The following is a 72,089-nucleotide window of genomic DNA, read 5'->3' on the forward strand; positions in this document are numbered from 1 at the left end:
TTTTGTAGGAACTTGAGCTTTTAAGAGCTTATTTCTAACAAATTTGCAAGAACTAGAAGCAATGCTAAGTAATTAAAGTAACAAATATTGGACTAACCTTGAAGTGTTACATGGATTTGCATGCATAAAGATATGGATTAAAATGAAAATGCAAAATAAGGTTTTATGCAAAGTCAAGCCCAAGAAATCAAGTCCAACTAGGTGGAAGCTTAGGATGTTAGAATACATTGGATGCCATGTTTTAAGATCATTATCGGATGATTAAACAAGGAATTAAACATTAAAATTGGATACCATGTGCATTAACTAGAAGAATTAAGAAGACGGAGCCAAATCACCACGACCCCGATCGGGGTTACCTCCCTCTTAATTGCTTACGTTTCATCATTCACCCCTATATAAAGGGTGTTGATCCGAGACCTAAAGCACACTTCATATACACTTTCTACACCACTTTTATACTCTCATTTCAGTTCTTAGTTTAGGTTAGATTAGATTTCCCTTTAGAATTTTCATTATGTTATAAACAATTTTATTCAAGTTATATACAATTTATATTTCAAGTTATTTCCATTTGTTCTATCTTGTTCTTCATTTTCAAGTTCATTCCCAATTGTTAAGGTAATCTTATTTCCAATATTGTTTTGTTATTCATTTGCCATTTACTTCACTAGTTAGTATGTTTATCTTTATCATTTCATATGTAATTAGATTAGTTTTCATTATACATAAGTAATTCAATTGTCTAGGGAATAAGGGAAACCATGCATAAATAGTTCTTGCAATTGTTGAACTAGTATGTTATAATATCGTTTCATTGTTTCTTTCGCATGTTTGCATTGTATTGTTAGTCTTTGATAATTGATCACTATCTTAGATTAAATTTGTTAATTCGTTCTATAAGTCGAGAGGCACGGAGTCAGATTAGACTAAGCATGTATAGTAGGACGACCTAGTTATAAACGAGAGTTTCTCTAGGACCCGGTTTATGGTTGACACTAATATATATTTGCATGTGTGACACGACTTCCCCAGACTCTTTCTTTATTATTATTTTTACATCAACATAAATCAAATCAATCAATCAATGGTCAACCTCTTCGACTCAAGATAAAACTCACTCCATAACAACTAATTTACAACTACCGTCTCTCTGTGGATTCGACCCCTACGTACTACATTTATTTGTGTCTAGGGTATTTATTTTTGCATAGGTGTGCGATAGCCTATCAGAAGGTAAATAAATAACCGAACCAGAGAGAGTAATAAAAGATGTTGATTAATGAGTTCATAATTCAATAATTTTGTTGAGTACTCTATCCGTCACAATCATTTGTTTACCTATTTCATTTTAGGCTGTCTCATTTATTTATTTATATTAGAAAGGTTATTATGAGTAATTTGATCATATACATTGTTCCGTGCGTAATTCCAGAGCAAGTATAGTTACCACCCTTGGCTTGTTGAATGATGTCTTGAGTTGAATTCTCCTTTGGTCTTAATCGTTCCTCACGGCCTCTCCTGCAACAATGAACGAACTGAGGGCTTGGCTTTGTGCCAAGCGTACTCACTCCGACGCTCAAGTTAGTAAACTTAAGAGATAAGTTGTTACTTGGCTGAATGTGTATTGTAGAGAGATAAGGAAGATATTACCAGATGAATAGTGTATTTAGGTTTAGTTGTGGATTACTTGGGATCCTTTCCTCAATGAAGGTTGAGGAGTATTTATAGGCTTTCACCTTTTGTCACGTAGTGGCCAAGTGGCTAGCAGGTGGAAAGACTGATCTACCCCTCGGCCGAGGGGCCTATGGCTGGCCGGCGGATCCTGTTGACTCGCCGTCGAGGGGTCTTGGATATGAGTACGCGGATATGTGTCCCGGCTGGCAGGTTACCATGCCGAGATCCGGTGACGGGCCGATGGGTGCATCGGTTTGGATTGTCCAAGTCGTTGACTTCTTTGTGGATATCTTTGACCTTGCTCAATCATGTTGACTTGGTCAGTGGTGCAGAATATGCCCCATCAATTTGCCCCCAGCGTAGTCTATGCCGTGGTATGGGCTCCGATGTATGTTTGAGCGTATATTCTGCGCAAGTAATTTGTAAAAATTTCGCATCGCCTTCTTCGCGGCGGCTTCTTTTGCCTCGGCCTTTGGTCTTTCTTAGGCCGTACCATATCCCCCCTCCACATGGATGCGTAAAGGGCATCCGATGTGGAAAAGAAAGTGACGCTGGCCGAGACCAGGGTTGAGAGTGCCGGTTATTTTTGATTGCCCCCGGCCGGCGCTTTTTAGCTTGGTTGATTATGTGGCCGGCGGAGAGCAGATGCTTGGGAATTTGTTGAGGAAGGTGAATAGGCAAGGAGATATGAATAGGCGTGTTGAAGACGCTTGGTCACTGTTGCATTGATTGACGTCTAACTGTTGCAACGATTGACATCCCGTGGTTGCATGTCCGACACGTGTCTGCACGCTGATTGGTTGACGCTTCATGGGCTGTTCTCTGATTGGTCCTTCTTCATGGGCTTTTCCCTATAAATAGGGCAGTTGCTCCGTGAAATTGGTCGCCAATTTCATTCTCCAAAATTTTTCCTCTAAACTTTCGAAGGTTTCTTTGTCTTCTAATTTTCTCAGTTGTTATTCCGGCGAGTGTTTTTCTTCAAGGTAAACAAACAAACTTCTTCTCTTTATTTTGTTGAACAATTATTGCTATTATGTCTTCTCGCTTTGACGCCGGACTAGCACTTCGTGCCGGAGGGTTCCCGTTGCGTCTTGATGGGAAAGAGATACTAGACGCCATTCCGATAAGGTTTGGGGGCCCTAGGTCTCCTTCTCCCGTAGTCGATCCACCAATTCTGGAGGGACGGGAGGATGAGGGTGACGATGCTGATGAGGATGAGGGGACCCCTTCTGATGGTGGGAGGCTGTCTGTCCCGGATCATGGCGAGCCCTGCACGATTGGTCTTGAACGTGGTTGGTCCCATAAGTTCGCCAGTTGTTCCGGCGAGATATTTTTCGGAGGCCATTTCTCATTCGGTGAGGGGTATAAGATTGTTATTCCTAAGAAGGGTCAGGCGGTCTGTTGCCCTCCACCGGGTTATACCGGCGTGTACATCAGGCATCTGGAGTATGGGCTGCGGTTTCCTCTGAATAAATACGTCGTGGCCATTATCAGAGCTATGAACGTCGCGGTGGCCCAACTACATCCGCTGGCCATGAGGACGATAGTTGGCTTTGTGTGGCTTTGTCTCTTTAGGGGGGAGATCCCGACAGTCAACTTATTCCGCCGACTTCACAGTCTTCGGCCGTCAATTTCCGGTAAAGTGGGGTGGTACAGCGTACAGACGGAGCCAGGCTATGTCTCCGTGAACAAGCTTACTTCTTGCAAAGACTGGCAACGGCGGTGGGTGTATGTCCAAGTGCCGGAGGATTACCCTTTGCCTCGGTCTTTCCAGAGCCCTGTTCACTTTCGGTGTGAGAGCCGGGAAGAGTACGATAAATGTATCTCCCGGGGTAAGGCTAAGATGGATGCTTCGATGGTCCTTCTTACTGAGGATGAGAAGCGGGCGATGCAGCTGTTTGACGCTGAGAAGGGATGGCTGCCCCCGACTCAGATTATTCTTCAGGATGAGTGCGCAGCCACGTCGGCCTCATACCGGCCCTCAGCCAGGGTGAGTGGGGTCGGTGTGAGGCCCATCTTAGCTCGTTATGTTCCTGTTTTTAGAGCTATGTTTCATTTCTTTCATGTAATTCTTTGTTTGATTTCTTGCAGACCGGTTTGGCCAGAATCTGTCCGAGAGTACCTTGAAGAGGATAGGCCTTGATAAGGACGGGAAGGTCGTTGAAAGACATCCTACGGTGAAAAAAGTGATCGTAGACCAGGCTCTAACGACCTTATGGAGAAGCGGTGAAGTCGTTGGATCCGTCGGCGGCCCAAGTACGGGTTCTCGGAGGCGTGCCGAAGAGAACAAAGAAAGGAGCGTCCAGGCTGGCGGCGGCATCGGTGTCCACTCCCTCCTCGACCCCAGTGGTGCAGAAGGATCATGTGGAGATTATCGACATCACTGACAAGGTGGTGACCGTTGCTAAGGGTCCTTCTTCCCCAAAGAAGAGAAAGGAGCCACCACCTGCTTCCACCGTTGCCGGGGAGAAGCCTACCGGCCCTCCAACTAAGAGGGTCCAAACTGGTACGGATCTAACTATCGGTTCGGATTTAGCCGGTTCGTTGGACATCCCTGATGACCGGCTTTCTGATGTGTCAATGCAAGGTGACATGGATGCTCTGTGTAAATTTTTTGTAGATCCTCCCTCGGCGACCGCCGTTCTTGCTGAACGGCAATGGGGAGAAGCAGACTGAGAAGGCTATTGAGAGGGCGGGTGTGAAATGTCATCGTTGACTCCTCGGCTCAGAAGATTTCTGCCTCCGAGCTTGTGGCAGAGGGTGCGAAACTGTATAAGAGGCTGGGGAGGTGGACCCAACAGGCCGGCTCCTACATCACGGAGCAGGAGAAAACTATGGCCCAAGTGCGCCACTTTGCTCGCAAAGCTTAAATCGGATCTCTCTCGCCGCAAAGGGGGAAGCCGCGAAGGCTAAACTGGATCTCTCTTCTGCCACGAAGCGCGTGGAGGAAGTTGAGAAGCTGCTAGGGGCCGAGAGGGCCAAAGTTGAGGAAGCTGATGCCGCCACCGCCAAGATGATGGAAGAGCGGAACAGGTATAAGGATGCTTATGACGTCGTGGTTGCCAAGAGGGATCAGTGGAAGGATCGGTTCGACAACCAAAGCGGAGGCGCTCGGGGACGCGCAGGCTGCCGTTGCCCAAAAGGAGAAGGATATTGAAATGCTTCAAGATGATCTCCTCCCTAAAATGTGTGCCCAGTTTCGGGACCGGGCCGAGGAGGCGACCAGGGAGGCAATTAAGAAACTTCTCCCCGACGGCACCTTCCCGTGGGATAAATTTGACCACACGGATGAGATGGGCGTCTTTGCGGAGGAAGCGTGGATGCGGAGGCGGCGAAGGCGACTCGGATAGCCGAGGGCCAAGGCGGCTGCGATGCAGAGGTGAAGGAGGGTGACGGGCTAAAGGTACTTGAAAATGTCGAGCCCTCTTCCGAGCGGCCACCGAAGATCTTTATTCTTTGATGGAGGGAAGCAACAGGCATAGGGAGACGGGCGGTCGTCACCAGACTCACCCGGCGTCTCGGATAGCTTTAGCTGTTCGGGGGCCAATTATTGAGCCTCCTCTCCCTGCCATCTTTTGGCGCTTCAAATCCCAAGTCTGTAACCTTTTGTTTTTTTGTTTCGTAGCTTTTGTAAAGCTTTGGTAGGTAGAGTTTAGGCTATCCCTAAGGGGACTACCGTCGTCAGACTCTCTTTGCAGTCATTTCTAATAAAGTTTTATCTCTTTGGTCCTTGGCTTGGCTGGGACTTTGATCACGAACCTTTGCTTACCTTTTTGCGTTATTAATTGAGCGCCTCCGTTTTTACCGTCGGCATGACCGGGGTAATTTGGATGCGTATCTCAACTGTGTCTAACGTCTTTAGTGTATTGCTTGATTTGCGTCTCGGTGCACCAGTCTATGTTCTGCTAGCATATCGGTCGTTGTGTCCCCGTCGCTCTCGGCTTTGGCCGAGGTAATCGGGGTTACGGCTCGATAGCGTATCGATCATTGTGTCCCGTCGCTCTCGGCTAGGGCCGAGGTGTCGGGGTTATGGCTCGATAGCATTCGTGAATCGTAGGCATATTGACCGCGGACTTGCGTCTCAACCGCACCGAGTATACGTTTCTTCTAGCGTCACGGTCGTTGTGTCCCCGTCGCTCTCGGCTTTGGCCGAGGTAATCGGGGTTACGGCTCGATAAGCGCGTATCGGTCATTGTGTCCCGTCGCTCTCGGCTAGGGCCGAGGTAATCGGGGTTATGGCTCGATAGCATTGAATCGTAGGCATATTGACCGCCGGACTTGCGTCTCAACCGCACCGAGTATACGTTTCTTCTTTGGGTGACCGACCGGTGGCAACTTTATGGAGGGGACAAGCACTGATGGAAAATTTGGGTGATTCTTCATTTGTTATGATTACGCGTTGGGGTGTCCACAATGGGCTTGGACACCTCCGCCGCTATACAAAGTACTTTCTTAAGTTGTCGGTGTTCCAATGGCTCATCAAAGGCACACCCTCCATGTCCGTCAGCCGGTATGTACCCGGCCTCATCTCTTAAACCACTTTGTAGGGACCCTCCCAGTTGGCCGTCAGCTTACCGTGAATGTTTCCATTGTTGGTGGCAGCCGACTTCCTTAGGACTAGGTCTCCTATTTTTAAGTCCCTTTTGTGGACCCTTCGGTTGTAGGCTCTTCTCATCCGGTTTTGATATACTGCCAAGTTGAGACGTGTCTTTGTATCTCGGCTTTCTTCGACCAGGTCTAGGAGGCTTTCGGGCCTTCCTCGTTTTCACCTGGGTTAAAGGTAGCCGTTGAATGTCGGCACCGTTGCTTCAATTGGTAGGATCGCCGGAACCGTAGACAGGTGGAAGGGGGTGTACCCGTTGCTTCTTTCTCCGTGGTCCGAAGGGACCACAGGACGCCGTGTAGTTCATCGGCCCACCTTCCTTAAGGTCTTCAACTGTTTTCTTCAAACCGTTGAGGATTGTTTTGTTGGCCGCCTCCGCTTTGCCCGTTGCTCTGTGGGTGGCGGGAGACGGAGGAGTACGCAAACTTGATGCCAAGCTCTTCTAACGAGTTCATTATCGGTCGCTCCAAAACTCTCGGCCGTGGTCGAATACCATAACTTGGGGCAACCCGAAGCGAGTTATCACATTTTCCCAAATTACCTTTCGGCCTTTGTGGTCTTCGCTGGTACTGCTACAGCTTCTACCCATTTGGTGAAGTAATCAACGGCGACGATTAAGAACTTCCTTCCTCCGGGGAGGTGTGGGGAATGGTCCTAGCATGTCCATCCCCCTGTGCGAAAGGAAGGGGACTAAGCACCGGTTGTAGGTCCCGGGAGGGAGCGTGTATTACACGGGGCATGCGACGACGGTTTGTGCATTTCTTGGTCTTTGTTCGGGAATCTTGAAGCATGGTGGGCCAGAAGTAGCCGGCTCGGAGAGCTTTGTGGGCTAGTGTTCTTGCCCCATGTGATGTCCACAGATGCCTTCGTGAATCTCTGTCGATGCTCGATTCTGCTGGACCGACACACTTCAAGAGTGGTCTTATTACGGATCTTATGTACAGTTCCCCTTCGAACACCAAGTACCTGGTGGCGATCCTTTTTATTTTGGCCGAGGGATTGCGGCCCCCCGAATTCACCCGTGAGTTTGTATTTCATGATCGGGGTCATCCACGTTGTCTCGGTCTCTATGTTGCCCACCATGCCGACGGTCTCCGTGATGCTCTTCGCATTCCTCGATATCTACCAAACACGGTTGGTGACATTCTTGATGGTTGGAGGCAAGTTTGGAGAGCGTCGGCCCGGTTGTTCTCGGATGCGGGAACGCATTGGATCCGGAAGGATTTTAATTTCGCTATGTCGGCTTTTACCCTCTCTAGGTACCTTACCATTCCGTCGTCCCGAGCCTCAAACTCCCCTCTGATTTGGTTAGTAACCAACTGTGAGTCTGTCTTCAACACAATGTGTTCGCTCCGTGACCCTAGCTAGCTCGACCCGGTTATCACCGCCTCGTATTCGGATTCGTTGTTCGAGGCCGAGAAGGTGAATTTCAAGGCGTACTCAAACTCGTCTCCGTTTGGGCTGATGATAAGGATGCCGGCTCCCGAGCTGTTCGTCGTGGAGGAGCCGTCGGTGTAAACCTCCCATATGCCTGGGTTTGGCTCTTCTTGATATGTGCATTTGGCCGGGGAAATGCAAGTGCTTGCCCCTTTATCGAAGGCCTTGGTTTGTATTGAATGCCGAAACCAGAGAGTTCCACTGCCCATTTGATGAGCCTGCCGGATTGTTCGAATCTTTCCAAAGCTTTCTCAAGTGGTGATCGGTTGGGGACCGTCACGGGGTGTCGTCGAAGTAGGGTTTTAACTTCCTTGTGGCAACGACGACGGCGAAGGCTGCTTTCTCAATTAGTGGGTAATTTCTCTCGGCGGGCAACAGCGTATGGCTGACAAAGTAGATTGGGTGTTCTTTGTTTGTCCTCTTCCCGATGATCACGGCGACCGTGGCCGAGGTAATGCTATGTATAGGTATAGCGTCTCCCCAAAGATCGGCACGGGACGAGTTGGGAGAGTCCGAAGATGAGCTTTCAGTTGCTTGAAAGCCGTGCTCTGTTCCCCCCACTGAAGTCTTTATTCCCTTTCAATACTTTGAAGAATGGGGTGCTCTTGTCGGCTGACCGAGAGATGAAACGGGCGAGAGCCGCCATTCTCCCGGTCAGCATCATAACCTCTTTTCGATTCCTTGGTTCCGGCAGGTCTAGGATTGCTTGGATTTTGTCCGGATTTGCATCGATGCCTCGCGACAAGTACACCGAGGAATTTACCCGCCCGGACACCGAAGTTGCATTTCATTGGGTTGAGCTTCATCTTGTATTTTCTTAGTGAACAAAATGTTTCGTGTAAATCGGCCAGATGCTCGCTGTCAGACTTGCTTTTCACAATAGCATCGTCGACGTAAGCCTCAATGTTTCGCCCTTTCTGATTTTGGAACACTTTGTCTACCAGCCTTGTGTACGTTGCGCCGGCGTTTTTCAAACCAAACGGCATCATTTTGTACATGTATGTGCCGTTAGCGGTGATGAATGCGCATTTAGGCATGTCTTCCTCAGCCATGAATACCTGGTGGTACCCCGAGAAGGCGTCTAGCAGGCTCAACATGGTGTAACCTGCCGTGGCGTCGATCAAGCTATCTATTCGAGGCAAGGGATAACAATCTTTGGGGCATGCTTTATTGAGATTGGTGAAGTCTACACACATTCTCCATGCTCCCGATGATTTCCTCACCATCACAACATTGGCTAGCCATTCAGGGTAAGTGCAAGGCATAATAAAGCCCGTCGTAAGTAGTTTATCTACCTCGGCCTTGATGGCCTCATCTTTCTCGACTGAGGAGTTCCTCATCCTTTGCTTGACAGGGCGAGCGGTGGGGAGTACGTTCAGCTTGTGAATAATTACTTCCCGGCTCACGCCTGGCATCTCGGCCGCTGAGTAGGCGAAGACGTCCTTATTTTTCCTTAGCAGGTCCAGGAGTTCGGCTCTGAATTTTGGTTCCAGGTTGACACCGACGGTCACGGTGCGACCTGGGTCAATCTCCACCTCCTCTGTCTCTGCTCCTTCAACCATGCTGATGGTTCGGTCGATCTCGGACCTGGGAGTGTGCTGTATCTGGAAGGATTTTAATCTTGAAGCGACGACTCTCACTCTCTCTAGATACCTTGTCGTCCTATGGTCCCGAGCCTTGTGCTTTCCTTTGATCTGGTTGGTCAATAAGAGCGAATCTGTTTTCACCACGACATGCTCCGCCCCCGGCGGTTCGGCTAGCCCGACTCGGTTATCACGCCTCGTACTTGGATTCGTTGTTTGAGGTCAAGGAGGCAAGCTCCAAGGCGTGCTCGAACACGTCTCCGTTTGGGCTAAGAATAACGATGCTAGCCTTCAAGCTATCCGTCGTGGAAGGGCCGTGGGTGTGTATCTCCCATACGCCGGGTTCCTTCTCGTTCTTCGAGGCGAGCTTATGTGCTTCCCCCCGGTCCGAGACGTATATCAATGTCAAGGCCCGGATGGAAATTACGGCGTCGGTTTCACTCAAAGTGACCCGGCCTATGAGCACGTTGTGGGCAGATGTGCCGTCGATAACTATAAACTCGGACATAACATTCTGGCTGCGGTTCCTCGCCGAACCTCACCGTGATCCCGACCGACCCGGGGGTACCAGAGCCGACCCTTTAAAAGCTATACGGCGGGTTGGTGCGGGGCTCAAATCTTCGACTCTCGGACCGAGGTGAGAAAGCATTCTCTGTACATAATGTTTGTGTAGGGCCTGTGTCAATCAGGCACCTCTTCACCAAGTGGTTGGCTATGTCTAGGTGGACCGTAAGTGGGGTTTGTGAAGAGCGACGACTCCCTCGTAGTCCTTCTTCCCAATGGTCATATCGGGGATATTGGAAGTGGGGGTGGCTGTGTTGGGCACAAAGTTGATGGTCTGACACGGTTCATTCAGGTGCCGTTTGTGCCCATGAGCGGACCCACCATTCTCGTTGCCCTCGATGATAGCATGGATTACTCCTATCCGTTCGAAGACGGACTTGTTATCGACATTGGCATCCGGTTTTGGCCTCCGGCAACATATTTGCCGAGGCTCCCCTTTCGGATCAGTTCTTCAATGGCATTCTTGGATGTCGGCGTCGTTGGTTAAGTGACCGGTGTGGCGTGGTACTCACAAGATCGGCTCGTGTCACCGTCACTCCTCGGCCTAGGGGTCTTTCCCACTTCTGGCCCTCGTTCTTGCTCAACGCGAAGACCTCGGCGGCCGATACGACTAGGGGGTGTGATCATCGTACCGTTTTTTAATACGTTCCCGAGCTCCCCGGCATCCGCCGAGTTACATTTCTGGCGATTTGTCCGACCGTGACTCGTTGTTCTCACGGCGTCTTTCATCGGACCGTGACCCGTTGTTGTCACGGCGTCTCTCATCCGGGTTGTCCTCCCGGTGACTCTTCTTTTCGGAGTGCTCGGCCTCATTTGGGCCTACCCATGTCTTGTGATAGTCTTCTACCTTGATGGCCTGGTCGGCCATCCTCCTGGCGGCATCCAAGCTCAGGCCTCCGCACTTGATGAGCTCATTTTTCAAGTCTCCCCTTGGGAGGCCTTTCATCAGCGCGAAGGCCGCCAATTCGGGATTAATTTCCCGAATCTGCTGGACCTTTCCGTCGAACCTCTTCACATAGCTTCGTAGAGACTCGCCCCCCTCCTGTTTGATAGTTAGGAGGTCCGATGTCTCCACGGCCCTTCTCTTGTTGCAAGAGTACTGGGCTAGAAAGGCGTCCCTTAGGTCGGCGTAGTAGTACACCGAGCCGTCGGGAAGCCCTTTGTACCAACTTTAAGCCATCCCATGTAAAGTTGTTGGGAAAACTCGGCACCAGACCTCATCGGGCTGCTCCCATACCGACATGTAAGACTCGAAAGCCTCAGCGTGGTCGGCTGGATCACTATCTCCTTTGTACGATAGGGGTGGCAACTTGAGCTTAGTTGGCACCTGGACTTCTAGGACGTAGGCGTTGAGGGGCTGTCTGACCATGTGTCGAACGACACGCGGCGATCGGCTCCTCGCGTTCCTACTCCGGCTCCTCTCCTCGTAGCGGGGAGGACTCCTTCTTCGACTCGGACTTCTTCTCCAACTCTGCTGAGTCGGACTCCTCTGGTTCCTCCGGGGTAAACCTCGTTCGTGTTGCGGGGACGCTGTCCTCCCATGAGTGCGGGAAGGACTTAGGTCTACCACGCCCACTTTGGGCTCCCCCGGCGACTTGGCTGGGTCAGCTTCTCCCAGTGCTCCGTTCAAATTTCTCGGAGTCACGTTTTGGGCCCTGGTCTCCTGGGCGTTTTCCGCCGCTCTTGTCGGCGTGACAGTGTGAGCAGGCGTATTACTAATTAGGTCCAGGACCATTTTCAGTTTTGCTATGTCAACCACATGTCCCATGATGGTGACTGGTTGTTGGCGGTGGCGTGTCCGGCATTATTGGCATCCGAACTCCGGTTGGATTACTCGCCGGTGGGGCCGCACGACTCGAATTGTTGAAAGTGTCATCGTGGTAGAATGCGGTTTCGTCGGTCACGACTGCGTCTTGTTGTTTTGACATCTTCTTAGCTTTTTGGGTGGGTTTTTGTTGTTTTTTTTTTTTGTTTGGGAATGAATGTGACTAGCTTCTAGTGTCTTTCCCCACAGACGGCGCCAATTGTTCCGGGTGTAGTTCGAGAGCAAGTATAGTTACCACCCTTGGCTTGTTGAATGATGTCTTGAGTTGAATTCTCCTTTGGTCTTAATCGTTCCTCACGGCCTCTCCTGCAACAATGAACGAACTGAGGGCTTGGCTTTGTGCCAAGCGTACTCACTCCGACGCTCAAGTTAGTAAACTTAAGAGATAAGTTGTTACTTGGCTGAATGTGTATTGTAGAGAGATAAGGAAGATATTACCAGATGAATAGTGTATTTAGGTTTAGTTGTGGATTACTTGGGATCCTTTCCTCAATGAAGGTTGAGGAGTATTTATAGGCTTTCACCTTTTGTCACGTAGTGGCCAAGTGGCCAAGTGGCTAGCGGTGGAAAGAGGCGATCTACCCCTCGGCCGAGGGGCCTATGGCTGGCCGGCGGATCCTGTTGACTCGCCGCCGAGGGGTCTTGGATATGAGTACGCGGATATGTGTCCCGGCTGGCAGGTTACCATGCCGAGATCCAGGCTGACGGGCCGATGGGCTGCATCGGCTGGATTGTCCAAGTCGTTGACTTGCTGTGGATATCTTTGACCTTGCTCAATCATGTTGACTTGGTCAGCGGTGCAGAATATGCCCCATCATACATAATATATCCATTTTGTCCATCCACTTGTTATCCACTAAAAACAACACAAAGGTCTCATCCTCTCTCATTGGTCTTTCTGCCAAAATCAAATGTAAACAAATGAATGGAACAAAGAGAGTAATTATTAACCGAGTTAACATCCACTTATAAAAGTCTGAGTGATCTTTACATTATTTAAGGGAATTTTCATTGCGTTTTAATACTCCCACCGTTAGTCTAGTCGTTTGTTTACCTTTAATTAAAGTAGCCCTTCCAAAGAAGAAAAAAGACAAACAAATAAATGAGATAGAAAGATGATTATAAAAGAAAAAAGCAAGAATAAAAAAGACAAACAAATAAATGAGATAAAAAGATGATCATAAAAGAAAAAATATGGAGTAGTTTTCATTAAAATTTGGAAAAATGCAGAAATATATGTTAATATTCTAATACAAAACAAATGAAAATAAGACAAAAAAAAATAATAAAAAAGAATTTTTTTGTTGTTGTGTGCTTTCTTGATCTTTTCTGCTTTTCCTTCTAAAAAAAACTCATCACTTCATCTATTGCAACCTGTTTGTTGAGTTATAAAATTATCGCAAGTGTACAGTGTTGTTGTAGTATTTGGGGGTCGATCCACGGAGAGCGAGATGTGTAATAATAGTTTATTCTAGTTACGATGTTTAGCTAAACCGATAAGATATGGTTAGATGTTTTAACTAACAGTTAAGCTAATTAAAATGAAATACAAGCTAACTAGATGTGAAATACGAGTAAGAGAATGGTTTAAGGTTGTAAACAATAATTAGAAAGGCCTAGGACCCCATTTCCCACCAACAATTCGTATTTATCGTTATGATTCCTTTTGACTAGCTATTGGGGCGATATGTAAGGAAGAGATGGCTCTAATTCGCCTAACACCCCCCCCCCCCTCGGGTTCGCACTAGGACACTAGACCTCCTAACCCCCCTCCCTTTCAGTCTCGGAGGTCGGAATCCTTAGGTAGAAGCCCGACTACTCTAGAAACGTGCACTTTCTCAAGGTATCCTACCATCACCTAAGTCCATTAAGCCCTTATCATTTCCAGATCATCCAACTCCTTCTTTAGAAGGTCGAATTCAAACACAAGACTAGAGGTGCCCTCCCTTTGTTCTCCCTTTCGGTCTCAATCTAGGTTAGCATTAGGTCTAAATTGGGTACCAGATTCCCGACCTAACCGATTTTCGTCGATGGACAAGGTTTGCAAACCAACATTATCCACAATAGACCAATACAACAACTCAATCTTCTAGCCAACCCTTACCATTCCTCCCCAACAACTATTTTTATAGGAATCAATCAAATAAATCACTCATGTTAGGGTTAATCGAGTCCTAATTAAAGGACTACTCACTAATCATGTTGATTAAGACTAAACAAGTGATAAAAGTTGACAAGACTAAACTAATCATGCAATTAGTTGACACTAATCATGTTGACTAAGACTAAACAAGTTGACACTTTAGCAATTGACATGTTATTAAATTGATTTCTATAACTAATCATGCAATTAGTAACAAGGATGACGATAATTGACTAATGAAACTATAATAAAAGTGAAATCAAACTAAAAGGTGGTAACTTTGGCTACAAGTAATATAAATACGGTTTTTCTAACATTTGCCCTTAGGGCACATGATAATAAGCTAAGTAAAAAAAGATTTTGAAGATTATTACACTAATTATGGTGAATATGAGTTTCAGCTCTAATTTATCTTGAAATATTTTCAACAATATTTCCCTAATTAGATTATTATCATGTGCCTTTAGGACACACGTTAGAAAATCCGATGTAAATATTCAAAATTAAGACAACAACAAACTAAGGAAGTGAAATTGACAAATAAAACAAGAAATTAAAAGAAGGAAATAGAAATATACCAACAAAATGATGAAGAAAATAGAACTTTATTGATAAAATAGCTTGAATAAATGAAGAACATGATGAGATCCAATTTCTTTTCCAATTTCCTCCGACTACCAAATTTTGATCTAAAATAAAGTGAATCAAGTTATGTCTCAAATAATAAGGTTTAGCTATTTATACAGAAGGCCGAAAACACAAATTCAAGAGTAAAAAATGATGAAAGCCCACAAGGCCATCGACTTGGTCCGGTGCATGGGAACGCCGGTCGTGCTCTGTTTACGTCGGATGGGGCTCTGTTATGCTCAGGCTCAAAAGATACACCCACAAGAGTAAAACGATACACCCTACGAGGTCTTGTTACACCCTGCCTGAAGTTGATAACCCAATTTCAGCCCAATACACCCATAAGAGTAAAAAGTTACATCCTACGACCTCGAGTTGCGCCTTGCCTAAAGTCGATACACCCATAAGGCTTAAAAAGACTTCAAAGAGACTTCAACTCTTCACTTCCCTTCTTGCAAAAGGTTCTCGCCTTCACTCGATCTCCCTTATTGCCTAGAAATGCGTGAAATACTACAAACATCTAGCAAATGCATGAGAAAGGTTCACAAATGCAAACATGATAGATTAGAGAGTATTTTGCATGTAGTTACATCAAAATAGGGATAAAAAGCAAGGGTTTTTGGCACAAAAATGAGGAAAATAACATAGTTATCACTGTTCTACCATAAACCATTAAGATCGTAACTCTGAGATTATCTCACTTTTAAATTATTAGTATGAAAATTTGCCATTTATAGCTTATAAAAATTTCCCTTGAGAGACATTAGAGTTATCTTAAGACATTGCATCATTCTTGGGTTTAGTTTCATTTTATGACATAGACAAAAGTTGTTCATCAATGGTTATCGTGTGTCCTTTCAATGGGTACAAGCAATCCGTAACAATCTTTGCAACCAACAAAAGAAAATTTCCACTTATAATGAAACAAACGAAATGTTAGTGTATAAAACCGAACTTGGGGCTCTAACCATCAATTTAACCTTTTGGTTGTGATGATTTTTTAATATAGTGTCAGAGTCATTGTGACCATAAGGTCCATGGGTTCGAATCCCCCTCAATTCTAAATGGGTGAAATATTAGCACCAAATATGAGGAGACCTGCAGTTTCATCAACACTTCAAGCTCAAAGAGTCTTCGTGTGAGAGAGCGTGTTAAAATATAAAACCGATCTCGAGACTCCAACCATCAACTTAAACTTTTAGTTGAGATGAGTTCTTGACAAAGACCTCCTTAATAGTTACCTGAAAATAACGATAGAAAGACGATGTGAATTGTCAAATCAATGGCTTTAGATCTTTATTAACCTGAAAAACTTTTTCTTTTATTTTCCCTAAGCTTGTTTTTGATTCTACACATCATTTGTAAATACGTACGACATATCGACATTCGATTAATGAATTGTCTTCTCTTAAAAACAAAATAAAAACTAAAAATGTCATAGTTATTGTGTGCGACTGTTATATGGTACGACGAATACAAAGTGGCCACTCTATGATAAATAGTCACAATTTTATATCAAAAAGTGACTACTTTAAAAAAGTCGTCACTTTATAATAATAAAAGTGGTTACCTTTTAACCGAAAAATATCATTTTTTACCACTCGTATAAAATAGTGACTTTTTATCCGGTCGCACCATACATGACGATCTCCTACTATAATTTGGGATAAAATGAGGCAAGGGATATTTAAAGAAGAGCGGAGGATCCTAGACGAAGCAGATGATTAGCAAACAAGAATTCAAAAACAACAGTAACACATCCCAGTCTCCCACACTAACGTCTTTCTTTTACTTCCAAGTTACGACAGTAAATCTTTACCGACGTCCTTATCCCTCTCTTTCTCTCTATACCTCTTCCTCCCTCTTCTCCTCCGTCTTCACCACTATCTGCCGTCGCACCACGGCGGCGATTTCTCCTCCTCCGCCGCTTCGGCCTCCGGTTTCCGTCTCCTCTGCTTGTTTTCACTTGCAATCACAATTTTTCCTGAGGATTAATCTACTTGAGGTGCGTGATTTATGTATTTTCATTTGCTTGTTCATGATAATTTACTGTTAATTGATTGATTGTTTATGCTTATTATATGTTCGACGAATTGTTTCAATGAGTTTACATGTCCGTGATTTGTTGTAGTTCAGCAGTACAATTTCGTGTTTATTTTCTCTGATTTATTCAAATTAAATTCGCTGTTATTCAATTAGTTATGCTTTCTATATGTTCGATGAAATGCTCTTGATTTTTTGTAGTTCTGCAGTGCAATTTTGTGTTTGTTTTTCTGATTTATTGAGGTTAAATTTTAGTAATCATCGTATAATCATGAAATTATGATCTTATTGTTGCTTTTTTATGTATATTATGATGCATTATTGAGGATCTTCATCAACTTTTGCTTTATAAATTGCTCAAATCTCATTTCGTAGTATTTTTGCAGCATTATCATTATCGTTATCATTATCATTATCATTACTGTAATTGTTAGACATTTGCGAGGTTGCATGATTATTTGCATTTTTTTTGTTTTGCATATAAATTAAGATTGATTGAAGTATTTCTGATGATAATTATTGAGGTAATTAAGCTCACATGACATTATTGTTGTAGAATTTTTGAAATAATTGAGGTTTGTTTCATATCAGTTGTTGCTTAAAATATGAACAATTACTGATCTCTCAAATTCGATCGTATAATTCCTTCATTTAGTAAGTTGCTTGATGAGGAATATATGAAAAAGAGTAAGCACATTGTAACTTTCGATAAATTTGGTTACAGATTATGTGGTGGTTGTAGTTTTGGGGATACATAGTATGGACTAGTCCTATTTTTGGAAGTCCATAAAAGTCGTCATAATTCATAATTTTGAGTAAATTTGTAAGGAGAATATACAGTGGTTGGACTTATTGGCGTTTGTGTCGTCGTGTATTTCAGGTATAGAGAAAAATGATTGGAAGCTTTCTTACCAGAGGACTCGTGTAAGTTACCGGATTGAATCATCTCTGTCAACTGATAATTGGTATGGTTATAAGTTTTAAAAGTTTTCATTCATGGAAATTCGAACTTGTCTGTTGTGTTTGCAGTATGATCCTTGGGTACATGTATCCAGCGTATGAGTGCTTTAAGACCGTGGAGAGGAATAAGCCCGAGATAGAGCAACTCCGCTTTTGGTGTCAGTATTGGTATACTAACAGATTTATTTCGTGTGATTTAATGTTCATAAATTTCATTATGAAATTTTCTGTTAATATTGTTTAGTTATCATTGTTTCTATGGTGTTTATTGGTACAATTGTGCAGGATTCTAGTCGCTGTAATGACCGTCTTCGAGAGGGTTGGTGACACCTTTGTTTCATGGTAAATGAGTTTGGATATCTAATGACTTATGTAATCCCGCCTGGCTGCCTTTTACTTTATCTGAGTTTTAACTTGTCTATAAATTCTGCATCTTTACCAGGGTTCCTATGTACAGCGAGGCTAAACTGGCATTCATCATATACCTGTGGTATCCAAGGACAAAGGTATCGTGTCACTATCATTTACACTAGATTCACAATGTTTGGTGCTGACCCCACTTGATTGTTTCCGCCATTCTTATGCATCCAATAAATTTCTTTCAGGGAACAACATATGTCTATGATTCCTTCTTTAAACCCTATGTCACAAAGCATGAAACAGAAATTGATCGGAACTTGATGGAAATAAGAACTAGGGCTGGGGATATGGCTTTTATGTACTGTCAGAAGGCTGTGATTTATGGGCAGACGAGAATTTTTGAGGTTTTGCAGTATGTTGCAGCACAATCAACGCCAAGGCCCCGTCCTACACAGGTATACATGATGTATATCATAAAATATAATCTTCAATTCTGCACCCGTGTAGAAGTTCAATTTTAATTTCAGGTGCAGTTGTAAAGTACTCGTATTAATTTCACAATCATATCCTTGATTTTATGCCCTAAGAGAGTACATTAAAAATGGATTACTTATATTTAAAATTGAGAATTTGATTAGGTAAAGTTTTGGATTAGATACACATAAGATTGAAGATATGAATGGTTTTTGTTTACATCTTCTGATGAGCTTTATATGTTATTAATGTGAAAGACAAGTGTCGACCGAATGCTGAATACTGTTCAGGCGAATTTAAGGTTTAATTCGGACTGCGTTAATACTCTCTGGATCCTTAACATATTCAAAATTATCAAACTCTCCTTAGTTAGATAGCTTCTTGGCAGCTCCTCCGCTTAATTATCTGTACGGTCACTGACTCGCTGTAGACTTGTAGTCAAGGTGTCTAAGAGTTGAAGTAAACTCGGTTTATATGGACACAATTATATGTGGATGATTTTTTTCATCTGATTAGCAAATGAGCAATGCATTGCTTTGTTTTTTTATTTGCGAAGTTAGGATTGAGTTTGAAAAAGTAATGATCTTTTTTTTTACTACAAATTTCTGATTATAATACAGGCCGAGCAACAGGCTCCTAGAGTTCGACAAGCCTCTGTGACGGCTGCTGCTGCTGCTGCCCCTCCTCCACGCCAACCGGCCAGCAGGGTTCAAGCTACACCGCCTCAGCCTGAGTCTGAGCCCAAGCCTGAGCCTCAGCCACAAGTTGAAGAGCCACTCTCACCCACTTCAAGTACGACCTCATCTAGTCTACAAGTAGATAAAATTGAGGACGAACAGAGCTCCTCTCAAGACACATCTTCTGCATCAACTCCTCCTCTGCCGGCCCCAAGCCCTATAAAAAAGTCCATTTCACTACCTATCGCTCCTGCCAGCCCCCGACGGCCTGTGGCCAACAAATCAGATCTAAAGCAGACTGCAGCAACGTCCTCAAAGACTGAAAAGCCTGCTCCAAAGTCTCCTCCCCCTCCCCCACAAGACACAGTAATGGAGGATGCTATTCGAGTTACTCGAGGTAGATTGAGAAAGACACGGTCTGCCGCAACCAAATAGTCAGACTGCCTTCATCCATCCATATCTTTTGCTCATTTTTACCTTACTGTCGAAAAATAAACCAAAAAAAAAAGTAAAAAAAAAAATAAAAAAAAATATAGATGTACTGATAGTGATAGATGTTGGGGTATTGAATGTCGCTGTATATTTGTTGCCCATCTTTTGTTAATTCAATTTGTTACTTTATTATATGCATCCAATGATCTTTGTTTTTTAGGACCGTTGACCGACATCGGCATTTTTAACTTCTTGTTGGTACAACGTCATTAATTTGCTATAATCCGCAAATGACGATCGTTGGATAAGATTTGGTATAATTAAGTGGCCGTTAAATAACGGAATTAATTATAGTATTAGTTAATTATCTGTGATTATTCCGTTGAAATCAGAGGAGACAATAAAGGTGATTAAATTAAATAAAGATGGAGCGTGCATGTTCAACGACCCTGTGAAAGTGTCAATATCACGTGAAAGTTCATTGTTTAAGACTTTCAAGTGATTTGCTGCTAATTGATAGATATTGCACTGAATTATTCACAAAGCAGATCTTAGGTAAGATTAAAAAGTCGGCTAAACTAGCTGGTAAAATCATAAGAAATGGTCATCGTGACATAGATGGCTAGATTGATGAGATCGGTACATGTTATACAACGATCATATTTGAGTTTTTGTGTTAATATGGGGAGGAGGAGTTAAAATGGCCCTGAAATTCGAAGAAATTAACTCTTTTTAGGAGCCGTTTTATTTTGCCAATTTTGCCACAAATTATAAAAGACAAATAGGAATTCATGCAAGGAGAACATCTCAGTGTAGTTACTCCTAATCATTAATTAAGAAATATAAAGTGTTGTCTAGTTTGATCAAATAAGAATTATTCTACGTGAAAAATGTGCTTTTAACACTAAATCTAAAAGCAGATCAAATTAATTTACTAAAGAGGGTGGTAAAAAACTTTATTGAGTACTTCGTACAAGAACTTTTATAGGCAAGGCATATTGTAGGGGACAGTAGGTGTTTTTATTTCTTTATTAATTAATGGAAGCATGATTGAAGGAACAATCACGTGAGGTTGGTGGCTCACTGACTCTCTCTGGATTGTTGCTCATTTTTGCTTTCTGGACAAGAGTATCCTTTCGCTTCAACAATTATTGCCTCTATAAAATCACAAAATGAAAAGAATTTGAGACGGGCAATAAATGAATCACAAAATCTTATTGAAGACGGGCGATATTCTTCTACCGACTGTGCTACAACAACTATCTAACAACTATCTGCACATATAAATATATATTCTTGAAAAGTCATGGTGGGCACGTGCCCACCCGGGCCCCCCTAGATCCGCCCCTGATTGAGAGGTGAGTGAGAAGCACATGGGGGTGTCCTACCTTGTCCCTTCTCCCTTTTTATGAGAGGTCACAAGCTTGTGACGGGATTAGCCCGTCGCAAGCAAGACTAGCGGTAAATGAATATGATCTAAATCAATCATATTGTTCTCTAATTAAGTCTCTACAAGTAAAAGAACGAAAATGAGTTTGTTTACTTGATTTTTGATAAGATTCATACACCCATTATATATTGATGCACTTTAAAATTGGGTTTTTTTTCATCGAGACTCGGGAATTATTTTATGGTGTAGCATTTTTCAAGTCATTCTTGACACTGGTGTGTTCGAATTTATTTGATGGTTATGAATTAGGTCATTTTGGTCCAAATCAGGCCCTTTCAATTAGGGATGTCAGTGGATCGTATTTGGATCGGGTGAACCTACCGTCATCCATCCGTTGTTTTAAAATCTTAACCAACCCGTCCGTTATTCATGAAACTTATCATCCGCTATCCATCCAGCCATATCTACGGGTGAAACGGGTGGATCGGGTGATTATATATGTATATGTTTCAAGCTAAAAGATGATGAAATTTCACTATTAACAAATCAAGTTAAGATCCATCCGTCATCCATTTCATAAATTCGGGTGAATCGGATTTTGATCGAGTGCTGGTGAGATTGACATCATGTTGATAATATGGGTTCCTCAGTCTGCTGCTGCTCTCTTGCTGGTTGATCCTCCTCAAGTCTTCATACTTCCATCAAGGTTCTGGATCTCTCCAGAACCTTCCATCCACATCAGCTGTACATAGTTTGTTACATTGATAGCCTGTAAATAGTTTGTTACAAAGTAGTTACAGATATTTTCACATTGTTGTATATATAAGCAAGCCATTGTGAATCATTCTAAGTTAAGATTTTACTCAGTAAAATTCACATTTATTTACTCTGTGTGTTCTTCATTTTCACCTGAGTAATTGTTTACATTTCAACAGAATTCACAATCATTGAATTCAATATGGTATGAGAGAGCCTGAGGCTTTACATGTTTCATTGTGGACAAGGCACTATGACCTAACCTAGCATGCAACAGATATGTATTTGAGGATGTTACATGAGCTGAAACAAGAGTATTGCTATTAGGTATAGTGCTACATTTATTCTTATCATAAGTAGTAAGACTAGTAAGATGATAGATGCCAGCAAACTTCAATCCTGAACACAAAATCTCCTTAGTGATATTGTCCTGAATGAAACAACCAGTAGGATGAAAATTAGCACATAGGCTAGTGTTATGCAACAATTTACGCAAGGATAGTAAAGTGTTTAAAATCAGGTAGGTAAAGAACATTATGCAGTACTAATTTTGCAGAAATGTTGACATTACCAACACAAGTCACCTTTTTTACCTGTACATCAGGCAAGGTTACAGTCAAAGGTCTAACAAGCTGCCTAACATCAGATAAGGTGGCCAGATTATAGGTCATGTGATCTGATGCGCCAGAGTCAATAATCCAATTAACATCATGTGCAGAAGTATGAGAAACATGAGCACTAGCAGCTAGGGTAGTATCTGTAAAAGAGGAGGAACCAGCTGTATCAGCAGTATGTTGAGATTGAAGTTTGAAAAGTTCTTGTGCAACAGCTTGCACAAAAGAAGCATCCAAGAGAGCTCCCTGAGCATTGTCTAGAGGAGTGTCAGCTTCAAAACCTTTCTCTTTCTCAACATTTGCTGCAAAACGCTTCCCTTTGCCACTAGGAGCAGATGAAGGAGTAAGAACCTTATGTGAAGAGACATTGTTCTTGGCCTGTTCCCGCTTATGAACCCAGCAATACTCCAAGGTGTGTCCTGCTTTTTCACAGCGAGTGCAAAAATATGCAGGCTTCTTATTCTTCTCTGTCTGATCAGGAAACTTCTCATATTTAACCTTTTTGTTGTCACGCCTCCATATGTTCTTTGGACCAACATTAGCAGCAAGGGCAATACTATCAGTGTTAACAACTGGATCAGCAGCAGAAGTGATGCTGAGTTGAACTTCAGACTGATGAATCTTAGCATAGACTTGATTGATGTTAGGAATAGGATCTAGAGCAAGTATCTGACTACGAATAGCATCATATTTCTTGTGTAGACCCATGAGGAAGTCAAGAATATGATGCGTATTCTCCCTGGCAAAAATTTTCTTGAGGAGATTACAGGTGCAGGCAGCAATGGCGCCACAGTCACATTCAGGTAACGGATCCAGAGACCTGATGTCCTCCCATACTGAACGAAGTTGAGCATAATACTCTGCAACAGTTAGATCACCCTGCTTGATTTGGCTAACATCTTGTCGCAATTGATAGAGGAATGGAGCGTGAGATTGATTGAAGCGCTCATTCAACTCCTCCCATAACTGCTTGCTAGATGTCACATAAGAGAAGCTTTTGGAAATGTCTTCAGCAAGAGAAAACTGAATCCAATGCATGACAGTATAGCCTGTCCTTATCCAGTCCTGATAGCGCGCATCAGTTTCAGGTGGTTTAGGACAAGTTCCATTGATGAAACCGAGTTTATTCTTGGAAATTAAAGCAATAAACAAGTTGCGAGACCAGTGCAGGAACAATTTTCCGGAAAAGACGTAAGGAAGCAGCTGTAACAAGGATTGATCTCCAGCAGTGAGATGCAGAGGATCCTTGTAAACGGAAGAAGCTGTAGTCGTCGCCATTGTTAAGTGCTTGAATTAAGCTTGTAAGAGGAATAAAATCAGCGGAAGACAGTGATCAAAGTAAAATTGACCCAATTTTGAGAACTGCAAAATTTTTGTGGATTTTGAAGAGAAAAAGAACAACAAATTTAGGTATTTTGATCGTAGAAAAGACGATAAAATGGAGAAAAATAGCGAATAAAATCGCGAATTAATCACTCGAAAACATGATTAAGTAAAGAAATCTGCAGAATTTGGATGCAATTACAGCAAAAATGATGAAGATCATCATCTAATCAGGATCGATTCTTGACGATGATACCATATTGAATTCAATGATTGTGAATTTTCATTGTGACACTTGTTTACTTGCCAAGCATTACAAGATACCATTTCCTTTTAGTTTTTCTGTGTTCATAGCTCCATTTGAGATGATTCATGTTGATCTTTGGGGAGGTTACAGGGTCCTTGCATTAAATAGTGCTTCACATTTTCTAACTGTTGTAGATGACTATAGCAGAATTACCTGGACTATGTTACTAAAACATAAAAACTTAGTTTGTGAAACCATTGGCCATTTTTTAGCCTATGTCAAAACTCAATTCAATACCAGGCCACTGTCAAGAAAGTAAGGTCTGATGATGGTACTGAAATACTCCAAAAAAATTGTGCCAAGCTTTTTGCTGATAATGGCATAGTGCACCAAACGTCTATTCCTGGGAACCCTCAACAAAATGGCAGGGTGGAAAGGAAACATCGGCATTTACTTGAGGTTGCACGAGCTCTAAGATTACAAGCTAGTCTACCTAAGAAATTTTGGGGTGACATGATATTGGCCGCCACCCACATAATCAATTTGTTACCTACATCTGTTCTTAATTGGAAAACTCCTCATGAGTGTTTATTTGGTCAACCTGCTGACTACACACATCTGAAAGTCATTGGATGCCTCTGCTATGCTGCTAGGCATGATGGAGATAAATTTGAGGACAGAGCTATTAGGTGCATCTTCCTTGGGTATCCAATGGGTAAGAAGGGTTACATGCTCTACACCTTGGACAACCACAAGGTCATTTACAACAGAGATGTTATATTCAGGGAGGATATTTTTCCTTTTGTCAAACAAGACACAGCCACATATTCTTCTCATTTTATACCAGACAGTCAAACATCTTATACTACTTCCATTCCCAATCCATCTTTCTTTCCTGAGGAAAATGCCAATGATGGTGTTCCAGTTAGTACCATTCCCAATCCTCACACTACTATTCCAAATATTCCTACAAATCCAGATCCCAGTTCTCAAATTCATAATCATAATAATGTTGTTTCTGATATGAGAATTGCTCCTGTTAAGAAGACCACCAGAGCCAGACAAATATCATCCAGACTAAATAATTTTGTCTGTAAAGGCTTACCACCTTTCATTGCTAATCCTTCTGTCAGTACCGAGACACATTCTGCTCACAGTGCTATTTTAAATCTGCAAGGATACACACCAGATTATCAAGCTTCTTGTTGTAATGTGTTACAATTATATGAACTTGTCTGTTATAGTCAGGCCAAGGATGATCCCAACTGGCAAAAGGCAATGCAGAAGGAAATTGATGCTCTTGAGCAGAATAACAATTGGGTCCTTGCTCCTCTACCATCTGACAAAAAGGCCATAAGAGCAAAATGGATTTACAAGATCAAATTTAATCCTGATGGCTTTGTTGAAAGGTACAAGGCCATGCTCGTGGCAAAGGGATATAGTCAAATAGAAGGCAAAGACTACAAGCATACTTTCAGTCCAGTGGCAAAGAGATATAGTCAAATAGAAGGCAAATGATGGTCACTGCATCAATTAGATATAAATAATGTCTTCTTGCATGGCTTCCTCGATGAAAAGGTGTATATGAAGAAACCAGAGGGGTATGGCAAAGGGAATCCTAATGATGTCTGTCTTTTGATGAGATCTCTGTATGGACTCAAACAGGCCTCAAGACAATGGAACCTTGAGTTGTCTAAATTCCTCATCCAACATGGTTATACCAAGGCCCATTCTGACTACTCCTTGTTTACAAAGAGAGGACAATCTACCAATTCCTTTGTAGCAATAGTAGTTTATGTTGATGACCTACTGATAACTGGAAGCAATTCAGTAGAAATACAAAATATCAAAGACCTACTTCATCAAGCTTTCACCATTAAAGATCTAGGACAATTGAGATACTTTCTTGGTATTGAGGTTGAAAGATCCTCTGCTGGCACACTATTGAATCAAAAGAAATATATAGTGGATATTCTTAAGGATTCAAATATGTCTGATGCAAAACCTGCAAAATTTTCCCTTCCCATTGGTCTCAAGTTATCAACTAACGAGGGACAACCTCTAGAACGACCTGAATTATATAGAAGGATTATTGGAAAGTTGCTCTATCTTAACTTTACAAGGCCTGACATCAGCTACAGTGTTCAACAGTTGAGTCAATTCTTATGTGAACCCAGGCAACCTTACATGAATGCAGCACTCTATCTAATCAGATATTTGAAGGGTACTCTCAATCTGGGTCTTTTCTATCCTGCACAAAACAATCTGGATTTGGATAGCTATTGTGATGCAGACTGGGGATCGTGTGAACATACTGGCAGATCTTTAACTGGTTACTGCATATCTCTTGGTCGTTCATTAATATCATGGAAAACGAAAAAACAAGCAACTGTTAACAAGTCCTCCGCTGAATCAGAATACAGAAGCATGAGCCAAACAGCCAGTGAAATTGTTTGGATTAATAAGTTACTCAAAGAACTACTCATTACTTTCCCTACACCTATTACATTACACTGTGATAATAAAGTTGCTCAGCAAATTGCTGAAAATCCTGTATTTCATGAGAGAACGAAACACATAAGACTGGACTGTCATTATGTGCGTGAACAGATTACATCAAGTTTGCTAAAGACAGTTCATGTCCCTACTTCTCAGCAACTCGCAGACGTCCTCACCAAGGCTCTTGGTGAACAACAGCATCGTTATCTCATTGACAAGTTGGGACTTGTGGATGCACCACACTAATTCCAACTTGAGGGGGGGCTGCTGCTCTCCTGCTGGTTGATCCTCCTCAAGTCTTCATACTTCCATCAAGGGTCTAGATCTCTCCATAACCTTCCATCCACATCAGCTGTACATAGTTTGTTACATTGACAGCCTGTAAATAGTTTGTTACAAAGCAGTTACAGATATTTTCACATTGTTGTATATATAAGCAAGCCATTGTGAATCATTCTAAGCTAAGATTTTACTCAATAAAATTCACATTTATTTACTCTGTGTGTTCTTCAATTTCACCTAAGTAATTGTTTACATTTCAGTAGAATTCACAATCATTGAATTCAATACATCCCTACTTCCAATACCTATAATTAAGGTACTTGTCATTTGTCAATGTTTATTAAGGAGTACAATTATTTGTGATTTTGCGAGGGGACCTTTTGCTCAAGTCAATTCGAGTTGGGCCATGTTTTAGATAATTGGGTTAGTCACGATCACGATTCACGTCTCATGTATATCGTGTATACTAAATCCTTAAGTATAATTTTATATTACGTTTTATATTTTTCTGGAAGAGGTATTCAGTAAACAAATGAGTAAGATATAGTGAATTATTTGTACTTCTAATTTAGAGATTTTGAACAGAATCAGTAAACAATTTATCTACAACAAAGCATCTTGCTTGTGACGGATAATATCCGTCACAAGCTGAAGACCTCTCACAATAAAGCAAGTGGATTGGCAAGTGGGAGGGAAAATGGAGCACCCATGCATATTGCCACTTGCATTATGTGAGAGGGGCACTATCCGTCTTCAGCTTGTGACGGATAGTGCCCGTCTTCAATGAGATTTTGTGTATCTACAAATACATTTATACGCAAAATACGCTTACAATACTATAAATGCACTCGAAAATGAAGGAAGAGCTCACGTGAAACTGCATGTATTTTCATCACAAAAATTGAGAACAAATAACTCTCGTTATACATCCAGGAATAACGAGATGATGCACGCACTCATTTACATACAGACACGACACACAAATGTCTAAAAGCAAACTGCAAACAAACTGTCAACTTCATTTTGTTATATCCGTCACTCCGTCAGTACCCAACTTACTGCAACACTACGTCTTTCATTCCCATTTTTCAATCACAAAACAACCCGCTTTATATTTGAAGAGAAAGTAATGGAGATTATCCAAATTGCTTACAAGTTATATGAATACAATGATTTCATTTTAAGTTATATTCCCACCACACCCGACCAATGATAACATGGTAAAAAATTGGGTTTTTAAGAAAAGAGGGTAAAAGGGCAAAGAGGGAAAAAATAGGTGGGGTATGTAATTGTGACTTTAATTGTCGGTTGGTAGGTAGGGTATGTAATGACATTTTGTATAAATATCAAATGAATAGAAGGATAATTTGGTAATGCTGTGGGCCAAATAAGAAATGTTACCATTGATGTGGTACGACCGTATTAGATAAGTGTTACCATTAATCTGGTATGGAGGGAATATTTCATTTAACACACATTTGGAAGACTTATGGTTTAACACAAATGTTAGCTTAATGTTAAAATGTTATATTTGTATAACAATTCTACTCGACGATATTTAAACTTCAGAGTACTAAATTAATATCACAAATTCTCATTATAGACTATAGACGGATAGTGTCTCTCTCACGAATGAAAGTGAGTAGTGCAAGTAGGTGGGAAATGAATACCCACACTTGCCCTCCCACTTTAATTTTGTGAGAGGGCCACTATCCGTCTATAGCCGGACTGAATTCATATACTCCGTATTCGATATCGAACATATGAATCGAGTTCTAACCTCAATACCTCATATCTCTTGAGCTCTTCATATATATTAAATCGATTTTTCTTTCATTCTAGGTAACTCCCATATGAAAATGATCAAGAAATGTTCCAACAATAAGTATATGCTGGATATATGAAAAGAACATCGAATTTTTTCCCATGATAGAGAAATTCATTAATGAAACGCCATATAATCGACAAGAGCAAATTCTGTTGCTGTTAAGTTCCGAACCCAACTCACAAATCATTGTTTGTATTTGTGTCAAGTAGTTGTTAGTAAATTCTTCGAGGTTGTTACTTTCAAGTAACATTTTCTCCTAGTTTGAATATAAAGATTAGTGTGATCATAAGTTTGATCTAATCTAATAACCAGGAACTGGATATCGATCAAAATAGAAGGGGATGTACGCAAAACTTTGTGACAGCGGAGAGCTAATCTGGCAATAATCGATGTATAGGATCATTTTAGAGCAAGTGTTGATATGTGCATGCTATACAACTTTGTAATTTTCTAACCTGTAGTTTATCATTGGAGGTTGATGCAAAATGAGGTTCTAAAGGAAGTGAACAACAATATTCAGATTGCCCACAGATCTGTTAGCGATACATCGATGTCTGACTTCAGCCAATAATCTTCCTCTGGTCGATCACTCTGGAAAAAAAACGGAAATGAAGAGATTATAGATCAAATTACAAACAATTTGAATGCTTGAAACAACCACCACCTTTGAAATACACGGAACATTTGTTGTTAACAATACCAGAGGAGACATATACCATCAATTTCAAACTTATTGTTTAAACTTAACAATACCGGGGATCTCCCGAGGCAATGAGATAATGTTGTAATACAGAGGAGACAATGCCAACAGTTTCGAACTTCATTTTATAATTCCACAGAAAATGCATGCCATCGTTCGCCCATTAACAATTACTGTTTACTGTGATTATGGGAGGGTAATATTTCTAGCATCAGTGTCTTGTATAGTGGATGAGGCAGTTGTATTATACAGCCAGTTACTAACCTTTTATTAAATAAGGAATACAACAATTTAAATGGCTCAACTCTATGCACAGAACCATCTGATGTAAGTTTCCGTATATTAGCATAACACAGTTAACACTTATGTATGAGATAAAACATTGGAAGTAAACTTACGTAGAAGTCTGATGGTGTTATCTTGTGGATCTGATAATTTTCTTGCTCAGCAGAGATGGACCTATCTAGATGGTGCATATCTTGAAAATGGTCTGAGGCTGCTCTTTCACTTTCCGATCCACCACAAGAGCTACCACTAATTGAAGCAAAATTGGTGGAGTTCACTTCAGTTTTACTGCAAATTGCAAATGGTTCTTTACAACACATTTCATTTCCAATGGACCGAAAACGCATTACTTTTAGGCTTTGGAATATGATAAAATAAACCAAAATGAGTTGTGAGGTCAATTTTAGTTTCATTGTCTTTCATTCTTTATTATGGGCTATACATTGAAGATTTTTCAAATTAGACGTACTATATAAACATCTGTCTAAAACCCTCCGGGATCAGTAAGCCAAAAGGTGCCTCTGCCCTCTGCCACTGACTCATGTTTTTACAGTTTCTAGGACATGGAGGAGGACGCATACTCTGATCTCCCCTTACCCCTAACACAAGCGGGAGCAGTTGAAATACGAAGTAATGAGTAATGTTGTTATTCTTAGTCATTAGAACCTGATCAGTACCCTTGCACAAAAAAATTACCTTAAAAAATGTACATCTATTGGTCCCATCGCACTTTTGATTATGATGCTACAATGTTTTTCCAGATTACATAAATCCTGCACATAGATGAGGCAACAGTCACGACTCACGAGAGAATGAACTCCCTAATTTTCACTCCAATCACATCATTTCACCAACCTTTTCTGTGTCAGGGTCGGGAACTTCAAAGTAACTGCCTCGGGGAGCTTTAATAGCGAAAACTGTCTTACCCTAACATAAAAAAATCATATTGCTAAATGAGTCAGGTAATCTATTAAAATAAGATTGAAGAATTAGTATTTAAAAGTTACAAGTAACACAAACCTTCAAATTAGGGAGCGTCATTATATCTGAAGCTGACAGAAAGAGGTGCCTACAGAATACAAGACGCAGAAATCAATCAACAGTGAGCCAGGTATGAGACAGACTCGCCTGTGAGACTAGCCAAAAATCATTATGTACTCTTCATTTAATAAAGAGCTAATGGGTTGGTCTCACATGTAAGACTGACTCCTGTAAGTTTTTGGGATCAAATAGAGAAATTGCTCGCAAAAATCTTGCAAAATCATAAAAATGGGAAGGTACTTTTTATTGCTCGAATCTTCAGATAAAGCTTCCATAAGCACCTGCTTTTCTCTGTATGGCAAAAAAGTTGTCAGCCAAACGATCTCGAGGAAGTCGATATCAAACAGAAAAATTCTGTGAGGGCAAACCTGATGGATTTATCAATCCTAGCTTCTACCAAGTTAAGATTTTCAAGTTCAGCCTGCCATCAAATAGATATATAAGAAGTATGGTTATGGTTTCAAGCACTAAATCATTCCAAGAGAAGACCTACAGGACCCAAAAGCCACTAAACAGCATAAGAAGCAACCCTTAGGATCCCCACCGAAAAAGACTTAACCTTTGTGGAGTGGGGGGATCCCTAATTTTTTGTTAACAAGTGTGGTCTAAGGGAAATGGAAGGATCGATTAAACAAAATCCTTCCAACATTGGAAAAATTTGAAAGAAAGTTATCCCCTCCCCTCTCCTTTCCTCCTCTTTTTTTTACAAGCAAACATGGGGTGAAGCAAAAAAAAGAAAAAAAAAATATTACGGAATTGAAAGGGAAGAAGGCTATTAAAAAAATCTTTAAGATGTCTCCTCGCTCCAACAACACCCTCAGCCCCTTTGTTTTTGAAGAGAATATATAGAGAGATTCGATCATACTCCCGACCTACAGAGAGACCTCCAGGAGTCTGCCATATGATAAAAGCAACAGGGCCAGGAACCAGTATCTGGTTAAATTTTGACAAAATGAAGCTTGGACTGACGGAGTGTACGAAGATAAAACTAGGCCCAACGATTTTTAAGAAAATACAGTTTAACAAAATGGAAAACTTAGAATCTCTCAGGCTGTAGTGTACTTGCATGGATGAATCATTCTAATAACATGCTAAGGGAACTGTAGGACTACAATCTGATGAAATTAACTACATATCAGTTAGAAGCATACCACAAATTTTGGAGCATGCCTAGAATCCCATGAAGTATTAACTACTAAGTTCTAGTTAAAACAAAGTTTTCTTCCACAAAGAACCATTGTCCATAAAGCCTCGATGAATTTTCAGTTACAATCTAATCAGTTTAGGTTACAATCAGTACCACATGCGTTGATAACATACATGATATATATGAGAAAGTTACAACATCACAAAATTTCATTCAAATTTTGGGTTAACCTGTAAGCTAGATGCTTGATAAGCCAATTCATCTGTCTCTGAATCAAATCCCCTGATAAAAAAAAAGTGTGATTAATTTATTATTTGTAAGTTAAAAGTTCATAACAATAAAAAAAGAACTTATAAAATACCTCCATTGCATCACATTTTTGGAATTTTTCTCAATCATACCAATCCCTTCAAGCACATTCGTAATATCGTACAATCTCCTTTTTCTCACCTAGAGTTGTATCAAGAAAACATGAACAAAGCCATTAAAGACTGCTGTTAAGTATGCATGATATTTTGCTGAAATCAACACCCCTTCCCCTCCCTCTTGGGTATTTTGAGTCCATAAACTCAACAGCCAGAATCACATCTACAACCTCAACGACTATAAAAATGAGCGTGGTAAAGGAAAAACAGCACAAACAGCATAGCAATAACACAAATGTTTTTGCTGCGTATATCCCTCGCAAAAGTCTAAAAATAACTACTTAACAGGTGTAAATGCCATACTTGGTGAAATAGTAATAGAGTAAACATCATCATACCTGTAATTTAACTGCTATGGTGTTCAAATCAACCATTCCATCCTCAGATTGATGCATCAAATCGACAAACTTCTTAGTCAACAAGCCTGAGAAAAGACGTCAATGTTATGTCATATGTGTTCTTAGAGACCTTATTTTAGAAAAAGGCTCACCTAGACGGTCTCATTGAAAGAGGTGAAAGTTACTACATAGTTACATTATGCTTCTTATAACTCACCTAGAGAACTCTCGTACCTGCAAACAACTGGAGCCATAGGGCAGTCTGCATAGAAAAATAAATCATTAAGGATGAAACAATTGCAAGAAGCACATCCTTACACACACAGAGGGATATTTAAGAATTCTACAAGTGAAGTACCATTATCAGACGTAGAAGGATCCAGATTAGCATGTTTGGCCTTCTTTGGCTTTCTGCCGCGTTTTCGAGGGATGTGAGGCTGTGATTGGAGCAAAGAGCTACTAGCTAATAAATTATTTGCATGGGTAAATGTCAGCTTGGAAGTATCATTTTCCATTCCATTTACCTGCACAGATGAAATGTTCACGTGTCATTTGAAAAAGCCATACCAGCGTTAAATACAATTGTAGGGCAGTTTCTACTTTGGAAATCTAACTAGGGTGCATTCAACTTATCATCCTTCAACCTTAATCAAATAGTGTATATCTATTGGTGGGGCTGATCACCATATAAAGATCGTTGATTCAAAGGTGGTATTTAGTTAGGTATTGCCTTAACGAACGAGTTTATAAAGGTACAAGTTAGGCTCCAACTAGATGCCATGCGTTAAAAATACATCAGTTAATCAACCCCGACAGACCTAGTGCAGTCCAAAGAGCTCAGGAAATGTAGACAGGGATGAGTGTAACGGCAAGACAAAAACGAAGCACTGATTCTTCAGTCGGAACTCCATATTACTAGTAGAACAAATGTAATCGCCGACCTTACAAATCAAACTAAATTCGACACAAAGTGCACAATGTACCCAGCACCCCAATCTATTCCCTAACTCTAATGACCCGTTTACCAGGTCTAAATAAAAATCCAACCAAACACAAAGTACTGCTCCCATCTCACACTATACAAGCACCCCTCCAACAATCTTACATAAAATGAAGTTGACACCTATATATCTATATGGGTTTGGAATCCATAATTCCAAATTACAAATTTCAAATCAAGTTATTCAAATGACATCAAGATTGAGGAAATACTTGCCTAAATTACATCAAAACAATCATTTACCTAAAATCACAACAGTTTATCTACCATCATGATTTTTAACTAGGGGATATGCTTGCAATTTCTTCCTTCATCAATGATCACGGAACTAGAGGGGCTAGCAGGCTTCAAACATTCAAAAGCTGGAACCTTTTGTTAAAGTTTTCGGGTTTTTTTTCTATTTTACCTTATTGTATTACTAGTCCGCTCCTAAATATAAATCCTGGTTCCGCCATCATCCTTCATACTAAGATCAAAATTCAAATCAATCTAACCCCACATAAAAGAGACAATATAGCATCAAATCAAACTACCCAAAACGATTTAAAAAATGATCTAGATTACAAATAATTAAACGAAAATAAATAAAATAAAAACTTACTGTAACTGAAGGAAAAAAATTCTGGGTAGTAAGGGTAGAAGTGGCCATGTGAAGAAATTGAAATTTAAATCACTGAAAAATGGAGGAATTAATCGAAAATTTGATGGTGTTGATAATTAAGGATGTTTGATCAGGAAATTAGGGTTTCAATGTGTGTGTATCTACAAATTAACGTTCAAACCAAAGAAAGATGAGAGAAGGCTTTTGGGGGGGAATCATAAAAGGGGAGAGTATGTTGAAGCGGGAAGATCCACCAAAACAACTTAAATTGCAAATTTTATTAAGACGGTAATATCCGTTTAAATTTAAACGGGCGGAGTATATTTGACCCATTTTATCTCAAGATTAAGATCCTGTTCTTTTGAACTTAAAGTTACTTAATTTAAATTCACTCCAGATCCTATAAGTTCAGATCAGTTTAGATCAAATCCTATAAGTTCAGTTCAGATCCAATAAGTTCAGTTCAGATCCTATAAGTTCAGATTCTATAAATTCAGTTTAGAAAAGTTACATACAGAGTATTATTTTTAAAAACGACGCAAAAACATTTGACATTTTTAAAACAAAATTACAACTCTTCTAATTATTTTTTATCGTAATGTAACCGTAGTATAATGTATGAACAAACCAATGTATATAAAACGGAAAAATGTTATTATCTTACCTTGTGTTTTAAACTATATTTTCTTATCAGTGTTCTCTATTTGTTGTCCACTAATTTCTTGTAATTTTTTTTTAATCTCAATAAAAGTTTGCATTTTATAATAATAATAATAATAATAATAATAATAATAATAAATAATAGTTGCTGTTTTATAAAAAAAATTATAATAGTAATAATAATAATAATAATAATAATAATAATAATAATAATAATAATAATAATAATAATAATAATAACAACAAGAACAAGAACAAGAACAAGAACAAGAACAAGAATAACAATAACAATAACAATAACAATAACAATAACAATAACAAATAATAATAATAATAATAATAATAATTAAGTTAAGTTAATTTAAATTTAGATCGTGTCACTACTACAGATACATGCTATAACAACGGTTAAAAACCGTTGTTATATAAAAAAGCGGACGTTGTTAAAACGTCCGTTGTAAAAGGTTTTAACAACAGTTGGTTTTCTTAAGGAACCCGTTGTTAAAACTATTAACAACGGTTTTAAGTATAAAAACCCATTGTGGAAAGTGTGACTCAATTTTGGTGGGAAAGTTATAACAACGGTTGTAATATACAAAACTGTTGTTATAACTAAAGACAACGGGTTGTTTCTCAATAACCGTTGTTTTTTCTTAAAAAATAAAAAAAAAATTAAATTAAATATTACTAGATGCATGCATAATTACGGCCCGTTATAATTCCGATGCATGCATTATTACTGTCATCCCTGTGCATATGTGTGACACCCCGCGATAAGGCGGAAAATATAACTTATAAATTCAAGCGGAAAATAGGGAATTTTTGAAACTTTTAAAATTTAAAGCGCGGTTTTATCAAAATACCTAACACAAACAAAGAATGCGGAAATAAAGTTTAAATTATACAAACGTGATAGTCAAGGTGAGAGAAAAGATATCCCTCGAATGACAATACAATAAAAGGTGAGTCTAAACATCCTAATAAACCGACTAAAAGGCCAAAGTGCTCGCTAGCTCACACATGTCTTCACCCCATGAATGCACCAACTAATACCTGTCATTCATGTAAACATGAACGCCACAATCGGTGGGGAGTAACTCAAGGTTCTCCCCAAACCCACAAAATGTCAAAACGAACATAACAAGGAACTAAAACAGATAAGTCATATAAGATACATACAAAAGATAAGAATATCAAGTTTATATGTAAACATGGCAAATAATTGAGATGGAACAAGATAGGCCACCATTAGCATAATAAAGATTCAACTGTTCACGTGAGACCATTAAATAATATGAAAGACAAGAATACGATAATCTATACCAAAGCACGCATTTCATGGAAATACAACATAGATGTGAGATTAGAATCCGAATCATGTGAAGCAGTTAAGTAAGGGATCAAATAAAAACTGTAGCCATTACTTGGAAAACCACTTAGCAAACAATTCACGGGACGTGGCCACTAATGTCACATTCATACTTATGGCTTGCATCTCACCATAAGAACGGATGGGAACATCAATCCCGACGATCATATCGCAACTAGAGGGCTTATAGCTCACCCCTAGTATCCGATAGGACCAAGACAAACAACAGACAAATACCAATATCTATAACCAAGCAAGACCTTTACTACTCATATATCAATATATAATTCCCCTGGTAGGACGACAATGGTACTCCCAAGACTCAGTCCTAGTCTAAATCGCCGAGACTCTCGGGGACAAGACAGTTCCCGATTCGACATGCGGCAGAACAGTCCGCATCCAAGACTCGAAGACAGATCGGAAATCGAGAACCCACAATCGGCAGGACAGTCCGAAAGAGGCGGAAAATATGAGTTAAACCCACAATCGGCAGGACAGTCCGAAAGAGGCGTAAAGATAAGTCAAGCAAAAAGGTATAGCATAAAGGCATTATCAAGAATACGACTCAACCAAGCGATACGAATCAACTTGGAAAGAGACTACTACATATAATGAGCGAATGATAATTCGAGTAAGACAATCCAAGTCCAGTTATACTCGTAAACATGGATTAGTGACTCATTTCTCAAATACTTGTCACTTGAATAAAAAAAAGTAAATGAACGAAAATGAACAATTTATAATAAGAAAGACAAGAATTTAATTATAAATGACTCGAATGTAAGATAGACCATTTACTACTTACAAAGTGTAAATAATCGAATTGGGTGCGTATTATAAGGAAAGCACGTTATATATAAATGAGATCATCAAATAATGAATTCCACAATTATGATTCATGTGAGAAAAATATATAAATGAACGGTATTTAACAAATTAAGTTATATAAAGCATGAGACGAGATTTAAATAAACCAAACACGAATTTAAATCGACTCAAACAAGGTACACAACCCGAGGCTAGGCCACGGCTCAATCATGGCCATGCCTCTACTCGTGACTAGGGCCATAACCTGCCAGCCCAAGCCACGGCGGCCCCTAACAGGCCACAAGCCATTCTCGCTCAGGACACAACTATGACCAACACTCCACCTAAATAGCTACCCATCTCAGCCATGTACTACCCAAATCGCCCACAATCCCTATTTGACTGTCCCAAAACAACCCACTCAATCACGTTAAAACAGTCCCAAAACCCTGCAATAGAACAACCCTTAACAACCTGCACAAGTGACCCGTAAACAGTCCTAAAACGGTCCCTCATCACCCCATGAAACAGTACCGCTCAACGCATTATAACGGTCCCGTAAATGCATAGAAAACCCGACCTACATCAGTCACTCTTATGCCCCCAAAAAATTCCCGAATCCCTTCAATAACATGTCCCAAACAGCCCACTCGCAACCCTTATACGGCGCCAAAAACAGACAAAGAACCTAGCTCCAAAAATCGAGCCACCACAGACCTAAACACCCCACATACTCATCCCAAAACAGTCCATACAAGACCGTGTAACCCGTAACTAACCTATAAGCAAACCTGCTCAAAGTGGATCAAAGACAGTCCAAAGATGACTACTTAAGACCGCGCCAAAAAGCCACCAAAACCGTACTCGATCGTCCTCAAAACAATCCTAAAAACGCATACAACCCGTCCCCAAAATCAGCACCAAAACAGTCCATAAACACGCTTCATTCAACCGTATCTTTAGCATTTGACACAACCAGAGTATCAATAGTTATTTTGGTCATCATACTTGGTTACTATCATAAGAAATAAAAGTAATCAAATACATACCAGAACGGGTTTAGTACGAATGGTAGAGTTGGAAGAGTATACAGTAGAGACAACTAAAGTGATACTACAGGAAATCATATTCAGAAGCCAATTCACATAAATCTAGAAGGTGTGGGTCAAAGTATAACAAAAGCTATAAACTAGAGTACACAGCTACGGTCAAAACAAATCAAGCTTTGGGGTAGGCTCAAGGACTCCCATAAAAAGATCAATTCAAGAACGAAACAGGAACAAAACTCCTTTGATATATACATACAAAAGATTTTTGAGACCAACGAATGCAGATGAGTATAAAGAACCAAACTTTATCAAACAAAAACATATAAAACGACATATAAGACGGAAATTTTGACATTTGTCGAGTAACCTATCACCGTTACCTTTTTTGCTCTCCTAAACGACTGAGGAATCGCCCAAGGATGACCTTAAACCCAAAAATGGAAGAAATTAGACCAAAATCCGAATCCCTTGTAAGACGGCCGTTCTGAAATAGGACGAAAGCTTGGCTCTTTCTTACATACAAAGAAGGAGGATGAGATGAGGAAGCTATTGGTGTAAAATTTATCAAATTTGGTTGAGAAACGGAAGAAAAATCGGGGTTTGAGTCTCGGCAAAAATGGCGATTTGTTGATGCTGAGATATTGTTGTTCTTCTGATAGAACGAAGAAGAAAAGGGGAAAAATAAGGGGGTGGGGACGGGTAGGTTAGTAAAGTAGTAATATAATAATAATAATAATAATAATAATAATAATAATAATAATAATAATAATAATAATAATAATAATAATAATAATAATAATAATAATAATAAAATGTGACGGTCTATGGTTAGATGGAAATTCGTCTTAAACCTACTATAATTTAAGACGGAGCTTTATTATTGTCGCTATTAATATTATCCGACAAAAATATTTATTTTGTATAAACAAGCTTGTGAAAAGGTAACTTTTATAAAATTTATGTTCAAAAAGAGATTAATTAAATTAAATAATTTAAAAATATGAAATGAAGCAATCGAATGGTTAAATAAATTTCAAATGTCAAAATGAGAAATTCGCGGGTGTTACAATCACCCCATCTTTTAAAAAGTTTTGTCCTCGAAACTTGAAGGTAGAAATAAAAGGTTATAAAGGTAAAACTGGACTTTTGAAATTGGTAACCCAAAACATTAAAAGGTCACTTATCGTAAGAATTAAAATTCTTTCAAAAGTTTCAAATAAAATTTTCCGATGTAACGATTCTCATCAAAGGAACGGAAGTGTTCTCGTTACGTATTCAAGAACATCACATTCCAAATCAAAGATAAGGTAAAAAGGCAAATCATTTGAATAAATAGAAAATCAAAATGTTTTCCAAACATTTATGGAGAGTTTTCAAAAGTATAGGTCTCATTCATGGAACGAAATTGCTCTTGTCGTGCACACAAGAACGCTAACTTTCCAAGTCAAAGACAGAATCAAAACAAAATCAATTCGCCGACAAGCATAGAACAAGTTATCGAACGTCTCCAATAACGAGTTCTAACATCCGATCAACGTTAAAATCAAAAGAAAAGGTAATCCACTCAAATTTTCTTTTGCAAAAGCCAAAATGGAAATAAATGTTTCACTTTTAAACTCAAAAAGGAGTTAAATTCCTGAAAATATAATATTAAACCTTGACAAAGAAATCATAAATAGATCAAAGTTAACAGAAATTGGATAAAATTTAAAGAAATCACAGGTTTAGCAATTAAAATCATGATAAATAAGTTTATATTCAAAGAACAAGTAGGGAACTAAATCAAATTTTCATTTTCAAAATTTTAAAATAGGTAAGGTTTTGCAAAAGTAACATAAACTTTTAACAACGAATCCAAACTGGTAACTTGAAATGTTTAGAAATTGTACGAGATGAAAAGTGATTTAGACATCATAGATACAAGTATGCTAAGAGGATTCATACTTAACTAATCAAAAGTGCCAAGATGAAGCGAAAAAGAGAGGTATGAACAAGAACCCTTATGGTAAAAGAAGAAGGGAATTAGACAAGAAGGAAACGCTGTGTACTCAAATCTCAAACAACAACATCATCCTAAACGGTTCCGACAACTTCCTAACAACAAAACTTATAACCAGAACACTCCCAAGGATTTCCTCAAACATCTACAAACAACTTCTACAAGATCAAGGTCAAAGTTCCAACAAAGCTGTACTCGTATCCAACTAGCGTCAACCATGGGTTTCTCAAAATGGTAAAACCCTCAATCAAAAATCCAAATTCAAAAGTTCTTTTGCATATTCTATCATCCTAAGGAGATCATGTTATACTCTCAAAACTTAAAGCATAGATGGTGACATTCTCCAAATCACGAGACAACCACCCAAAACATCTAACTCATCTCAACCTTTACCGATCCCAACTTATAATCGCATCTCAAGAACTCTGGCTACTAATCCTCATTACCGCAAAGTAAATACCCAAATGAGATTTCAAAACTAGCTGCAATTCTCACTTAACAAGGTTTCTATGTAACCATCACAACACTCACAAAGTATACCGACTATGCTAACCTCGAGCTCAACTAAAATTTCCAAGTAATAACAACAAGGCCAAGTTCTATTACCTAAGTATCATAGGCAACTCACACTTAACACATGGAATCCACCAATCAACTATACTCACTTTATCAAGGAACTAGGTATAAGAATCACTAAGCATGTCACATCACACTACCTAGTCTTTCTAACATCACAGCCTCTCAAAACCAAGGGTTACGGGTCAACCACAAACAAAATCCACAAAGCCAAATTATCCAACCAAAATTAACATCTCACAAAAAAAAAGAGAACTATCAAAAAGGCGTTAAGGGAGGATAAGCAAGGAACAAATGACAAGTTGAGAGGGTACAAGAGCAACTTCCAAGGAAAAAGAAAAGAGAGTTTAGGAGAAGAAGCAAGCATTAAGAAGTAAAGAGTAAGGCAAGGTACACAAAGATGGAGGAATAACTTCGAGGAAGAAGACGCATTCTTCACAAGTTGAACAAATCATCAATGCTCGACAATAGGCACCAAGTCTTGATCACGGCACGAGTAAGCTCACGGTCATTGATCCAAGGGTGCAAAAATGATTGACAATCAACAAACATGTTAGAACTTACCAAAGAGCAAACACAATACAGACTACCACCTTAGGTCCTTAAGTCTACCCATCTCTCATTCGTTATTCAAGGTTAAGTTCAAATTTAAATTGGGGTACACGTGTGTGCGTCGGGAGCAACATAGGCTCTGATACCAACTGTGACACCCCGCGATAAGGCGGAAAATATAACTTATAAATTCAAGCGGAAAATAGGGAATTTTTGAAACTTTTAAAATTTAAAGCGCGGTTTTATCAAAATACCTAACACAAACAAAGAATGCGGAAATAAAGTTTAAATTATACAAACGTGATAGTCAAGGTGAGAGAAAAGATATCCCTCGAATGACAATACAATAAAAGGTGAGTCTAAACATCATAATAAACCGACTAAAAGGCCAAAGTGCTCGCTAGCTCACACATGTCTTCACCCCATGAATGCACCAACTAATACCTGTCATTCATGTAAACATGAACGCCACGATCGGTGGGGAGTAACTCAAGGTTCTCCCAGCCACAAAATGTCAAAACGAACATAACAAGGAACTAAAACAGATAAGTCATATAAGATACATACAAAAGATAAGAATATCAAGTTTATATGTAAACATGGCAAATAATTGAGATGGAACAAGATAGGCCACCATTAGCATAATAAAGATTCAACTGTTCACGTGAGACCATTAAATAATATGAAAGACAAGAATACGATAATCTATACCAAAGCACGCATTTCATGGAAATACAACATAGATGTGAGATTAGAATCCGAATCATGTGAAGCGGTTAAGTAAGGGATCAAATAAAAATCGTAGCCATTACTTGGAAAACCACTTAGCAAACAATTCACGGCACGTGGCCACTAATGTCACATTCATACTTATGGCTTGCATCTCACCATAAGAACGGATGGGAACATCAATCCCGACGATCATATCGCAACTAGAGGGCTTATAGCTCACCCCTAGTATCCGATAGGACCAAGACAAACAACAGACAAATACCAATATCTATAACCAAGCAAGACCTTTACTACTCATATATCAATATATAATTCCCCTGGTAGGACGACAATGGTACTCCCAAGACTCGGTCCTAGTCTAAATCGCCGAGACTCTCGGGACAAGATACGAGTTCCCGATTCGACATGCGGCAGAACAGTCCGCATCCAAGACTCGAAGACAGATCGGAAATCGAGAACCCACAATCGGCAGGACAGTCCGAAAGAGGCGGAAAATATGAGTTAAACCCACAATCGGCAGGACAGTCCGAAAGAGGCGTAAAGATAAGTCAAGCAAAAAGGTATAGCATAAAGGCATTATCAAGAATACGACTCAACTAAGCGATACGAATCAACTTGGAAAGAGACTACTACATATAATGAGCGAATGATAATTCGAGTAAGACAATCCAAGTCCAGTTATACTCGTAAACATGGATTAGTGACTCATTTCTCAAATACTTGTCACTTGAATAAAAAAAAGTAAATGAACGAAAATGAACAATTTATAATAAGAAAGACAAGAATTTAATTATAAATGACTCGAATGTAAGATAGACCATTTACTACTTACAAAGTGTAAATAATCGAATTGGGTGCGTATTATAAGGAAAGCACGTTATATATAAATGAGATCATCAAATAATGAATTCCACAATTATGATCCATGTGAGAAAAATATATAAATGAACGGTATTTAACAAATTAAGTTATATAAAGCATGAGACGAGATTTAAATAAACCAAACACGAATTTAAATCGACTCAAACAAGGTACACAACCCGAGGCTAGGCCACGGCTCAATCATGGCCATGCCTCTACTCGTGACTAGGGCCATAACCTGCCAGCCCTAGCCACAGCCCAAGCCACCGGCAGCCCCTAACCAGGCCACAAGCCATTCCTGCTCAGGATACAACTATGACCAACACTCCACCTAAATAGCTACCCATCTCAGCCATGTACTACCCAAATCAGCCACCGAAATCCCTACTTGACTGTCCCAAAACAACCCACTCAATCACGTTAAAACAGTCCCAAAACCCTGCAATAGAACAACCCTTAACAACCTGCACAAGTGACCCGAAAAATGTCCTAAAACGCTCCCTCATCACCCCATGAAACAAATTTGCTCAACGCATTATAACGGTCCGTAAATGCATAGAAAACCCGACCTACATCGTCACTCTTATGCCCCCAAAACAGTCCTGAATCCCTTTAATAACATGTCCCAAACAGCCCACTCGCAACCCTTATACGGCTGCCAAACAGCCAGCAACCTAGCTCCAAAAATCGAGCCACCACAGACCCTAAACACCCCACATACTCATCCCAAAACAGTCCATACAAGACCGTGTAACCCGTAACTAACCTATAAGCGACCTGCTCAAAGTGGATCAAAGACAGTCCAAGATCTGACTACTTAAGACCGCGCCAAAAAAACAGCCACCAAAATCGTACTCGATTGTCCTCAAAACAAATCCTAAAAACGCATACAACCCGTCCCCAAAATCAGCACCAAAACAGTCCATAAACACGCTTCATTCAACCGTATCTTTAGCATTTGACACAACCAGAGTATCAATAGTTATTTTGGTCATCATACTTGGTTACTATCATAAGAAATAAAAGTAATCAAATACATACCAGAACGGGTTTAGTACGAATGGTAGAGTTGGAAGATTATACAGTAGAGACAACTAAAGTGATACTACATGAAATCATATTCAGAAGCCAATTCACATAAATCTAGAAGGTGTGGGTCAAAGTATAACAAAAGCTATAAACTAGAGTACACAGCTACGGTCAAAACAAATCAAGCTTTGGGGTAGGCTCAAGGACTCCCATAAAAAGATCAATTCAAGAACGAAACAGGAACAAAACTCCTTTGATATATACATACAAAAGATTTTTGAGACCAACGAATGCAGATGAGTATAAAGAACCAAACTTTATCAAACAAAAACATATAAAACGACATATAAGACGGAAATTTCGACATTTGTCGAGTAACCTATCACCGTTACCTTTTTTGCTCTCCTAAACGACTGAGGAATCGCCCAAGGATGACCTTAAGGAAGAAATTAGACCAAAATCCGAATCCCTTGTAAGACGGCCGTTCTGAAATAGGACGAAAGCTTGGCTCTTTCTTACATACAAAGAAGGAGGATGAGATGAGGAAGCTATTGGTGTAAAATTTATCAAATTTGGTTGAGAAACGGAAGAAAAATCGGGGTTTGAGTCTCGGCAAAAATGGCGATTTGTTGATGCTGAGATATTGTTGTTCTTCTGATAGAACGAAGAAGAAAAGGGGAAAAATAAGGGGGTGGGGACGGGTAGGTTAGTAAAGTAGTAATATAATAATAATAATAATAATAATAATAATAATAATAATAATAATAATAATAATAATAATAATAATAATAATAATAATAATAATAATAATAATAATAATAATAATAAAATGTGACGGTCTATGGTTAGATGGAAATTCGTCTTAAACCTACTATAATTTAAGACGGAGCTTTATTATTGTCGCTATTAATATTATCCGACAAAAATATTTATTTTGTATAAACAAGCTTGTGAAAAGGTAACTTTTATAAAATTTATGTTCAAAAAGAGATTAATTAAACTAAATAATTTAAAAATATGAAATGAAGCAATCGAATGGTTAAATAAATTTCAAATGTCAAAATGAAAAATTCGCGGGTGTTACAATATGAATGGACAATATGGAATGGGAAGGGTTATAATAAGATTTGAAGCAGCAGAGAGAGAAATGATGATAATTATGGCACAACTTCCTAACATATATTAATTAAAAAACAACTCAAACCACACATTACTTAGTATAAATACATGCATTATCTCAACTACCATTCCATTATCTCACTATCTCCAAATCCTAAATGCTAAAACAAACTCCAAACCCTAATTAATCTTTCAAACAAACTCCAAACTTCATCAACAAAATGAATGATATCATCCTTAAGACTCTTACTATGATCGAGAACAACAACAGTTTCATCCGCCGATTGCTCCACATTGAGGACAGTTTCAGGAGCTACCTTGTGGATACTCGATCCGTACTCAAGGACGCAAAAAAAGATGGCTTGACAGAGCAGCAGTTGTTGCAGCTATATGACGACATAACAACTGCTGAACGGAACCTCCAAATAGCTAAGGAGGAGAGGACGGATATCATAGAAGAGAATAAGACTCTCTATGAAAATATAAGAATTGCATTTTTATTAATGTAATTTTTTTTTAAATTTATGTATTTATATATATATATATATTAATTAATTAAGTTTATAATGCATTCATCTCTATCATCTTGTTTCTTCTTTGTTTTATTTTATTTAATTTGTTTTACTAGCTAATTAAGTGAATAATACTTAGAGAAATAACATAATGATCGATAAAAACACATACATACAAATGAAATAATTAGAAAAAAAAATAATGACGATGAAACCAACAGTGACGGCGAGATTTACCTGATAATTAGAGAAAGTAAGAGACGATGAAATCAACAGTGACGGCGAGATGATAAAGCGATGATGAGAAAGAGAGAAAGAGACGATGAGAAAGTGTGTGTTTTGTGTTTGTGTTTGTGTTTGTGTTTGTCTGTGTTTGTGTTTGTGTTTGTGTTTGTGTTTGTGTTAAGGTTTGTGTTTTGTGGCTGTAATTGATCTGTGTTTGTGTGGTTTATAGTATGGAAAGTATTGACAACGGTTGTTAAACAAAAACCGTTGTTAAAACGTTTTAACAACGGTTGTAAAACAAAAACCGTTGTTAAAAAGTTTTAACAACAGGTTTCAAAATAACCGTTGTGATTACTTTTTACTAACTTTGCACCGATTTTGCGCTAAATTATTAACAACGTTTGTGCATGTTTGACCCGTTGTTAAAACTTATAACAACGGTTATATAACTATACCCGTTGTAATTAATTTTAGTAAAATTCGCGCCATACATTCTACAACGTCTATTGTGATTTTCGTGAATAAGCGTTGTTAAAAGGGCGTTGTAGTTGCCTGGATTTGTAGTAGTGTGTAAGTTCAGTTAAGATCCTATAAGTTCAGCTCAGTTAAGATCTTATAAGTTCAGTTCAAATCCTATAAGTTCAGTTCAAATCCAATAAGTTCAGTTCAGTTCAGATCATATAAGTTCAGTTCAGTTCAGATCATATAAGTTCAAATCCTATAAGTTCAGTTCAGTTCAGATCAGATCCGTTTCAGTCCAAAAGAACAGGGCCTAAGGCTCTGTTTGGCAGACACTTTAGAACCTGATTTGCCTCAAGTAGCTTTTTTCACAAATAGGATTATACACCCAGTTGTACCAAAGCATTGTACAACCAAGGTATAAGAATCTGAGCTTATATGTATTCTTTCTGAGCTAATTCAAAGTTTATGTTTTTAATGTGTAAATAGATGAAGTCAATACTTTCTAATAGAGCTCATATTCTTTAACATAAAGCTAGGATACTTTATCACGAAGTTAAGATTCTATACCGTACAACATATACAACTGGTTGTATAATCCATCAATTGAGCTTTTTTTGGCAAAAAAATTCAGGAACCTTATTTTTTTTTAGAGTGTTTGGTAACTATTTTTTTTGTTTACTAAAAAAATGTGCCTGAAATGAAATGTAACCTCATGTAGAATTTGGGAAATCATGTACCTGATTCTTTTTTATCTACCTATTTTACCCTTGTTTTTTTTAATGTTGTCAATTAAAACTTCATTCAATACTCCTCTCAAATAACACAAACAGCCGTTAAACTAAATTCTTCAATACGCTTCACCGAAAAAAAATCAAAATTCGTCAACAGAGCATCAGATTGCTTCGCCACCACACACACAGTAAACTCCTCAACTTGCTTCTACGGTAGCGCCATAAAGATATCTTAGCTTGTTTCCTTTTCATTAATTTAGTTGATTCGATCGAATTGGTTTCGTTAATTATCTAGTTATATATGAATAGAAAACCCAATGGAAATTGTAGGTGGGTTTTGTCGATGATGATGACTTGGTTACTTTGAGTAAACATGTTAATGGCTTGGTCGATCCTGTAGATTGGGCGTTTTTATATTTCTAATTTATGATATATTGGTTATTAATGCTTTTTTTACTAGTGCAAATTATGTGGGTTTTCGATTCATCGTAAATTATGTGAACGAGCCGTCGATGGAAATGAGAAGCATCAGCGATAATATTGCTACTTTAATTTGGAATGCAACTTAATTAAATTCATTTTTTTGTGCATGAGTTTAATAGAGAACCATTTTTGTATCCATAGAATACATTTTTCGATGATATATTCTTTGAATTTTTTTTTCTTTTACCTAATCGTGATATATTAATTATTTTTCTCATTCTCTTTGAAACATGTTGGAGACTTTCGCAAATATATTGGAAAAACTACATTATAACTTTATTATTAACAACGCCAAAGACAATAGCACAAGAATAATAGCAAACACATAAACGATAGTAATAATAACCATGCCCTTTTACGTCATTTGATAAAATATCGGCTACCTTTTCAGCAATAATTGTAATGCATGATTGCTGCTTTTGGATGGGTTACAAAATTGTCATACCATTGATTTTGTTATCTTAAGAATCTTTATTGGTGTAATTAACCGCCGAAGACATTGAGTAAACATATGATAAAGTTGGGATAAAAAAACACTCAAGATATTTTTTAAATTAAGAAGTTTAAAATGGACGGAGAAAATATTAATTTTGCTATATATTTACAAGTCAAATTTATAAATGATTTTATATATATACTCGTGTAACTTTAAACAAATTTTAAACTAGTTTCATTATAAGGCAATGACAAATGCCTCTGGAGAGGCTACTAAATGAAAATATAAGCGTAACTAGTAATTCGGCAATTAAACTTAGGATGGTCGGAGTCTCGGAGAATCAAACATGACCTAACTGTGGTTCCACAAATTTTAATTACTTTATTTTTCTATTTTTACTTTTCTTTAATTACGGTAGCGCCGAAATTCTGTGTCATCAGGTGGCGCCTTATCGCCATCCGTAACGTAATTGTTTGGAAGATATTTTCAAGAACAAGATATGTTATTGACCCTTTATAATGGATAAATTGCATATCAGAAGTGATAAAACAATTAAGGACTTTGATTCACATTAGATAACTGATACAAAGTAATTAAATCAATAATAATGACACAACGATGATTCCCTCAGCCGCCTCTTTGTTAGCATAGACTTGAGCATCGGCTTGCTGTCAGCATCGGTTTTCACAGCGTTTTGTGATGTTTGGCCGTCCGTTGTCCGCTTTGCTCCAATCTCTCCTTTAATTATTCTTGCCTCACACAATGATGACTCCCTCGACCCTGTCCTTCTTATTCTTAGGATAGACTTGAGCATGGGCTTGCTGCCGAATTTCCCAGCGTTTCTGGGTTTTGCTCCAACAATGATAAATCTCTCGGACTCGTCCTTTTTATTATTATTATTATTATAGACGAGAGCATCGAATTCAGGATCTTCTTCTTCTTCTTCTGTTGTTCCGCCCTCCTTCCTCAGCTCTGCTCCAATATCTTTATCCACTGTTGCCACATGATTAGCAGCCTCCAAATAAAATCCATAATTAGGAGTTGTAACATCATCAAACTTTAAACCAAACTTGTTAAACTCCACCTGCATCTTATAAAAAAACTTCTTGGTCGAATAATGAGGCCTTTTACACATCTCTTCGATATTCATCGGCATTACATCATCGTCAATGATGTCATCTACGAGATCATGCACGTTGTTCAAGTAATTGAATTCCGTGCTTATAGTGACGAGTGGAGGGAGCATGAAATAGAATTTCTTCCCGCTCCTTGCTTGTAATACTTCGAACAAGTAGTATGTGGAGTGGAGGGGGACCTCCTCTGCGTTGCACCCTTTAGCGAGGTTTTTGTTGACCATAGACCACCTTGAGATCCATCCTGTTGTCACCATTCTCCTTGTTAATGCTATTCTTCTCCTTGTTACTTTTGTGTTTTTATTTTTTTGGGACTAGTTTTGCTTTTATATCTACATGCCTATTCAAAATAATCCTAAGCTGAATAGGATTAGGTAATACTCCCTATATATTTACCATATATTAGAAAAAAAAAAGGGGAAGTATAAGCTGAATAGGATTAGGTAATATATATCTACTAGTTTTAGGATTGAATGTTTTATTATTTAATTAAAGGTTAGATATGAAAACAAAATTGCAGTTATTATAAAGGATTTTTGAGACACTAGCTAGCGTAATGTTTTATTACTTCCACCATAAAACAAGGATCGGAGGATACGGCAGGGAAGATGTACTGGTGGCAGAAGTTAGGCAAAATTGAGTCACTCACAGGTAAAAATATAAGACCATGCAAAAATGGGAGGAGGACTAGAATCTAGAGGCAGGTACATCTGGATTCTGGAAGTAATAAACCTGCAGAAGCATAAATTGTTTATTTTATAGGGGTGTTACATTAGGCGTGTGTATTGTCCTTCGGTCTTATTCATTTGTTTATTTTCTTTTATTTTTATAAGGAATATTTTAATCAAAGTAAAAAAATGATTGAGAGGAAAGAAGTATTCGTCCGTCCAGTCAATTGTTGTTCTTTGGTTTTTGTTCAAAGACCAAGAAAAGAGGAAGAGACCAATTACTAAATGCCATGTGGAACAAATTGAGAGTGAATGATTAAAAGAGAAAGGACAATAACTCATTGAGACACCCAATATGAAAAATGACGACAAATGACTAGGACATAGGAGTAATAATTAAGCATTTTCCCCAAGTATACTCCGACTTCAACCCCAACTATAAATCATTCATGTTTATGTTTATGTTTGATGTTTGATTTCTATTTTGTCTAGATGTTATTGTTTCTATTATATTGTTGTCCATATATTAATTCGATTTTATCACGAGGAATCTGTGAACAGATGTTTTATATTTGATCGACTATCATAATATATCGAAGATGTCTTAGTTTGTTCACTTGAATTCGATATCTCAATTTGATCTCATGCTGAGGATTACATATTTATGTCAAAACCGATTATTTTACACAAGTACGAAAGATTAAAAAAAACTCAAAATTACAAGGACAAACAACAACATTGTTTTATTTGCAAACTCTTTTGGTACAAGGTATGTGATAGTTCTTATGGGGTGCGTAGGGATGCAACTTCTGAGCTCATCTTCTTCTTCTTCTTCTTGGAAAATAGCCCTCCAATCAAAGGAATCAATGGCTTTTTCGGCTTTTTCTTAAGAGAAGGATGTCTCTCCAAAAACGGGCCGCTTTTTTCAGGCATAACAACCTGAGCAGAAAAGGCAGCATTCGCAAAGGTCACGTATCTCTTCTTTTGGAAGTCGAGTGTCTCATCGGTGAAATCTTCATGTTGGTCTCTTTGGTGTAGTCTAGGCTCGGACCTTGGTGGGTCTTCGACGTACTTGAGGTCTTCCATCTCGTATTCCATCATTTGTTTCTCGGACTCTCTTTCGAGTTTTAGCTCGTGGAGTTCTCTCTTTGTCTTCTCGAGCTCTTCCTTGAGTGATGATAGACAATTAGCCATGACCGTTGTCTCCTCTTTTGCCTTTTCAAGGGTTTGTTTTGTTTCTTCTAGTTCCGATGTCATGTTTCCAAGGTTCATGTTGCTTGTTTCGTATCCATTGTTTGTATCGTTGTCAACCTGAAATTAGGAATTTATATTTCTCATTATAAATACGTTTTAACTTAACCGTCAGAGGTTTCGCTCTAGATATTCCCGGATCTAGGGTTCTTTTTAATTACTTGAATTATATATATTGGAATCTAGCACTTGTCAAATGAACATAATGTGGTTAAGTACTGAAGAGGTCTTAGTTTAGTAGTTAAGACTAAGGTATCGTGACAATATGAATATAAGTACAAATGACTTAGATGCTTACTTGAGAATGGAGTTTCTACTAACTCAATGTCAATTAGAGACAATTTTTTTTTTTTAATTATTTAATTTAAAAAAGAGAAGCTAATATGGAGCTTTCTTCCGAATGTGCACAAGAGTCAGATTCTTTAGTAAAGCTCTAGTACGTTAACATAAAAAGTAGGCTAACCTAATAAATTACAAAAAAATATATTGTGGGCTTGCTTGGGACCTTGGGTGATCTAACCTCAAATTAAACACCAATTGTGGACTTTTATCATATTATTAATAAATGACACACTAACTAATGAATGTTTTTTCAATGTAAAATGAGATATGTGGGCGATTTTAATGCTGATAGGATTTGAACTCATGTCATTAGTAATACATTTCATGACTTTACTAATTAAGCTAGTTGACATTATTTGCACACTAACTAATGAATTAAGATAAAAGAGTACTAGTAAAAGAGAAGAGAAAGCAAACCTCATGAAGCTTAGGAGCATAAACTTCACCAGCCAAAACTCTTTCTCCAAACAACGTAACAGCCTCCCTGACTGACCTAAACGGTGATCTCGTATCAATTTCCGCCCTCCGACTCGTCGCTACAACCCCATCTTTGCCACCCATTTTAGTGTTATCAATGTTATACTGAAAAGAATGAATATATAGTAATGAAATGAGGTGGGGTTAGTTACTTGGCGTCCACTTCACTAAAATTCTGTTAATATTTGGGAAGGTGTAAGTAGTGAGTAATATAGGCAATTTTATTTGGTTTATTATATGAGGAGTGTGGGACCCGGTTAGATTCGAGTGCACCACACTTGGAGCATGACCTTTCAACACACGCACAAGTTTAGCTTGTTGGCTTGGTGCATGGGTAGGTCCATTTATGCTGCTTGCATACTTCATTCTTAAGCTCAATATACATATGCTAATATGAGTGTGTTACTCTTAAGCTTGTCAGATTAGTACGTATGGGTTTTGGATACTTGTCTTACTTAGAGCGTCAAAGTATATCAACCAAACTCAACGAGAGTGGCGGAGTCAGGACTTTTTTACTCCAACAGGGGAGAAAAAATCTTAACAGGGACGAACGGGTAATAGTTTAAGACAAACTCGAAAAAAGTTGAAAAATTTTAAATGAAAACTCGCCAGCAGAGGCGAGCCCCCCTAGATCCGTCGCTGCCAATGCCCAACGATTAGTTATTAGACTTTGGAGTTTAAGGCAAACTCAAAAAAAAAAAAAAATTGGAAAATTTTAAATGAAAGCCTTTTCTATCCGGTTTATTTGTTTAACTTTTTAATTTACTAGGTAGTATCCCGCACTTCGCGCTACCTTTAATATTTTTACTTATAAATAAAAATAAATTAATTTTCTCAAATTTAGTTTTTTAGGTTTAACTTCAATATTTTAAAATAAAATACATTACAATTTTAATTAAAACTAATAACTGATAATTAATTATGTATGATCATCATTTTTTAAATAAATTTGTAACTGATCAAATATCATATTAAGTAAAATAAAATTTATTTTAATAATGCAACAATCAACATTAAATTCTCAAATTATATCATTTCATGCATGATACGTTATGTTCCAAATAAACTAATATTTGTTCAAGATGATGTGAATATAAATTTATGTAATTTCTAGTTTGTTATGTATAAAATGTGATATTTATGTATCAAACATATAGGTTCCAAACTCAACTTATTAAAATATTTTGATTGTGTCTGCATGTGCTATGTGTCAAACATATCTATAAAAAATTTGCACCTTTTGTTTTTAAACAACTATATATAATAATGTTTAAGAGTTTACCTGTAAATAAAATAAAATAGGTTGAACTTTCCTCATATATTATTTTGTGAGGTTTAACTTCAAAGTATTTAAAATATATATAACATATAAACTATTTAACTAATAATAATATTTAGTTAGTCATAATCAATGTCTTATATTTGGCGTATACATATTTAATTGACGATAATAAAGAAAATCGTAACGTGTTTGCTACTTTCTCACGTCGTTTATAATATTATATTACTTAATAATCATTACTTTTGTTTTGATTATTCAAATGCATTCATGATCACTGTGTACAACGTACTAGTACAAATAATCGTTATCACACTATTTAGACCTATCAAACTCATATGTATTTAATTTCTCGCAATATAATTTTTTTCATTTCCACTCTATAAAAACTTATCTCTTAGTAGTTTTCTTGAAGTTCTGTTTTTAATAAATATAATGACTCTTCCAAACATATAATTTAGAGCACTTTTTGCAATGAACGTAATTATTTAAATTTCATAATTTTTACCAAAATAATTTTTTAATAAATTTAGAATCAAATCATCGTAATTATTAAATATAATTTTGTAATAAATTTATAAAATATAATTAATCTTTTTTCTCAAATGTATTTAATAAATTTATTAAGCTATAATAATTTTTTTAATAAATTTAAGAATCAAATCACCGTAATTATCTTCACTCGTTATCATATTATTTAAAACCTCTTAAATCACAAATGTATTTAATTTGTCCAATATAATTTTTTCATTATCACATCATAAAAACATATCCGGGAAAGTGGTGATTGACCCCTATAACATTGTGCAATTGTGAATTTAACCCCCACAACTTCTAAGTGGAGTGATTAGGCCCCATGACTTACATAATAAGTTAAATTAAACCCCTTTATCAAAATCTCACGAGAAATTTAATTTATCATATCACAAAAGTAAAAATGTTTATGTTTGGAAGAACATAACCATTTCAATTCATCCTTAAGGCTTTTAACCGTACTTCTATTGTCCTTATCCCGAAGACTAATTGTCCTGAGAAAGTTGAGCATTATCGGCCTATCAGCTTATGCAATGTCATCATGAGAATTGTGTCAAAATGTATTGCAAATCGGCTCAAGAATTTGATGCCTCGACTAGTTGGTGTTTTTCAAAATGGATTTATACCAGGACGATCGATCACTGATAATATTTCAATATCTCATGAATTATATATTTCAGCATATCTCCAAGAAAACTAGTGGGAAAAGGGGTGTGATGGCTTTTAAAGTTGACATGAGTAAGGCTTATGACGATTAAGATGAAATTTCATTGAAGCTACTCTTTATCATATGGGGTTTCCGCGTAACATTATTGTTCTTATTATGAATTGCATTCGTACTGTTTCCTATGATGTCATTGTTAATGGTATTCCAGGAAAGGGTTTCAAACCAAATGCCGACATTCGTTAAGGAGACCCATTATCTCCATATATGTTTGCTCTATGTACTGAGGTACTCTCTCAACTATTGCTTCATGCACAGGATACCAATCGTCTCCAAGGAGTTCATATTTGTCGTACTGCACCCCCAATTTCGCATCTCCTTTTTGCTGATGATTCCATTTTCTTTATTCATGCTACAAAAGAAAACTGTCAGGAATTGAGATCTATATTGGATTTATATTTTTCTTCTTTTGGCCAGCGGATCAACACTTCTAAATATGCGGTGACTTTTAGTCCAAATTGTACGCTACGTACTACCACTGAGTGTCTCAAAATCCTTAATATTACATCTGGTGCTGCAATGGGACTATATCTGGGTTTACCCACAGAATTCGGTACTAGTAAGAAAGAAGTTTTTGCCCTAATTCTTGACAAAGTGTCTAGACGTATTCACAGTTGGAATAATGTTTTCTTATTCGCTGCTGGTAGATTGACTATGATCTGTTCGGTGTTATCCTCACTATCCATTTACTCTTTATCTGCATTTCGAATGCCGGTAAGTGTGACATCGAAGATTGACTCTTTGATTTCACAATTTTAGTGGGGTGGTTGCAAAACAGCGAGGGAAATTCATTGGAGTAGCAGATTATTTCTTCATTCTTCTAAAGTGAATGGTGGCTTAGGCATTCGCCATATAGGTTGTCTCAATCAAAGTTTATTAGCTAAACTTGGGTGGAAACTTCTCACTGACCCTAAATGTTTACTTAGCCGTGTTGTGGGAAACAAGTATCGCATAACAAAGGAAGCCTTCATGGCTTCTGATTTCTCTATGTCAGGGTCTCTTTCATGGGGAGGTCGGGGTGTTAAATGGGGTCTTGAATTACTTAAGGATAACATGTCCTGGCAAGTTGGCTTTCCGTCTTCGTTGGATATATGGAGGGATAAATGGATACATGGTGCTCAAGGATTCATAAATCTCTTATTAGACATATATAATAACTTAATAAATTTAGTTTAGTCATAAAACTAACTAGATCTTATGCATGCATAACAAAATACAAAGTAAGAAGAAAAACGGATCTACTTACAATGAATGCCGAATTGACATACTAATTGGACACCTTCCTAATTAGTCTTCTTAAGAAAATCCAAGTGCTCCAAGAAAACCCTTAGATCCAATGGTATGATCTACTCCTCAAGGAATTGTACCAAGGTAATCACCCAAACTAATATACTAATTAACTAGATTAATATATTAGTAATCCTTAAAGTAATTATAATAAATATATATTACTACACTAGTAATCTTGTAATGTGATATTAGAATTTAGATAAACAAATTTTATGAGATCTAAAACTATTTTAAAGAGAATGAGGAGAAAGATGAGTCCCTTACATATAAGACTAGTAACACCATATTACTCTCACTAAACTTCATGTATAAATAGAACTACTCGACAATTCGAGAAATGTTTATCACATGATCAAAACATAAAATTCAACTCTTTGGCATCTACTTAAGACTTCCTCTTAAGTTCGCATTCTACTTTAGGATAGTTGCGATTTACAAAACTCATGCAAGATGATTTTAAAATCCAACTATATCAAATCATATCCGAATACAATGAAGCATTGTTGTTGCATGCAAACAGCATGAGTTTTATAATCCAACTATATCAAATCATATCCGAATACAATGAAGCATTGTTGTTGCATGCAAAACCCTTGCCACCAACCAATCAAGCTAAATAAACATTTTCATGTTTATGCTTGCTTCAGACTTTTGCGGAGTTGAAACTAGATTAAGCATCATAATAAGTTACAAGTTTGTTATTTTCTAAAATAACATGACTCATGTCCACTTAGATTTCGAAGAAATATTTACTGTTTTTGACCAGGAAGGAACATCTTCCTACGTCTTATTCTCAGTTTGTGGCTCTTGAACATTTTCTCCCACTCTGTCTATAAGAAATAATCCTCTTTTCTCTAATTGACAGCATCACGAGCCACAAACCCTTTGTTCTCGTGATCATGTAGGAAGAGTGACCACATGTTCACTATCGAAAAAGTTACAATTTTGGTACCATGCCTAACCATATCTCATATGAAATGTAGATAATTGCTTTAATTATGTTTTGAGTTAGTGGAATAAATAAATACTAGACAAAATGTGATAGAAACTACTTTCAACTTTATAGTAAAGATTCAATCATATCGTATAGGATTCTTTGTTACTTTCTAATATTATGAAGGTGAACATGTGATACCATATCACACTCCTTTTGGTGCATAAAAGCCTTCACTTTATTGTTCCCAATTTTAACAAAGTACCAATACTTTGGTTTTAATCTCTAGGTTTTGATACTTTTAGACATTCATTTGAACTTTTATTCAAAGAATTTCTCTTCTTACCTCATTAAGTGGATACCAAGTATCTACCTAGTTCGTTGGTAAAAGAGATGAAGAAGTACTAACCCCTTTTGATTGAAATTGTATTCGACCATACACTTCAAAGTGTAAATAGGGCGAATATCTTGCTTTATTCATAATTCTTTTCTAGAAGGAAGTCATGAATTAATCTTACTTTGAATACAAGATTCGCACACAAACCAATAGATTCCCAATCAGATGGTTGGGACACTAGTCAAAACTAATCTTTAAATACAATTTCAATCGAGAAGCGAGAAATAATTGGGGTCACCAATTTGAGTTTTATACAATGAATACACAATAACACTTATATGTCTATGGATGAAATGGCAACTACCTTAGTTCCATTCATGTAAATTTCTGAATTTATTCTTGCTAGTCGTCATACGATTATTCAATGTTAGGATTCTAAGGATTTAAAAAACCCTCAGATTGTGTTATGAACACATCCTCCTCTAAATACCCATTTAGAAAGGTGGTATTGACATCTTTTTGCCATATTTCATAATCATGAAATGTGGGATTTTCTAACATTGTTCACAAAATTGTATCAAATACTCATGACGTGATAATTCGCAAGAAGGTTATGACAATGTCATACATACTTAAGAAGGAATATGTTGGTGCCACGCGACCAACTTCCTTGATCTTTACTTATTTAGGAATTTGTCTCTATTTTAGTATCTAACACTTTCTCTTTCAAGCCTAGTTCTATCCTTAACAATTAAGATAGATACTTTACTTCTTATTGCTCCCACTTATTTCAAGAATTTTTACTTGATGAAGACTTATCTTCATATAAATTCCTAGTTAATCCTTACAAGGATGAACTCTATTGTGGTTTTTGGTTAATCAAAATTTTTAACAAATTTACCAATATTATATCGTCATGTGCTTAACAACTTAAGTGTTTGATGAGAAGTGATTGGTTTGAGCAATAAGACTTTTGAACCATAGATTCATAGAAGATATTATCAAAACATATTTTGATCAAGTACAACTTCTATTCATATTCTTCACAAGAGAATATAGGTATGTAAGGAACTTTTAAGATGTTAATCTTATAGTTGAATAGGACGATTCCTATCGAGTTCTATGGAATAGAACGATTCCTATGGATCTAGTCCACAACATATGATACGGTTAATTCTAGAAAGAGATTCTATTTGTCGTAAGTAATAGTGGTTTAGCGGAGAGTCATGTTACAATCGAATTGATATCATATATGAGTAGGAGCGATAATCAAGAACAACATAAAACAATGAAATAGTGGGAAAATCAAACATTCATCGTTATATATAAAACATTTAAGAATGTTTTATCATTTATATAGTGACCTCTACCCAACTATTATAAATGATCCCGAGATCCAAATTCATATCAATTCGAGCACGGTGAGCTGATTCATCCCTAATCAATATAACTCGGTGGATTAACTTTTTAATCGATTCTACTTCTAGAACTCTCGGTCGATAAAATTACTTTAATATTTATCTTAAGCCTGGAACACATGCGGCTGTCGCGAATACTTCCGTTGAGCTTAATCCAAATTTCAATGTAGTAACAATTTACCAACCACTTACCCAACGTAATAGCACCCCGGTGAGCCGAGCCTACTTCCTTATGAAATTGGGGCTCATGGTTCTACTATTTGGTAAGGCTAATTCTCAATTATTATTTAGTGAGAAGTCTTGCCAATTTATTATCTATCTCGTTTTAAGTGAACTAAAGCGGTGAACTAGCGATAATTATAATTGACACGGTCGGTGATTCGAAAAAAAAAATATGATATGCATGTGTAGTTATGACGATTTGGCTATGCGTGCAAACATATAAGACAAATGCAAAAGCAAAATAATAAAATCCTAGTATGACCTTCCTAAAATAGTAAAACTAATAAACTATTTACAAATTCGGAAACCAACTGCTTTGGTCCCTAGAACTTCATTTAGCACGCACTCCAAGGCAACACCGTCTTTGCCGGAACGCCTTTCTGAATGACACCGTCTTCAGGAACTCCGGGATAAATAAATTATATAGTTTTTCTACTGTATACATTATAAAAAGAAAAACAAAAATACAATAAAAGTGATACGAGATCACAAATAATTACAACCGAATCGATATCCCCATTCATTTCGGGAAATATCAATTAAAAATTAAGGTCATACTAAGTATAAATTACATGTTCAAAATTATATAAAATATAAAACATGTCATTCATAAAAATGCAGCATTAATATATGTATGAAACATGCCATGTGATGTGCCAAATCACCCTATTTAAGCTAATATCGTATATTCGGCCCGGTTTTATGAATAATTGTGACTATTAACTTATTAAAATCACACAATATTAAATAAATCAAATCTATGTCCAAGTTAATTACCCCAACCTTCTTAGGACTCAAAAATTTAGTCTTCACTAAATATTTGACAATAATTCAAATTGATATTATTTTATTGCTCTATAAACACTTTTATTCATAATAATAAAGAAATAATTCCCAATAAGTCATAAAAAATCGAAAATTTCAAAATCATAATTTTGTATATTCTGGAAAAATCCCAACATTCCAAAATTTTAATAAAATTTGTCCATAGAATATTTTTAATTTATTTCACAAATAAATCGCATAATACATAACTTTAACCTTTTAATTCCAAATTAAACATAAAAATTATGAAAAATCAAAAATAAAATTATGAATATTCTAAATAAATTTCCATAATCTGGAAATGACAAAATTTTAAGCCTCAAACACTACTACAAATACAGGCAACTACAACGACCCTTTAACAACGCTTATTCACGAAAATCATCAAAACACGTTGTAGAATTGATGCCGCGAATTTTACCAAACTTAATTACAACGGTTCTGTATTGTTAACCGTTGTTATTGGTTTTAACAACGGGTCATACTTGAAAAACCGTTGTTAATATAAAAACTAATAACAACGGTTGAATCTGTAATACATTTTAACCGTTGTTAATAATTTGGCGCAAAATTAGTGAAAAGTAATCACAACGGTTATATTAGAACCCGTTTTTAATACTTTTTAACAACGGTTGTAGACTCAATAACTGTTGTTATTAATGTTATGAAAATCTTAAGAACAACAGATTGCTTTATTCTGCTATACGCTACAAAACACAAACACAAGCTAATACTGCTACTATATCATCCTCCATTCCTCCCTGATCGTCTCTCAGTCTTCATCTCCGTCACTGTTGTCACCGTCTTCTCTCCCTCATCGTGTTTATCAATCAGGTATATATATGTTTCTTAGAAATGCTTATATATATAGGATTTTTTGGATTATTATCTAATTTGTTGATAATTTAGCTTAATTGATTTCCTGAATTTCGTTTATTTGTTTGCCTATTATTATATTTTCTGAATTAGTTGCCTATTATTACGAATGTAGAATAATGACTCGAACTTGGATGATTGATGCAAATATGAGTGACCGCAACTATAAGGATGGTTTAGCTGAATTTTATGAATTCGTTTCGAACAATTTGAAAGGTTCTTCTAGTATTGCATGTCCTTGTGAAAGATGTGGTAATATTAGCTATATGGCTTTTCCGGACGTTAAAATACACCTAGAAAAGTGGAGATTTAGTCGATCCTATACAAGTTGGATTTTTCATGGGGAATCATTAGAGGAAGAGAATAACTCTGAAGAAGATGATGTTGAGGTACACGAAAGGCTAACTGATGATCCTGAGTTTGCCGAGTTTTTTGAGTTGGAAGAGTTGGAAGTAGAGAAGTTGAATGTTGGGTCTATAGATAATGAAGAGAATGATGATGAGTCGATTGCTTTTGAAGATGTAGGTGATGACACTAGTAATTGGGATGACCTTAACAACATGTATGAAAGTTGTGTGAGTCTGAAGCACCTCTGTATCCTGGTTGTAAGTTCACAAAAATGTCTACTGTGTGGTGAAGTTGTATAATATCAAGGGGGCAAATGGGGTGAGTGACACGTGTTTTACTAGTTTTTTAGCCTTGATAAAGGAGTTGCTTCCTGATGGTAATGTTCTACCTGTTAAGACATATGAGGCAAAAAAACTAATAAGAGGAGTGGGTATGAAATATGAGAAAATACATGCATGTCCAAATGATTGCATATTGTATCGGAAATTATATCAAAACTTAACCAATTGCCCTAAATGTTTGGAGTGGCGTTATAAGGATAAGGAAGGGATCCCGGCTAAGGTGTTGTGGTATTTTCCATTGATACCAAGAGTCATAAGGATTTATGCGAATCTCGATGATTCAAAAATGTTAACTTGGCATGAAACAGGAAGAATAAATGATGGAAAGCTAAGACACCCGGCAGATGGTATGCAATGGAAATCGTTCGACGCTAAGTATCCCGAGTTCGGCAATGAACCTAGAAACTTACGTCTAACGCTGTCCGCTGATGGAATGAACCCACACGGAAACATGAGTAGCCAACATAGTACTTGGCCAGTAGTGTTGGCTATTTATAACTTACCTCCATATGTGTGCATGAAAAAAAAGTATTTGATGTTGTCGTTGTTAATTTCCGGCCCTAAACAACCTGGAAATGATATAGATGTATATTTGGAACCTCTTCTAGATGATTTGCGATTGTTGTGGGATAGTGGGATAGAAGTATTTGATGCATATAAGAACGAAACTTTCAATTTGAGAGCGATGTTATTGTGTACAATATCTGACTATCCGGCTTATGGCGTCCTTTCTGGGCACACAGTTCATGGGAAAGAGGCTTGTCTATTGTGTGGGGAGGATATCGAGACTTAATACTTGAAGTCTTCTCGTAAGTATGTGTATATGGGAAATAGGAGGTTCTTGTATCATGACCATTGTTATCGCAAGATGCAGAAAGCATTCAATGGAAGACAAGAACTTCGTCAACCTCCTAGAATTTTGAGTGGGCATGAAGGTCAGGCATTGCCTGACCTGGAGGCATGAAGTTTATCAGAAAGTAAAGCATATTGAGATAGATTATGGGAAGAAGAGCGGCTCTAAATTGTCTACTCGTGGGTATAAGAAAAGATCCATATTTTTTGATAAACTTCCATATTTGCTCGACTGGAGGTCGCATTGCCTCGATTTCATGCACATTGAGAAAAATGTCTGTGATAATATTATCAATACCCTTCTGAATGTTCCTGGTAAAACAAAGGATAACGCCGCAGCTAGAGAAGATATGAAAATGATGGGTATTAGGCTAGAGTTGGCACCACAGAAGAGAGGTAATCGTACATTTTTACCGCCAGCAGCTTATACCCTTTCACGGAATGAGAAAAAAGAGTTTTGTGCATGCTTGAATGGAATTAAAGTGCCACATGGTTATTCGTCGAACATCAAAAGCCTAGTGTCGATCCAAGACTTAAAACTCACCGGGTTAAAGTCACATGATTGTCACACTTTGATGCAACAATTACTACCTGTGGCTATTCGTTCCATTTTACCTGAAAAGGTAAGATATGCTATAACTAGATTCTGTCTCTTCTTCCAGTCCATATGCGAGAAAGTCACCGATCTCGATGACGCGGATTCATTGCAGGACCTCGTTGTAACCTCTATTTGTCAGTTGGAAATGTATTTTCCACCCTCTTTCTTCACTATCATGATTCATCTGACCATTCACTTGGTTAGGGAGATTTTGTACCTTGGGCCCATGTACTTGAGATACCAGTATCCTTTCAAAAGATTGATGAAAGTCTACAAAGACTATACATCTAATCGGTATCGTCCGGAAGGTTGTATTGCTGAACGCGCTATTTTAGACGAAGCTCTTTCATATTGTTACGCTCATCTCTCCCCTGAGGAGTTGATTGGCGTTCCTAAGAATCGTCATAGTGACTGGATGACCGGAAAAGGTATTAGGGGCTGGGTTGAAAAAATTGTGACACGTGAAATATTGCATTTAGCACATACGTATATGTTAAACAACGAAGATGAGGTGCAACCTTATATTCAACAACACAAAGATGAGCTCAAATACGATCACCCAAACAAGACCGAGAAGTGGATTGCAAACGAGCATACGAAGACGTTTGCAGAGTGGTTTAGGAATATTGTCTTAGAGTGTACGAATCAAACTGGTGATGACATCTCTCCTAGGTTACTACGTCTTGGTTTAGGTCCAAATGCCAGGGTCACCTTTTACAAAGCTAGCGATTTTGCCATTAATGGATATACTTTTTACACCCGCAAGCAAGATGAGTTGAGCACAATGCAAAATAGTGGTGTGAGTTCTGAATTTGAGGCAATGCACTTTGCTACTTCAAAAGATAAAAAGCCTATTTGGGGAATATGCCTTTATTATGGTGTTATTCAAGAAATATTGGTACTAGATTACATTGATTTCACAATGCCTTTATTTCGATGTAACTGGGTTGATAACAACCTCCATTGTGTCTGAAAGGATAAGATTGGATTTACGTTGGTCAATCTGGGTAAGGTTGGCAATAATAAGGATGATCCTTTCATAATGGCACCCAAGCTAAACAAGTGTTCTATGTTACCAATCCTATGGATAAGAAGTGGTCTGTTGTACTGTCTATAAGGAGTAGAAGGAGTAGTCCATCCAATAATGGTGATGATGATAAGGATGTCGTTTTTGAGGGAATGGGTCACTCTACCACTGTATCTTATTTCGACGATGTTGACACTGATCATGAGGACACTGAAAGCATCTATATGCGTGATGACCATGGTGAAGGTATTTGGGTTAACGAAGAAACTATGACATCCAAGAAACGTCCCCGATCCTGAGATGGTTCATCATGACACAATGATATGGACGACCAACATTTTGAGTCATTTTATGACCAATAATTTGATGGTTTTATTTATTAGTAAATCAATAATTGTCATTGTTAAATAAAAATTCCCAAATTTGCATGGCATGGTAAATCTTGTAGCTTAGATATGCAGTATGCATGCATGCTGGTGTTGTATTATTTTCTTGATCTTATTATTAGATGTGGATCTTTGGTGTTGAAATTTTTGAATAATGTTGCAAAGATATGGTGCTTTCATTGTTACATTATGTATTGTTACAGGTTTAGACTGTAATGGAATTACTTTAAAAACAGAAAAAAAGGTTCAACAATAACAACGGTTATATTTAAATTACCCGTTGTTAATACTTTCAACAACGGTTATAGTTACATTACCCGTTGTTATTACAATCAACAACGGTTATAGTTACATTACCCGTTGTTATTACTTTCAACAACAGTTGTAGTACCCCTACCCGTTGTCATTGATTTTTTTGACATATTTCATTTTGGCGCAAATTTGGTGAAAATATATTACAACGGGTATATTTTAACCGTTGTAATAAATTTTTGACAACGGTTGACTTTTATTGACCTGTTGTTTTTAACATATAACAACGGTTTTGCTTTGAGCACCCGTTGTCAATAGTTTGTCTTAATAAAAAACTAATTTACAAACACATACAGCATGCCACACAAACACACACAACACCAGTTCAACCGTTGGTATCCTGAGTTTATTCTTCTCTTTTCCTCGCTTTCTACATTCGTTCGTTGCCATTGCCCGCCCGATTTCCGACGCCCAGATTCCTTTGCCTTCCCTTATCATCCTGCTCGTTCTCTTTATCATCATCATCATCAGGTATGTTCACTTTAATTTTGTGTTTCGTCATTAGGGTTTTAAGACGATCATCTTTTTTCTTTTTCATGCATCTGTTTGTTTTTCGTCTTCTTTGTTATCTTTATCATCCTGCATCATCTACTTCACTCCTCTTATTAGGGTTTAGGATTTTAGAAGCTCAATCTGTTGTTTTAAATTTTCATTCCTATTAGGGTTTAGGGCTTTAGATAATACTCTGCATGTACGTTGTTAAGTTGTTCATTTCCTATATCATTCATATTTGGGTTATAGGATTATCATGGATGAAAAACGAAAAGAAGTCAAAAGAATAATAAGCCTGGGGATAATAAACCTGGTGAGAGGGGTGCTACGAAGTGCCAGAAAGCCCTTGCAGCTATAGACCCGATGAAAATAACATGGAGCTAAAAGGGTTTACCTACTAGTCCAAATGCGGGTTATTTATCCAGTTGGATTGGATGTTGCACAAGACAGTTTGTGCCTATCCATTTAGATGACATTAGAAATTTGAATCCAAAATTGGCGAAGTTATACTTGGCTCGTGTAAAGGAAGCCTTTATTATACCCGATGAATGCCATGATAAGTATTTAATGCATAAGGCAGCGGATGTCCTAAGGCAGTGGAAGTGTGACGTTGCTAGGGATTGGTTGTATGTGGACAAGGCAACGGGGGAGATGCGTAAGAACCCACCGGGAGACAATAAGTGTCCCACCATCAATCAGGAACAATGGGATCTTTTCATAGAGATGAGAACTACTGAGAAGTTTTAGGTTAAATATCCTCGCCTTTTAACGATTTACCTATCATTTTCTTAATTAATGAATCCTTTATATAATATTTTTATTATCTCATCTACTTGCGCTTTTATATAATTATTTGAAGGCCGTTAGCAGAAGAAATCGTGCTAACATTTCATGCAAGAAGGGGAAATGGTATGGTTCTCGAGGCGGTTACAGAAAGATAGAAGAGAACCTCGTAAGTAGCATGCATTATTCCCCTGTGAGACTTTATTTTTTTAATCACACTTGGACTTGCATTGATACACATTTACATGTATAAATGTTACCATGTTAATGTGTAGGTGGCAAAGGATCCCAGTCGCGTGACAAATATGATGAGGAAGTGTTGGCCAACATAGTAAGCATTATTTTATTAAGACGAGTTTATTACTAACTTTATTATTTTAGTCACAAATATAATTTGAAGTTTATTTAATATATTATAGGACAGCGTATTGAAGGAGGTAGAAAAAGGGAAATTCACTCCCAATGGTCCTAATGACGTTCTTGCTAGAGCGATTGGCCGACCCGAACATCCAGGTCGATTGAGGGGCGTCCGTTCTGAGTTGGAGTAACGAAATATTATGGGACAACTGCCCCGATAAAGAAGAAAAGGAAGACTAAGTCTGAGAAGGCTGACATGGTACCATTTATTCTATTATTTTCATTTAAGTTCAATTCACATGTTATTGTTGGGATAAAAATTGCTGAAACATTACATTCTTGGCACGCAGCTTCAGTTAATGGCATCCGTACTACTAAAGTTGAATGTTGGGGGCAAGCTTTCCGAAGAAGAAGTGAAGATGATGGAGGATGTCATTTATAAAGAGGGTAATAAGGTAAAACAGATTGGTCAAGAGGCCGCTACTACCTTGGCAATACATGAGAAGGAAGTATCGGTCAACGAGATTCAGAAAGATTAGGTACCTAATGCTTCTGAAGTTGTAATAACTAAAGCTGATCAGGTACCTAATACTTCCTTATTTTTCTTTTTTCTTTTTTTGGTAAGATCAAGGGGTGTGTTCCATGCTAGCTCCAATGCTATAACTTCTGACATAGTGCCATTGGTTAATTTTATTAGGTAAATAATGGGTCTGAAAAGGAGATGCAACTTGAGAAGACGGCTGATGGAAAACAGCATACATCCCCTTCAAGTCGTTCACTTTTTCGATGAAGGTATGCATGAAGTGTTTAATTAGTTAAATTTATATGAATTCTATTAAATTTTGGGATATAATAATGTATGTGTATATTCTTCAGACCGTAAACAAGAGGCCGATTATTCTTGTCGACCCTAAATTCGAAAATCCATATGTGCGTGTTGGCCGGGATCTCGTAGAAATGCACACCAAATCAGCAGAGGAAACTGTAGTTCATGGCGAAAAACTTTTTCCGAATCATAGAAAAGTAGAGATAATTATAGTCTTTCCAGGCCATGAAAACTTTCAACTGTCGTCCCGTCCCGATTCGTGACGACATTACCATTCGGGAGATGCGGTTGGAAGTTTCATCCAATGGCCTCGAAACTCACATCTAGTTGGCTCGGCGTCTCTCGCCTCAAAGACCCGAAAGCGATTGGGGTTAGAAGAAATACCTTTATATATATGTTACATTTTTAATTGTTGAATGTTTTTATATGTTAAATTTATATGTTATTTTTTTTTGTAGGGAACAAAAAAGCCGGCTTTGGCGGATAAGCCTAAGTCCAAAGACATGCCAATTAACTACCTCGTCGAGACAACAACTTGATGAGGTATTTAATTAACTTCTCCATTTTTATGAAAACCTCCCTTTAATTTTTTTTGTTTCTGTATTTCTAAAAAGCATGAAAAGTTTTTGTATGTAGGGAACAGAAAAGCCGGCTAAGGCGGATAAGCCTAAGTCCCCGGACATGCCAACTACCTCGTCCAGACAACAACTTGATGCGGTATTTAATTAACTTCTCCATTTTTTTAAAAACCTCGCTCCCTTTATTTATATTTTGTCTGTATTTCTAAAAAGCATGGAAATTTTTTGTATGTAGGGAACAGAAAAGTCGGCTAAGGCGGATAAGCCTAAGTCCCCGGACTTGCCAACTACCTCGTCCAGACAACAACTTGATGAGGTATTTAATTAACTTCTCCATTTTTTAAAAACCTCACTCCCTTTATTTATATTTTGTCTGTATTTCTAAAAAGCATGGAAATTTTGTGTAGGGGACAAAAAAGACTGATAAGCCTAAGTCCCCAGTCATACCTGCTACTACTACCTCATCATTGAAAGAGCAGGTTGATGAGGTATTTAGTTAAGTACGCTTTTATTTTTATAACTCCAACTAGGATATGTTACCTTTGGATTTTTTATTATTTTAATTATCTACATGTGTAGGCTAGTGGTAGTAGCACAAAATCAAAGAATCATTACTTCCCCGAACTGAAAGAAGTTAGGAGTTTAAACTCTACAAAATATTCTGGGAAGGATTACATGCAAAAAGTAAGAACGGTGACGATGAGGAAACTGCATGAGGAGGCTTGTCGCCGCATAGCCAACGAGCAATTGATAATTATTCCGCTCGAGGAGGATATTCTAGGGGTTGAGCGCGAAGCACTTATGTCATGGGATATGCTAGCCATTTGGGCTGGCCTAGACCAGATTGATGTCCAACACCTATTTGTTTGGATGAAGTAAGTTTCTTAATAAATAATTTTATTTTTAATATTCTGACTACTAGATAGTGTTTTAAATACCGGAATTAATACCGTAATAATGTAGGATATTGAAATTGAGAGTGATCCCCGAGAAGAAGATTCCATCTGATCAATACGGATTCCTGTGCCCCTATATTTTATCTTTATTTATTCCGGAATACTCGTTCGAAGATCGGGTAGATTATATTGCTCAGCAATTGGCGACAACCAAGAAGCTGATTTTTGCCCCTTATAATGAAAAAGGGTAATAAACAAATTAATATTACGTTTCCCCCTACAATTGCATTTTCATAACTAATATATGTACTTGTTAATAATGATGATGTCTCTTGATGTAGGACTCATTGGGTGCTAGCAGCCATCATGCCAACAAAGAAGAAAGTTTTTTGGTTAGACTCTATACATAATCAACCAAGCGAGACTTTTAAGCGCTTGATTAATAAGTAAGTTTATAATACTAATTTATTTATAATAACATTAAGTTTCAATTTTTATTTATAGCAAAAAGCTCATTTTTGCCCCTAAAAAAATGAGTTTCTGCCTCCTTTTTTTTTTTTTAAAAAAAAGGGCCTTTGAGAAGAGAAGAGCTAACGAGCAGGATCAACCCACGAAAGATTCTGATGATGGCCCTAATTTTATTACGATAACAGGGGTACGTGCTCAAATACAATACATTAAGTGCAAAAATCTATGTTTAATACTAATACAATACCTAAAGTTCAAGATTCTGATGTGAGCCTTCTCTCGTCTGTTTGTTTTTATGTAATAATAGGCCCCTCGCCAGCCGGATAGCATACAATGTGGGTACTACGTTTGTCGGTTCATGTTGGAGATTATTAGGCGAAGATATATCCTTATTCCAGAAAAGGTTAGTAATTTAATAATGTGTTTATTACTTTTTTTAAATTAGAGCTGATGTTGTCTTGCTTGCTGCTATACCATGATGTTGCTATGCAGTATTTGATGTTGCATTGTTACAATAATATTTTGTCTTTGTTTTTTCCGCAGTATGTAATCAACCCGTCACAAGAGATTCAGCCGTACAAAAGTTTAGATATAGACGAGGTAAGGGACATGTTGGGCAAATACGTCTTAGAACATAGAAATGCATGATACTCGTGAGCTTAGATCACTTATTAGTAAATTTTTTGTTGAAGTTAGGGAATGATTAGTTCATATAAATTTAACTCCTTGTAAGTTATATATATATATATATATATATATATATATATATATATATATGAACTGAATCTATTGAATCTATTGAGTTCGATGAACCCAAATTTGTGATTTATCTTTGGTCTTTGGTATATGGAGTCTTTGATATATGCAGGTTTTTGAATGGCATGAAACATATTTAATTTTTAAAAACATTAGGAGTTCGTAATAAAAACGGTTACTAAAAAAAACCGTTGTGAATACCTTTCACAACGGTTACTAAATAAAACCCGTTGTGAATACCTATCACAAATACCGCGCATAATATTCAACAACAGGTTTTAAACGAAGAACCGTTGTTAAAAGTCTTCACAATTTTGGAGGGAAAGTTACAACAACGGGTTTTAAACAAAGAACCGTTGTTACTACAAATTTCAACAACGGGTATGTAGCATATACCCGTTGTTAAAAGTCTTCACAATTTTGGAGGGAAAGTTACAACAACGGTTATACATATCACAACCGTTGTTATATTATTCCCACCAAATTTTTGAAACACTTTCCACAACGGCTTACACGCAACAACAACGGCTTTTAACCGTGGTGAATACTTTCGACAACGGTTTAAGTAAATAATCTAACCGTTGTAAACACGTTTTACAACGTCCGCTTTTTGTTTTTACAACGGTTTTTACCCGTTGTTATAGCCTGTATCTGTAGTAGTGAAAAATCGAATTTACAATTATGACCATTAAAGTTGCTATTTAACAATTTTATTATTTAAAAAAATCAATAATCACTAAATCAAACAAATTTGACATGAAACTTTAGATCTGATGTTCATATCATATATTCAACATTGAGAAAAAATTTCATGCATAAAATTCATTTTAGCTACTTTTGCTAAAATAGTCACCATTTATGTGATTTTTACATCTAAAAATCATAAATCATACAAAATAAAACCATTTTATCTCAAAATTTATATTGTGTAAATATTGCATGTGACAACATACTAAAATTTCATGGGCAGAAACGAAGTCTAACCAATTTTAACCAAAATACTTCCATTTAATCCATTTTATCATGTAAAAATCATAAATCATGCAATATAAAACACTTTTATACGAAATTTTACATACAATAACTAAAATATGCATGTGAGGTCGTGTAAAAATTTCAAGGTCAGAATCACATTCTAACTTATTTTAGTATTTTAAATGTCATTTTACTCAATAAAATCTAATAAAAATGCTAAAATTATATTAATGAGCAATAAAAATACCATAAATCATCAAAATAACCTAAAATCAATTTAGGACCAGAATGTTATTCATGCAATAATTTCGTGGCCTTTATCATCATAAATCACAAAATATTAGTTTTATATGTTAACATTTTAACTCGGAAAAACAATGACCGATTATGCATGCAACAACCATTGCTCTGATACCAATTGAAGGATTCATAAATCTCTTATTAGACATTTCTAATAACTTTATAAATTTAGTTTAGTCATAAAACCAATTAGATCTTATGCATGCATAACAAAATACAAAGTAAGAAGAAAAACGGATCTACTTACAATGAATGCTTAATGGATATACTAATTGGACACCTTCCTAATTAGTCTTCTTAAGAAAATCCAAGTGCTCCAAGAAAATCCTTAGATTCAATGGTAGGATCTACTCCTCAAGGAACTGTACCAAGGTCACCCTTAAAACTAATATACTAATTAACTAGATTAATATATTAGTAATCCTTAAGGTAATTTTAATAAATATATATTACTACACTAGTAATCTTGTAATGTAATATTAGAATTTAGATGAACAAATTTTATGAGATCTAAAACTATTTTACAGAGAATGAGGAGAAAGATGAGTATACAAAAATTGCATAATGTAAGAATGTAAAATTAAAGCCATGCTCCTCTTATTGAAAGGGGAAAATCGGTTGAGAGGGGCAAAAAGGAGACCCAATGCATGCTCTCCCTTTTGAATTGTTCTTACCCATAAGACTAGGCTTGCATGGCTAGTAATATTAGAGTAATCATGATGTTTATTTTACAATAAAATAAACTATCCACTAACTTATTAGTCCCTCCAATTTTTGACCCCCTTAGAGATAAAATGGACTCTATTTTATAACTTGTAATTTGTCAATTGTAATTGTGTGTGACACATGACCCATAACATGTTATTAGTCATGTGCATGCATATTTAACAAATTAAACATCATTACACATTAAATAAGTTACATGTGACAATTTTACTAATAGTACATAACTACAAGTATTAAAATGGGTCATACAAATATAATTCACAATATTTTGTAATTATAATTAATTAATCATTCTTATTTTAATTGTTTCATAAACAATAATAAATCTTAAGTAATAAAACAATTTAATTACTTAGTACGAATCTTATTTAATCGAATTACAATAAGACACGAATTTTCACTCACAAAATCATTTGTTTAATTTTAAGGAATTAATTAACTTGTATCATCATACAATTAATTAATTAATCAATTAAGAGTGTTACCCTAGAGGTATGACCTTAAGGGATCAACTGATCACCACCGTCATACGACAGTAATGTCAAACTCTAGCCAGCCAATCATTACCGATTAATGTGGATCAGTTGACAATAAAATATTACTTTCCCTCATGCATTCTTATTATGAGATTTAAACATGTGATCGCATTATTGTCGAGGACACATACTCCAACAGGTGCATCCCTAGCACATATGCTCTCATTATCTGACTCGGCTCTTCAGCATAAACCGCCACAAACTTCTTCTGGGGAATGGAATTAGAAGGCAATCCTTAATATTTGTGGCCTGGAGATTATGCCCTTTGTTCTCTCTACGCTTATCCCGTTGGTTGATGAATCAGACTCTGTTTTTTGGAATTTTACAATAAGTGGCAAATACTCTAGTAAGAGCGGGTATGCATTGGCTTTTTCAAAACTCCGGACTGCTAAGGCCACCATAAAGGACAAATCTCGTATGGAGCCATTCTCTATGGCTTTCTGTGGCAAGGTTTTATGGCATCTTCCTATCCATAATAAATGGAAACTTTTCTTATGGAAGATTATGTCTAATTCCCTACCATGTGGAGAAGAGGCAAGGAAAAGAGATCTCCCATGGGACTATTCTTGTGTTTTGTGTTCCTCTCAGTCTGGACCGATAGAATCATTGGCTCATCTTTTCCGTGATTGCCCTTCTGTTGCGCGTATTTGGATGGCTTCTACTATGGGGATTCGAACTCATGTTGGACATACTGTTTCGATTCAACAATGGATTATTAATTGGCTAAAGTTGTTTCAAA

At 37.6% G+C, this 72,089-nt stretch overlaps 4 protein-coding genes across 6 annotated transcripts; 1 reads left to right on the forward strand and 3 right to left on the reverse strand.

Moving 5' to 3' along the window:
• Positions 1-16,122: 16,122 nt before the first annotated feature.
• Positions 16,123-19,598, forward strand: LOC141612164 (uncharacterized). Its single transcript, XM_074430887.1, has 7 exons — positions 16,123-16,464; positions 17,383-17,426; positions 17,532-17,630; positions 17,748-17,804; positions 17,905-17,968; positions 18,068-18,277; positions 18,917-19,598. The coding sequence occupies exons 2-7, from the start codon at positions 17,395-17,397 to the stop codon at positions 19,406-19,408; spliced, it is 954 nt and encodes a 317-aa protein (XP_074286988.1). The 5' UTR covers positions 16,123-16,464; positions 17,383-17,394; the 3' UTR covers positions 19,409-19,598.
• Positions 19,599-21,477: 1,879 nt separating this feature from the next.
• On the reverse strand, positions 21,478-23,443 carry LOC141587929 (uncharacterized). Its single transcript, XM_074409393.1, has 3 exons — positions 22,145-23,443; positions 21,850-21,981; positions 21,478-21,564 (listed from the first exon to the last, which is right to left on the reverse strand). The coding sequence occupies exons 1-3, from the start codon at positions 23,441-23,443 to the stop codon at positions 21,478-21,480; spliced, it is 1,518 nt and encodes a 505-aa protein (XP_074265494.1).
• A 3,084-nt stretch (positions 23,444-26,527) lies between these two features.
• On the reverse strand, positions 26,528-34,136 carry LOC141612174 (transcription factor E2FC-like). Of its 3 annotated transcripts, XR_012529010.1 has the most exons (14): positions 33,882-34,118; positions 32,639-32,804; positions 32,498-32,542; positions 32,281-32,366; positions 31,879-31,967; positions 31,748-31,799; positions 30,739-30,791; positions 30,611-30,661; positions 30,350-30,398; positions 30,185-30,256; positions 30,026-30,102; positions 29,443-29,617; positions 28,800-28,935; positions 26,528-26,613 (listed from the first exon to the last, which is right to left on the reverse strand). XR_012529010.1 is itself a non-coding variant. In XM_074430895.1 (13 exons), exons 1-13 carry the CDS (start codon positions 33,927-33,929, stop codon positions 28,861-28,863), a joined length of 1,038 nt encoding a protein of 345 aa, XP_074286996.1. In that variant the 5' UTR covers positions 33,930-34,136; the 3' UTR covers positions 28,723-28,860. The 3 variants fall into 3 exon arrangements, 2 of the variants coding, with proteins under 2 accessions (XP_074286996.1, XP_074287005.1); XM_074430895.1 differs by lacking the exon at positions 26,528-26,613 and having other exon boundaries at positions 28,723-28,935; positions 33,882-34,136; XM_074430904.1 differs by lacking the exon at positions 26,528-26,613 and having other exon boundaries at positions 28,723-28,935; positions 29,443-29,578.
• Positions 34,137-49,892: 15,756 nt separating this feature from the next.
• On the reverse strand, positions 49,893-51,558 carry LOC141612193 (WEB family protein At1g75720-like). The gene is made up of 2 exons (XM_074430915.1): positions 51,295-51,558; positions 49,893-50,595 (listed from the first exon to the last, which is right to left on the reverse strand). Exons 1-2 carry the CDS (start codon positions 51,436-51,438, stop codon positions 50,068-50,070), a joined length of 672 nt encoding a protein of 223 aa, XP_074287016.1. The 5' UTR covers positions 51,439-51,558; the 3' UTR covers positions 49,893-50,067.
• Between the last annotated feature and the right edge of the window lie 20,531 nt (positions 51,559-72,089).

The sequence above is a fragment of the Silene latifolia genome, chromosome 1 (genome assembly GCF_048544455.1).
Source record: "Silene latifolia isolate original U9 population chromosome 1, ASM4854445v1, whole genome shotgun sequence".
NCBI lineage: Eukaryota > Viridiplantae > Streptophyta > Magnoliopsida > Caryophyllales > Caryophyllaceae > Silene > Silene latifolia.

Bases quoted from the DNA above. Each gene is read 5' to 3' on its own strand.
- LOC141612164 (XM_074430887.1), top strand. From the start codon at position 17,395: ATGATTGGAAGCTTTCTTACCAGAGGACTCGT. The intron at 17,427-17,531 runs GTAAGTTACCGG...TTGTGTTTGCAG, and splicing joins TTTCTTACCAGAGGACTCGT to TATGATCCTTGGGTACATGT. The intron at 18,278-18,916 runs GTATACATGATG...ATTATAATACAG, and splicing joins CAAGGCCCCGTCCTACACAG to GCCGAGCAACAGGCTCCTAG.
- LOC141587929 (XM_074409393.1), bottom strand. From the start codon at position 23,443: ATGGCGACGACTACAGCTTCTTCCGTTTACAAGGATCCTCTGCATCTC. The intron at 21,982-22,144 runs GTAAAAAAGGTG...TGTTTCATTCAG, and splicing joins TAACCTTGCCTGATGTACAG to GACAATATCACTAAGGAGAT. The intron at 21,565-21,849 runs GTAACATCCTCA...AACTATTTACAG, and splicing joins ATACTCTTGTTTCAGCTCAT to GCTATCAATGTAACAAACTA.
- LOC141612174 (XM_074430895.1), bottom strand. From the start codon at position 33,929: ATGGCCACTTCTACCCTTACTACCCAGAATTTTTTTCCTTCAGTTACA. The intron at 32,805-33,881 runs GTAAGTTTTTAT...TCATCTGTGCAG, and splicing joins ATTTTTTTCCTTCAGTTACA to GTAAATGGAATGGAAAATGA. The intron at 32,367-32,497 runs GTGAGTTATAAG...GTCTTTTCTCAG, and splicing joins CAGGTACGAGAGTTCTCTAG to GCTTGTTGACTAAGAAGTTT.
- LOC141612193 (XM_074430915.1), bottom strand. From the start codon at position 51,438: ATGGGTGGCAAAGATGGGGTTGTAGCGACGAGTCGGAGGGCGGAAATT. The intron at 50,596-51,294 runs GTTTGCTTTCTC...TCCTAATTTCAG, and splicing joins ATGCTCCTAAGCTTCATGAG to GTTGACAACGATACAAACAA.